The 72,089-nt window shown below is 42.7% G+C and overlaps 2 protein-coding genes across 2 annotated transcripts; one reads left to right on the plus strand and one right to left on the minus strand.

Annotated features, from left to right (window-relative positions):
• Window positions 1–305: 305 nt before the first annotated feature.
• Window positions 306–1,370, plus strand: LOC306921365 (5-hydroxytryptamine receptor 4; the record flags this gene model as incomplete). The annotated part of the gene is made up of 1 exon (XM_079498476.1): window positions 306–1,370. The coding sequence occupies one exon, from the start codon at window positions 306–308 to the stop codon at window positions 1,368–1,370; it is 1,065 nt and encodes a 354-aa protein (XP_079354602.1).
• A 16,608-nt stretch (window positions 1,371–17,978) lies between these two features.
• Window positions 17,979–35,514, minus strand: adra1d (adrenoceptor alpha 1D). The gene is made up of 2 exons (XM_079499299.1): window positions 34,081–35,514; window positions 17,979–19,004 (listed from the first exon to the last, which is right to left on the minus strand). The coding sequence occupies exons 1-2, from the start codon at window positions 35,138–35,140 to the stop codon at window positions 18,406–18,408; spliced, it is 1,659 nt and encodes a 552-aa protein (XP_079355425.1). The 5' UTR covers window positions 35,141–35,514; the 3' UTR covers window positions 17,979–18,405.
• Between the last annotated feature and the right edge of the window lie 36,575 nt (window positions 35,515–72,089).

The raw sequence follows: 72,089 nt of genomic DNA on the forward strand, positions 1-72,089 counted from the left end.
TAAGTGGAATGCCCCTTTAAGGCGATCATCTATCAATTGGGTGATGATCATCTAGCAGTTATTTAGATTTGCATGTCGAAATCAAACAAACAGTTTGTAAATGTAGGCTACTATAATCAACTATTTACAACAGGAATTTACATGGAGCCGGAATCCTGGGAGCTATTTTGTTTATCTCAGATCAGGTTGTTTTACCATAAACACTGGTAGAATTCCAGACCTACTACCGCAAGCTGCAGGCCAAGGGACTCAGTAAAACAAAGTGTCTCTGTGTGTGTTTTGACAGATTTTCCGATAAGGAGACCATGTTGGATAACAGCAGCGTGGATTGGCAGGAGCTGCATGCCAACACATCTGCCTACGGCGACCATGTTCGGCCCTGTTCCACGATGAGGAACCCCGTCTCCAGTCTGCTCCTGTACGCTCTCCTCACGTTAACCATCGTCTGCACGGTGGTGGGCAACCTCCTGGTGGTCCTGTCCGTCGCCTGCTTCAAGCAGCTGCAGTCACAGACCAACACCTTTATCCTGTCCCTGGCGGTGGCCGACTGCCTCGTCGGCCTCCTGGTGATGCCCTACAGCATGATCCGGACGGTGGAGGGCTGCTGGCTCTTCGGGGCGCTCTTCTGCCGGCTGCACTCGAGCTTGGACGTGATGCTGAGCACCGCCTCCATATTCCACCTCTGCTGCGTCGCCTTCGACCGCTACTACGCCGTCTGCAACCCGCTGGTCTACCCGTTAAAGATGTCCCCGCGCCGCGTGGCTTTCCTCATCGTGGTCTGCTGGGCCGTCCCGAGCCTGATCTCCTTCGGGCCCATAATGCTCGGCCTCCACGCCATCGGCCTCGCGCACGTCTCGTTGCCCGACGACGTGTGCGCGCTGGTGCCCAACCGCGTCTACGCCGTCATGGCCTCCCTGGTGGCGTTCTACCTGCCGATGGCCGTCATGCTGGTGGCGTACTGGAAGATCTACCGCGCGGCCAGGCGGCAGGCCATGCAGATCAGCGCCATGGAGAGCCAGATGGCTTCGTCTCGTTTCTGCGCGACCAAAGACTCCGGCAAGAAGCAGCGCAACGCCATGAGGAGGGAGGGGAAGGCGGCCAAGACCCTGGGGATCATCATGGGCGTCTTCCTTCTGTTCTGGCTCCCGTTCTTCACGGTGAACATCGTGGACCCGTTCGTGGAGCACGGCACCCCGGGCGCCGTCTGGGAGGCCATCACTTGGATAGCGTACAGCAACTCCTCTCTGAATCCCTTCATATACGGCTTCTTCAACCGGTCCTTCCGCAGGGCGTTCCTCATGATCATGGGTTGTAGGATATGCCTGCCTGGCTTCACCCCTGGGATCAATCTTTCGGAAAGAGTTCAGTGAAGCACGCAAGATCACCGGTTGGACTGTAATTTGTGAATTATGTTAGGAACGCACGCACGCACTCACAGTCACACACTATTCCAGTGGTTTTCAACCCTTTTCATGTCAAGGCCCATTATTCATTCGGCATTTGAGCCACGCCACGGACCACCATTTGATGAGCTGTAGCCTCGTAGACATAAAACTAAAGCATATTTTTGTTATCGTTGGATAGGATTCCATGCTGAGAGATAACAGGCAAACATTCATTAAAAAAGTTCTTCTACATTCTCTAATTGCGTAGACTTCTTTGTAAATTAAGTAACGCAGATGTTTAACAATATTGAACTCGTCTTGAAGGTGTAAAAGGAAACCAAATGGACCCTATAGGGTCCATTTGGTTTCATTTTACGCTCTCAAGAGTTAGTGCGGCGGTTAAGCTCATATATGGAAGGTATTGTGCATTTTATGACTAAAGCATGAAACTTTCAGAATATCATCTACACACCCCAAGGTTTGATTTCAGACGTGGAACCACTTTCTGACTGACCTCTGGTGACCTTGAGGGGTCATTGACCTCAGAATTGCATTTTTGCAAGTTTTGCTCCATTATTTTCCACTATAATAATTATTTATGTTTGTTAAATGGAAGTTTTGTTCTAATGAATGACAACTTAAACCCCAATAGTCTACAGAAATGGTGAATCATGTCAACTTTTATGATTTAATGTTATGACATTGTAATAACATTAAAAAGATCTAGGAGAGCGGTTAAGCTCATATATGGAAGGTATTGTGCATTTTACGACTAAAGCATGACACTTTCTACAGTGCTAGCAAAATAAAATAAAGATGCAGCTCTTCATACAGATACAAAAAGGACTGTATGAAGAGGTATAAGGAATTGGTGCGGAGATGGTCAAAGCCAAGAAAGCTGCACAGGAGCTTGTGGCAGCAAAGAGTAAAAAATGACAAGAACCACAGAAGATATAGTTGTCGTTATTTTAACATTATTGTATTGGTCTTAAGTTTTTTGGAAGAAAAGACTTGATTGATGAGTTTGTTTGGTTTTTATATCCAATGAATATCGTTACAGTATATTCAAAGGTGCTATAGGGCATAGCAGTGGTGGCCATTTTCTGGTTCCATCCATCCAGACTCCATTCTTTTTCTGGTTCCATCCATCCAGACCCCATTCATTTTTCACATATAGAGATTTCCAAACAATATATATATATCAATCATTCTAAGCCTATGTAATCAAGCCATCCAGGATCCTGGTAATTAATGACCATAAATTCTGTGAAAAACAAATGAAAAAACCTCAAAACAAAGGCTATTGTATATTATATAATTAAATATTTAAAAAGAAATCACAGAATCAAATGTTTTATCGTCATGATTCAGTAGGGTCCTGGATGGCTTGATTCTATAGGCTTATTCATTTTTTATATAAATATTCGTAGAAATCTCTAAGGGAAAAAACAATGGGGTCTGGAACGATGGAACCCGAAAATGGCTGCCAATGCTACTGTACGCCCTATTCATCTCATGATTTTGGTTTTGGGGGCAGTATATGGCGAGCGTTCAGGGTTCATATGTTTTGGCGGAAGTAACTGTTGGATACTCTTAAACCTCCTACCAGGTGGCAGGAGTTTAAGGAGTTGTTGGGAGATAATATGGTACCATTTCTGTCATAACACTTGCTACCAGTGACATCGATGGAGAATCCAAGCGAATATAAACTGAAGAATTTATATTTTTGGAAAGTTAGCTATTATAGAAGTCATTGTTCTCACATTAATACAAAATCAAATTAAAGCATTTAAATGTTCGAAATGAACAAACCTGCCTACCGACAATGTCACCGGTAGGCAGGTCTCTGAACTGTCCACAGCCCTACTCTGAGACACAGACTGAGTGGACAAACATTGTACCATAATGAGCACTAGTGAGTTCACTTAGAACCACAACCTCACACTCAATGGTCTTTTACCACTATCTTCATCATCTCTCTCCTCATTCCCTTCAGCCTCTACATCTTCTTTGTCTTCATCTTTGTGTATTAGACCATATATTAATCATATTGGAAAATTCTGTTTTCTGCTTCAATTAGGTTATTGCTGCTCAAGGCCGTCAGACCTTTGAGGTCAGGGGGTAGTTGGGGATTAAGGGTCTTGCTTATGTATACCTCGACACATTGCCGGGGCCTGGAATTGAACCTGGGACCTTCTGTTTCCCAGGTGGCTCATTCAGCTATAGCCATCCTTCTTGTGAATGGGTTGTAGAAGTTCCAACAGGAACTGTATTGAGAGACTAGGTAGGCATTGTACTTTCTCACAGGGTAGGAGAGTAAATCTGATAACACTCGATGCCTGCTTTTATCACAGACATGTTCATCAATGTTCCAATGCAGCCAATGCATGACATCAGAGTGTGCATCATGCCATGCTTTCAGATTCCAAGACGTCCGATCTACCTCATGAGCCACTGCTGCCCCGTCACTCCACTGTCATAAAATAGGCCGAAAGACGAATTATTATATACTTTATGCAAATTATGCAAATGAGGAACAATTTCATAATTTAGTTATGGCAAGAGATTAATTTATGTAACATAATATAGATGATGAATATAGATTACTCTAAAACAACCTTGATATGTTGACTAAAAGCAATAACACTCTATAGCTAATTCCTAATTTGTACCTATGTTTTACATAATTTATGCCAATTATGCTAATGAAGAAAGGGTGTATGACCACCATAATAACAGATGAATTTCTGGATATCACAAACATAGACTTTGACTCTTACGTCACCTTTCGAAGTTAAATGGATGCAAAATGATAGCCATTTCCAGTTAATTTGCTCATTAAGCAATTGATTTGCTCATTATGCTAATTACTCAAATTGTCCAACATATAACTTTTAGCAAACAATCATCATCTGCCAGCCTATAGATGACATTTTAATCATAAAAGTTTAAAGGAAACAACATTTCTGGGTTTAACATGGGCCCTATGGTGGTTTACAGCATGGTATGACAGCCCGAAATGTGTACAGCCTCTGACAATTTCCAGATGTAAATTCAGAAGTGTTTCCACGTCTAAAAACAAACTTCATGGTATATATAAACACTGTAGAAAGTGTCATGCTTTAGTCATAACATGCACAATACCTTCCATATATGAGCTTAACCGCTCTCCTAGATGTTTTTTAATGTTATAACAATGTCATAACATTTATATCATAAAAGTTGACATGATTCACCATTTCTGTAGACTATTGGGGTTTAAGTTGTCATTCATTAGGACAAAACTTCCATTTAACAAACATAATAAATTATTATAGTGGAAAATAATGGAGCAAAACTTGCAAAAATGCAATTCTGAGGTCAATGACTCCTCAAGGTCACCAGAGGTCAGTCAGAAAGTGGTTCCACGTCTGAAATCAAACCTTGGGGTGTGTAGATGATATTCTGAAAGTTTCATGCTTTAGTCATAAATTGCACAATTGGTTTGGTTATCCGCCGCACTAAGTTAAAGATCTCTTAAGGGTCCATTTGGTCCGTTTGTTTACCAACTATACCCATCATTTAGCTGCAGGGGGACCACCTGGAATGTACTCAACTACCACGGGTGGTCCCCGGACCACTGGTTGAAAACCACTCCTCTTTTCTGTTCTTGCTAAGTAGTTAATTAACCAAGGGTACACATTTGACCCCAAGGGCCACTTCACCCCTTTTTGATCTTATTTTAACCCATTTAGGCCTGAGGACGATTCTACAAATGCCTTCTAAATCCTGACAAACCTCATGTTTCTATATGTCAGTCGTTCTCATACATTTTCATGTCAAGGACCCCCAAGATTATATGTAATTGGCCGCCGACCCCCCATCTGAAAATTGTTGTTCCAGGGACCCCCCCAGAAGCAAAGATTTAAGTTAAAGATGACTCTGAAAGAATATTAAAAGATTTGCGCCACATTTTCACGTTTTTTCAAAAATAGCAGACCTACAAGCTCGTAGCGCGGCACTCGGTGCCGCGCTATGAGCTTGTAGGTCTGCTATTTTTCAATAGCTAAAGAATACCATAATGCTTAAAACACCAAAAGGGGTTGATGTTTAGGACACAAGAAACACTTTCCTGGTGTTTTTAACGTGTGTAATATGTGTTTCTATTATTTGAGTCATGACGCCATGTTCATGACCAAAATTTGTCATGAAAATGTGTTCTCACTTCCTTCCTGGACTGTTGTCTCAGTAAGACTTATGGCCATATGAGTGCAATTTTCAAATTGTGATAGTGTTATCTACTACAAATACTGTTAACATTGAGTGATTACAGTTTCTTCCAGCTGTGGAATAATTACCCTTTAATTTATTGAACATTGTAAATGGTGCATTTATGTATCACCTTTATCCAAGGCGCTTTACATACCTTACATACCCATTCACACACATTCACACACCGATGCCGGGGGAAACCATGCAATGTACCAACCAGCACATCGGGAAAAATTAGGGGTTCAGAGTCTTGCTCAAGGACACTTCGACTAACTCTGGGGGAGCCCACAGGGTTCGGACTGGGAGGTCACTCTACCCCTGAGCCACTGCCGCCCCTGAACATTGAACAGGCTTCATATAAACAAATGTTTTTTTGTATGTTTAAGTTGATTAAAGGTAGGGTACGTGATGTGTTTTTGGTTTAAAAGTCAAATCACTATTTTCTGATCATTGCTATAGAGAGTGTGTTCAATAACAGGGTCTGTCTCTCCAGCTCTTTGCCAATCAGAAGAAAGTTTTCTCATCTCATTTTTTTTTATAGTGTTCCAGTTCCATTTTGTCTGCTCATATCTTTGTGTCAACACTTACAATTCCACTTGTTTAATCTGTATCCTGACTGAGTTCTCTATCCTGATTTGATTGTTATACTGACCTGAAAATAAATGTGTTTAATAAAAAGCTGGAGAGACATGGAGACTCCTGTTGCTGAACAAACACTCTATATTCTATAGCAATGAGTACTATCACAATATAGAGCTTTTTAACACTTATTTTAACGGAAGAAAATCACTTACCCTACCTTTAATTGTGGAAATAGACGATTTACAAGCTCAAAATGCATTATGTTAGGAACGCACGCACACAGTCACACACTATTCCAGTGGTTTTCAACCCTTTTCATGTCAAGGCCCATTATTCATTCGGCATTTGAGCCACGCCACGGACCACCATTTGATGAGCGGTAGCCTCGTAGACATAAAACTAAAGCATATTTTTTTTATCGTTGGATAGGATTCCATGCTGAGAGATAACAGGCAAACATTCATCAAAATTACAGTTCTTCTACATTCTCTAATTGCGTAGATGTCTTTGTAAATTAAGTAACGCAGATGTTTAACAATATTGAACTCTTCTTGAAGGTGTAAAATGAAACCAAATGGACCCATTAGGGTGACTATAGGGTCCATTTGGTTTCATTTTACGCTCTCAAGAGTTAAAGATCTCTTAAGGGTCCATTTGGTCCGTTTGTTTACCAACTATACCCATCATTTAGCTGCAGGGGGACCACCTGGAATGTACTCAACTACCACGGGTGGTCCCCGGACCACTGGTTGAAAACCCCTGCTCTATTCTGTTCTTGCTAAGTAGTTAATCAACCAAGGGTACACATTTGACCCCAAGGGCCACTTCACCCCTTTTGCAACCAGATCTTATTTTAACCCATTTAGGCCTGAGGACGATTCTACAAATGCCTCCTAAATCCTGACAGTTTTCTGAACAAACCTCATGTTTCTGTGTCAGTCGTTCTCATACATTTGCATGTCAAGGACCCCCAAGATTATATGTGATTGGCCGCCGACCCCCATCTGAAAATTGTTGTTCCAGGGACCTCCCCAGAAGCAAAGATTTGAGTTAAAAATGTTTGCTCTGAAAGAATATTCAAAGATTTGCACTACATTTTCACGATTTAAAAAAAATAGCAGACCTACAAGCTCATAGCGCGGCACTCGGTGGTGCGCTATGAGCTTGTAGATCTGCTATTTTTCAATAGCTAAAGAATAACATAATGCTTAAAACAACAAAAGGGGTTCCCGCCCAAAATGGGTTGATGTTTATAGGACACAAGAAACACTTTCCTGGTGTTTTTAACGTGTGTAATATGTGTTTCTATTATTTGAGTCATGACGACATGTTCATGACCAAAATTTGTCATGAAAATGTGTTCTCACTTCCTTCCTGGACTGTTGTCTCAGTAAGACTTATGGCCATATGAGTGCAATTTTCAAATTGTGATAGTGTTATCTACTACAAATACTGTTAACATTGAGTGATTACAGTTTCTTCCAGCTGTGAAATTACCCTTTAATTTATTGAACATTGTAAATGGTGCATTTATGTAGCGCCTTTATCCAAGGCGCTTTACATACCTTACATCCACACACATTCACACACCTTTACATAGATTGTGCATTATACATGCACCAATTCACACACATTCACACACCGATGCCGGGGGAAACCATGCAAGGCACCAACCTGCACATTGGGAGCAATTAGGGGTTCAGAGTCTTGCTCAAGGACACTTCGACACTAACTCTGTGGGAGCCCACAGGGTTCGAACTGGGAACCTTGCGGTTTCCATCCGGTCACTCTACCCCTGCCTGAGCCACTGCCGCCCCTGAACATTGAACAAATTGCATTCTTTGGGGCTTTTAGGCTTCATAAACAAATGTTTTTCTGTATGTTTAAGTTGATTAAAGGTAGTGTACGTGATATGTTTTTGGTTTAAAAGTCAAATCACTGTTTTCTGATCATTGCTATAGAGTGTTTGTTCAATAACAGGGGTCTGTCTCTCCAGCTCTTTGCAAATCAGAAGAAAGTTGCCATTTCTCATCTCATTTTTTTGTATAGTGTTCCAGTTCCATTTTGTCTGCTCATATATTTGTGTCAACTCAACACTTACAATTCCACTTGTTTAATCTGTATCCTGACTGAGTTCTCTATCCTGATTTGATTGTTATACTGACCTGAAAATAAATGTGTTTAATAAAAAGCTGGAGAGACATGGAGACTCCTGTTGCTGAACAAACACTCTAGATTCTATAGCAATGAGTACTATCACAATATAGAGCTTTTTAACACTTATTGTAACGGAAGAAAATCACTTACCCTACCTTTAATTATTGTGGAAATAGACGATTTACAAGCTCAAAATGCATTGCATCGCGACACATTTGAACATGTAGATGTGCTATTTCCACAATCTTTGAACAAGTTTGAAAAGATACAGTATGGACATTTTTAACAAGGAAAATAACTATATCATCTCAAATGATTGCGATTAGGCGATCGTGTAATAATTGTGACAGACCTACAGTCTGAAATAAAAACCCACAACATCAGCAATACTATCCCATGCATTGTGTGTTATTGTATATCCACTACTGATGCTACAGTTCAGAATATAAACTATGGTTAACATTTTTTGGCAATAGTGCTATTTTCACTACATTTACATTGTGGTGTCTATAGTTGTGGCGATATCTTGATTAATGTGCCTGCCTAATTCAATAAACAAAGAGAAATACATTGGGCCGCGGTACAGGCACGTTCGAGTCCCGATCCCACAAACCTTGCTGTTTGTCAAGCTACTGTATCAAGAAATATCTTTAAAAAAAGACAAATCAATTGAATTATGTGTTTTTAAGTGTATACATAATATATAATATAATTATACCCACAGAACTATTGATGATTTAGTTTTTTGCTTGGAGGCTGCATGGTATTCCATCCTCTGTAGACTTTATTGCAGGCATTCTGGACTTATCTGTACACTAAATCCCTTGGCACTCTCATCTCGGCTCACAGTATATCCTATCACTGCTATGCCGATGACACACAACTGTTTCTATCGCTCTGCCACCCAGGTGGAAGAGCGCATCACTGCATGCCTGGCTGACATCTCACAGTGGATGTCTTCCAACCACCTCAAGCTGAACCCAGACAAGACTGAGCTTCTGTTCTTTCCAGCTAAGTCCTGCCCTATGCGGGAGCTGACTATCTCCGTAGACAACGCCCTGGTAACGTCTGTCCCGACAGCCAGGAACCTTGGTGTTGTCCTGGACAGTCAGCTCTCATTCAAATCACAGCTGTCACTCGATCCTGTAGGTTTACACTCTATAACATACGACGAATTAGACCGTTCCTCACCCAGGAGTCAGCAGCTCCTAATCCAGACAACAGTCTTGTCAAAACTTGACTATTGTAACTCCCTCCTTACTGGCCTACCGGCATGTGCACTTAAGCCCCTCCAACTGATCCAAAATGCCGCAGCTCGCTTGGTCTTCAACCAGCCAAAATTCTCACACGTCTCGTCTCCCCCCTTCTCCGCTCCCTCCATTGGATCCCGGTCGCTTGAAAATATGACAATGGGTGATTACAATTAATGGCAATTATATTGATTACAATATGGGTGAATATCTCCGAAATGTACTGTAGTGAACGGGACATTCTTTGTTTTGTTTTGTGTAGCTGAATATGGTCATTCATTTTCTGTTGACAAGGTTTGCTCATTCTCTTTATTCAGACCGCAGCCATCTTGCCAGCAAGGTGATACCTAGGTGACACTTCCCATAGACAGCCCATTCATCCAAACAGAAAAGTCCTCTCTAATTATATTAAACAACATCAAAATCACCAACTTTGCAGCTGTAGGGAAAGCTTGAATTATCCTCTTTCAATCTGTGTTTGTTTCATAAAAATCCACCATAGACATTTTATGAGCTACTTCCTGTCAAGAAATTCCTTGCAGATGATTTTTTTCTAAGTGCTGGAGTTTGGAAGCGCTGGTTGACTATCACTCAACAGCCCATGCTGTTTTGAACCTGTTTTGAATGTGCTATAATGCAGGAGGCAGCAGGAGGTTGCTTTACTGATAACGAGCGCTTATACGAGTATACTTAGAAAATAATCATCTGCAAGGAATTTCTTGACAGGAAGTAGCTCATAAAATGTCTACGGTGGATTTTTATTAAACAAAAACTTTACAGATTGAAAGAGGATAATTCAAGCTTTCCCTACAGCTGCAATGTTGGTGATTCTGACAGTGTTTAATATAATTAGAGAGGACTTTTCTGTTTGGATTCTCTATGGGAACCTTGCTGGCAAGATGGCTGCGGTCTGAATATGGAGAATAGGGGCAGCTGTGGGGAAAAAGCATGTTAGCATTAGTTCCAGGAAGTGAGGTACCAGGAACATCTATAAAAGTACAGGAAGTGAGGCGCGCCAGGGGTTCCATTAGGTATCAGAAAGAGTGTTTGGTGGTGGTTTGTCAAAGAGACTCTTTTAAGGCCAATACTAAACCAGAATAAGAACTTGATAAGCCACATGTAGTGTGCGGGGCTGGAAAACTTTGAGATCTGAAGAAGAAAAGTTTGCTCAAGGAACATTTCGTTCAGCTCTGAAATCATTCTGAGCTTTTGGACAAAGAACATTTCGTTTAGCTCTGAATCAGTTCAAAGCTTTTGGACAAAGGGGAACCTGCTGTGGCCTCCTGACTTGAAGGTTGGGTAAGGAATATATTTTTTTCCCCTTCTTGAGCAATGATTTGCCTTTTTATTTGATGATGTATTACTTGACCTGACCATTCACCATTCTGACCCCTCCGCGAACGGCTCAGAAGCCGTTAAGTATTTTTAATGTTTGTTAGACCGTTTTGGGGGTTCGTTGGGTTCGTTGGGTTCGTTGTCTCCTATAGCTCTTATATGCTTCTTTTGGAATATGTCAGCGTCATACCCACAGCGCAGAGACCCGTCGGAGAGGGGTAAGTCAGATTGCGTATTGAAATGAGCACGTCGCTTGAAGTCGATGAGACCGGACCCCGGGGGGTCCGGAGACGGGCTACCCATGTCCCCACCCATCACAACAGTGGTCCCCAGGTTGATTCTAAGTGGTGGTCCCTCGTTCACAATCAGTTGAAAACCTGTGATTTAAGATATAAAAAAGTGTGTTTGATTACTTTTGTTTTGGGATTACTTTTTTGATACTTATTGACTCATTGGAGACATTGAAAGGAACTTTACGCTGTGGGACTTTGCGGGAGATTGAACATTTTCATTTGAACTTTGAAAACTTGATTGTTCAATTGAATTAGTACTTTTGGTTGATCGAGTTTAAGTCAGATAATAATATTGCAATTTAACTTCAAAAACAAGTTTTGTGTATTCTGTTTGACCTTCAATACAGTATGGTTCTGATTGTTATAAGTTTGAGAACATGTCAAAATAAACTTACAAACACGGTGGTGATTGAGGACCATATTTGTTTCTCAATAGGGGCCATACAGAAACGTTTGGGGGAGTGCTGGAAGCAATATCTTTTAAAAGGGGGCGTTTCTTTGTACGCTATGAATGGGGGTTTGTACAGGTTGTCTGGTAAAGCAGGGATACAGGGTCCTCTTGATAACCTTTTACCATGATAACATGTCCGGGGCTTCCTGCTACGACCAAAGTCTGGTCAGTGTTTTCTGTTAGGAGAAGGGGAGAGATGGTCAGAATCGCGGATTCTAAGATTGCTTCCTGAACCTTAAATCCAAAGGACAGGCTCTTGTAGGGAAGGTTCTTGAAAAGGGCTTACTTGCCAAAGCTAGCCGGAGGTTGTGAAGATGAGTCCTATACCAAACGTACTGCAATGAAGAACTTCAGTACGATCATGGTCAGTGTCATGGTCAGTGCAATGTCAGTATCATGTCAGAAAGGGGGTACAGTAAGTAAGGGGTATTGGATAGGCACTGGCCCCTATCCAAGTGTTTCTTAAAACATATTTTAAGAAACACTGGTCTAAAGGATCGTACTGGAGAGTTCTAAAAAGCACATAAACCACAGGCGTGGTTACATGGTACACGATAGGCCCCGGATGGGGCAAATATTTAGTTTAGTCCCCAGCCCCCCTCCCCGGACACACTTGGGAAAAACTTAAAGGTATATTCAGTGATTTCACTTAATTCAAATATCACTTCTTTTTTTGTTTTGTTGTGATAATCCTCCCTACTAGTATATAGTGTGCTGACCATATAAGGAGTTCCTCCCTGTCCCCAGATAACCCCTGGATTCAAAACACCGTAGGTTTCGTTTTTGGCTAGGTGGCCCAGCCTTCATCCAATCAGGATAGAGAGGGGCCTTCTGCCAATCACGATCGAGCTGGGGCGGGCCTTGGTGTCGGTGCTGTTGGCCTGTCACGTGTCCACCCACTGTAGAGCGTGCATGTGCACATCTTCTTACCGGGGCGGACAGGGGGACTTTCCAAATCAACCAAATCACTGAATGCTCCTTTAAGTTAAACTTGCAGAGTGAGGATTACTTTTCCTAGGTTATCTTCTGGACTGGACTTCCGGATGTCAGTCGGTGACATCAATGACGAATCCTTGGTGTTTCTCTTTATGCGACCGAGTCAACTTTTCACTAACCTCGGTACCCGCAGGTTTCTTTTCACCATCTCCTCTCCTCATTTTTTTTTCTTTTTTCCCCCTTCATGGCCCCCCACAGCGTCTGGGCCTCGGTGCATTGCAGCGTTTATTTTTTGCACCATTGATAATTTACGCCTGTGCCATAAACCTGCATGTAAACCTATTGCATATAAAATACATGGAAGAAAAGTATGGCACATTCTTGGACTGTGAAGCCACAAATGACACTATACAAACAACCGTGATATCTTGGTAGCTTGCGGTATACAGTGCCAACATGCGGAAACACTAATATTGTTGCAGCCACACCGTATGCAAGTGAACGCAATCATGGCTTTATCAGTGTGAAGAATTACGCTGTTTATAGAAGCAACATAAATCAAAATCAGTCATCCAGATCTGAAGATAATTTGGTTCAACAGTATTCTGAATGTGTAATTTGCATTTGCATGTTGATATATCTTATTTTATTTTTCATGTTATTGGCAGTGTGACATTGCAAACGTGTTTGAAATCATGATGAACCCAGTTCGATGGACTTTTAGTCAGCCTGGTTATTGTAGATTGCTTCGATTGAACATGGTCAGTGGTGGAAAACATTCTCCATTTCTTTTATATTTACTTAAGTAAAAGTAGCAATGCCACAATGTAGAAATATCATGTAGGCCTATTAAAACTATCCTTGATCAAAAGTACAAAAGTATTGGAATCAAAATATTTTGGAGTACAAAAGTAAAGGCACACAACTTTTTGTTACTAATAGAAAAGGAAGGGTTTTGGATAAGGTTTCCATGCACACGACAGCAACGATATGTTTGGTTTGATTTGATTAAATGATGTTTACGAAATGATTACTGTCTGTACGACGTGGCATACGGGCAGGACCGGCTGAGTTCAACACTGGCACCGCAGCCAGCTAACAATAATAAAGGCCAGAATGGACCTCAGGATATTGTGATTGGGAAGGCGTATATGACAGATTGACAGAATGCGTGCGTGCGTGTGTGCGTGCGTGCGTGCGTGTGTGCGAGATTCCACATGGCCGTGTTTGTCTTAATATGGTAACATTTTAGAATACAGCCCAGAGCCCAGCTACAATACTATATATACTTCAATCTGACTTTCTTTCTGTCTGTCTGTCTGTCTGTCTGTCTGTCTGTCTGTCTGTCTGTTCTAGGGGCGATTCACAGTTCACTTGCATACCTCAGGTTGAATTAATTAGCATGGAAAAGTAAGCACACAGACAGACTATTATTTCAATATTTGGATTAATTCATGTGCAATATGTTATTATGTTTTACTTATTGAACAATCCGCGGGTGAATCTGCAAGAGAGAAGAGTTACGTACACGCTAACACGCAATAACCGGCAGGTGTTCCTGGTACAGGCCAGCGTGGTCAATAACATTTAATTCCTCCTTCTACTAAAGCAATCTTGAAATCTGATCTGAGCACTTTCCTCAATTGATAGCACAGTCAACCTTTGGCTTAGACTGGCTCATCAGTAAATGCATGAATGCGGGGGACAGTAGCTGAGTGGGTGGATGGTACTTACTAGGGAGGCCTTCTGGGAAACGAGAGAGGTCACCGGTTCGACCCTTGGCTCAGTATGTGTCAAAGTGTCTCTGAGCAATACAATTAAATGCTAAATGTTTCTTTGCTGGCTTAACAGCGGATAAGTGGATGGTCACTTACGTGGTGGAAACCTCCATGTATTTCGCCAATGGGCTCTGACCTTTTTACCTAGAAATGTCAATGGCGAGATTGCAGGGAGCAAAAGAGGAAAATGACAACATAATGGTCCAGCATTGTAAACTGAAGGGTACGATTTGGTTTGGACAGGTATGCTTTTCGTGACATCGTTGGTCCTGGGAGGGAGGGATGGGTTTGTTTGTATGTATACTGTTTGTGACATAATGCCAGACTGCATCATTGTAAAAAATGATAGTTTAGAACTAAATGGACCCTTATGGGTCTGTAACTCTGAGAGTGTACAAATGGAACCAAATGGACCCTCACGGGTCCATTTGGTTCCATTTGTACACTCTCAGAGTTAAAATTAACATTGATTTTACAATAATACATTGGGGTCCCAGAGATAGAAACGCTGTTAAAATGGCCGTCCGTAGACTAATGCATGTCAAACTGGGGGTCCTTGACATGAAAAAGTTGGGGAACCACTGTAGTACAGTACAGGATGTCCAAATGTATCATCCATCTCTTCTACTTCTTCTTTCAAAATGTTATTATATTATTACTGTACAATACCCATTTGTTTATTGGGTTTGTTAGAGAGCCGTGTTAAAAAAAAGAAAAACCTCTTACCAAACCCAGCTTATTGTGAGCCAGCAGGCAAGTTAAAACAATAAAATAAAATGAAAACGCAACATGGTGTGGCTTATTTGGGGAGTTGCGTATAAATCGAAGGAATCCAAGGAAAATCATTTTGACTGTTCAAGAGCAAAACGTGAATCTGCCTGTTATAGCGCCACCATGAAGCCAATTAAAAATAATGTCGGGTGGCATTTCTTCTTTGACGGGCCACTCATTGGAAGGATCTGACCCTTCCTCACCCAGGAGTCAGCCCAGCTCCTTATCCAGTCATATCAAAACCTGACTACTGTATTACTGGCCTCCCCGGCTTGTGAACTTAAGCCCCTCCAAATGATCCAGAATGCCGCAGCACGTTTGGTCTTCAACCAGCCCGTTTTTCACGTGGCTCTCCCATTTGTGGCTCAAGAGGTAGAGCAGGTCGTCCAATGATCCAATGGGTCGGCGGTTCGAATCCCGGCTCCTCCTGTCTACATGTCGAAGTGTCCTTGGGCAAGACACTGAGCCCCAAATTGCTCCCGATGTGCTGGTTGGTACCTTGCATGGCTTCCGCTGCAATCGGTGTGTGAATGGGTGAATGTAATGCACAATCTATGTAAAGCGCCTTGGATAAAGGCGCTATATAAATGCACCATTTACCATTTACCCTTCTCCACTCCCTCAACTGGCTCCCAGTACAAAGCAGTGATCACACAGGGAAGCTGTCTGTCAGAACCCTTCCCGCCACACGTCCCGGACTCTAAGCTTCTGGCTCCCAAAGAAAAACTGTGGACACAAACTGTCTTTTGTGTCCTTTTAGCATGCCAGTACATGATGTACTCTTCAAAATGTCACTACCTAGTGGCATCTCTCTTCCTCTTTGCATTTACGTTTTTTTATAGTCTCACTATTTATTAGCCCCTTTCAGAACCCTGAATGTGGGTATCCTGGATACCGACATCCAAAATACAAAAAAGGTATTCAGGGTTCCACAAGGGGCTAATTTATTTATGACTATGAGCTCTAAGCAGATGTCCCGAGGACAAAAACTAAAATGGATCTCTCGTGAGGATTCACAGTAATCCTTCAAATCCCATCCAATATGCATCCTTATGGTTGCCCAGAATTAATTAGGCAAAATCAACAGTGACATCTGCTGGGTATAGTGGGTAGTCTAATTGAATGACATTCAATGTAACATGGTTTAGTCATAATTTCCACTTTGCTCATCTTAGTTACTACATGGACACTGATCAGTAGCAGGCATGTCACAATAGGTTCAGTGGCCTTGGGGTTAGTGTCCGCCCTGAGACTGGGAGGTCGGGGTTCGATCCCCAGTCGAGTCATACCAAAGACCCTGGGGAAAATGGGACCCGGTGCCTCCTTGCTTGGCACTCGGCATCAAGGGTTGGATTTGGGATAAGTCCCTGTCCAGGGGGTGTAATTGTGTATCAAGCTGCCTCACGCTACAGAAACAGGAGATAGGCTCCTGCCCTATGGGCCTCATGGCTACAGAAACAGGAGATAGGCTCCTGGCCTCATGGCTACAGAAACAGGAGATAGGCTCCTGCCCTATGGGCCTCATGGCTACAGAAACAGGAGATAGGCTCCTGGCCTCATGGCTACAGAAACAGGAGATAGGCTCCTGCCCTATGGGTCTCATGGCTACAGAAACAGGAGATAGGCTCCTGCCCTATGGGCCTCATGGCTACAGAAACAGGAGATAGGCTCCTGCCCCTATGGGCCTCATGGCTACAGAAACAGGAGATAGACTCCTGCCCCTATGGGCCTCATGGCTACAGAAACAGGAGATAGGCTCCTGCCCCTATGGGCCTCATGGCTACAGAAACAGGAGATAGGCAAGGCTTACTACTTACTGGGCCTTGAAAAGTTGACTATTATGACTAACAAACAAAAAAATAGCCTAGATTTGGGCTTTTTGCTTTTTTATTTTGCTTTACCTTGCTGACATTAACGGACATCATCACAGCAGCAAATTACTGTACAAACGAAGCATGTTCTTTTAGCATGTGTAATCATTTACAGTAGCAATGTACATTTCAGAGAATTAAGCCTGTGTCCGACTCCTTTCCTTGCTTTTAGTCCCATTAACAGCTGACCTTACCTTTCGTTTATTCTTACTTCATATAATGGATGGTTATACTGCAGTAAATCTTACATAAATCATTGTGCTGGCCCATTACTCTACAACGTCTTGTCAAAACACAAGTAACAAATGGTATACACAAATGAATGAATGAATTACTGTAAGTTTCTACGGACAATAATATCCTGCACTTACTTGTACCACAGTACGAGCCACTTTAATCTCCGTTTACTAAAAACAATTATTCTTAATGTGTTAACGTTAAAACAGTTTTCATTTAAATCAAACTGAATAGAAAATAAAGCATTTTTCATTCATTATCGATGATCAAAAATGCAGCTGTTGCTGGTTATTTAGCTGACAAATGGACACAGCACTTAATAGGCCACAGTGACATCATAAACAATCACTACACCTGTTTATGTTAATCATTCCCACAGGTGTGTGTGTGTACTTTACAGCTATACCCCAGCAGCTAAGAGCTGAGGGTGGTCCAATACCAATTCCTTATAAAAACACAACCCAAGATTTGCCTTCAGTTTCACATAAAAAAAACAAGTTCCCATCCAAAATGAACCTCCTCAGAGTTTGATCAATGTCGTTTCCAGTCCCTTTCAGGGTCTTTCAGAAATCTTCTGTCGATAAATGCACCAAGTCTCTGTGTGTGTGTACATACGTCCGTTCGTCTGTAATCCACGTAACTCGAGAACCGTTCGCCCCACCGACTTCAAATTCGACACACGCATTCCACACCCCCACGGGGAGTGCAGTGCCCGGTGTCGAGTCGGTCAGACCCACAGTTGTCCAGAACCGACACAAAAGGCCTCTTTTTAGCCCGGGCTCTGGACAGGGCCCCTGCCCAGTGTCCATATATGGAGCTGGCCTGTTCTGACATCATTCTGACGTCTGCATATAGACTCCATATTTGGGCATGCCTGACAAAGAACTCCACATATGGGCATACAAGGGACACAGACATAATATCTGGCTGGGGCATGCATTTCCAACTTGCATTGTTCCAAGTATGCCAGTGCCCAACGGGCACCGCTCTATAGTGTGGTGTCAAATGATGCCTTGCCTTTGCCTTCATTAAAGTCCCATCATGGCCCATTCATTGTCCCATGACCAAAATCAAAATGTCACTCGTATTCTCTGGGAGAACACACAATCTAAATGTCAGTCTCTTTCAGATTGTAAATCTCCGTCAGGTCGTAGATCTGATAACCGCTCTGCTCGGCGCAGTCGTTGTAAATCCCCATGGAAACCGTGTCGATCTCCGGCCGGCCGAGCGCGGCCTGCTGTGACGACATGCTGTTGGTGTTCTTCCCCGTCCCCCCGCCTCCCTTGATCTTATTGGACAGGTTGTTCATCTTCTCCTTGAGCTGGACGGAGCTCGTTCGCAGCGGACGGAACAGGCTCCATCCCTTGCAGCTCCTCATCCCACGCGAGCGGCCCCGCCGCCTGTACAGGCAGCACGAGTTCCCGCAGGGTTCATTTTGCAAGGCGAAGCTGGGGCAGTAGTCTCCCCGGCGGCCGTCCCCTCCCCTCGACATGCCCTTGACGGCGGTGCGCCACCTCTGGTCGTAGAACCGGCGCAGGACCCGCCGCCGCTGGTGGCACTGGCACCGGAGGATGCGCGTGAACGCGCGCTGGAACTCCTTGCTGGAGCAGGGGTAGATCATGGGGTTGATGCAGCTGTTGAAGTAGCCCAGCCAGAAGATCACCTTGAACACGCTCTCGGACGGCTTCAGCGCCGGGAAGAAGGAACCTGTGGAAGGACGTGGAACAATCCGTTAGAGATATGGTTTAATGTGATTGACATTTTATAATAATAAAAGTTTAATCCATGAACATTAACCCATTTTGACCTGAGATCGGATTCTAAAAATGTCTTCTACATCCTGACAGTTTTCTGAAAAAGCTATGTTTCTATGTCAGTCGTTCTTCGAATTTTCAAAAATAGCAGACCTACAAGCTCGTGAGTGGCGCGCTATGAGCTTGTAGATCTGCTATTTTTCAATAGCTAAAGCATAACATAATGCTAACACCAAAAGGGGTTCCCGCCCAAAATGGGTTAATGTGATTTGACATTTTATAATAAAAGTTTAATCCATGAACATTAAATGCACTGCGACCCTCTGCACTGTTAGTAGTTTCACTCTCACTCCTACGCCACATTTCCTGGCTCGCCCGCCCAGGCTTTTGCAGAGCTGACCAATGATCGGACTTTCTTAGTCTAGTCACGTGGTCTAGTAACGAGATTTTCCATGATTGGCTGCCCTCTAAGCCAATGGGAGACTAATCCCCACAGCCAATGGGACACTAAGCCCGCTCCGACTACAGAAAGCCCCACTAAGGTACAATATGCGAGAGAATGGAATGCAAGCTGATATATAATGACTTGGGTCATTTCTTGTATTTTTGAGTGGTGTAAACCACTCCTACAACTGGCTTTGTTAGTCTGTCTGTCTGTCTGTGCTCAAAAAATGAGCATGGTTGCTACGGTCACCCAGTTCAACCGGGTGTGATTTCATTACGTCCGACATTACGTCAGACCACAGCTGATCAGTCTATATAAGACCTTACACCACTCAGTTCACACGGGTGTGATTTTTTCCCTTTGAAAACAAAACGCCTGTGGTTTCCGACGCTGTCAATATACAATAAACAGCACAAAATGCTTTCAACTTGACTACTGTAAAGAAGGAAAACAATATGCACATCCCAGTTTCTGAATACGGTGCTGGACCCAAAAAGTGACTAAATAAATGAAGAAAAAAGTGGAATGTCCGCACGCGATATAATTCTGCTCCCCGTCCTTTCTATTTCAACCTAAATACAACGTTTCGCCCCTCCGGGCTTTCTCAAGTTCAACTTGACTACTGTAACATAAGAATAACATGTTGACTTAACCTATTTTGAGCGGGAACCCCTTTTGGTGTTAGCATTATGTTATGCTTTAGCTATTGAAAAATAGCAGATCTACAAGCTCATAGCGCGCCACCGAGTGGCGCGCTACGAGCTTGTAGGTCTGCTATTTTTGAAAAATCGAAGAACCACTGACATAGAAACATAGCTTTTTCAGAAAACTGTCAGGATGTAGAAGACATTTTTAGAATCTGATCTCAGGTCAAAATGGGTTAATATGACTTCTATGTACTCACTACAAAATAAAGCAGGCTCTGCACTCTGTTTGAGTGCAATGCCAAACCTCTGACATCAAATAATAACCTCAGAGACTGGGCTCATATTTTCCCAGTCGCAAGAGAGTCCTACTCTGATTTTTGCTTTGAGATAATGAAAAAGAATAACAATTCTGGACTGTTGAGGTGCTGATACAACAATTCAACAGATCTACTCACTTGCCATACGATGACGATACGATTTTATTCAGTTTGAATCTGTTTATTCACAAAAACCTCAGGTTATGTTTAAAACCAGACAGTGCTGTCTTGTTCTTATTATTAATAGAAATGAATATGCCAAGATACAAAACAGAAAGACTCAACAGTAACATTTTCGTTACATGCAATTTGGACACTTGTAATATTCCTATGAAAAGTTTTAACACTTTTATTTTGAGAAATTGTCACCGGCCACGTACTCCATACTAATTAATTATTCTTTATCTTGTAATTGCAACATATGACGTAACTGTCCGGCAAAAACCATCGTATCTCCAATTCTCCATTATATAAACTTTTGTGTCATGTCGAGAGCTTACACTGTAGATCTGCTATTTGGGCGATTTTATTTTTTACATTTTGTGAAAGAAAATGTGAAAGTGGTTAGGTGTGTCTGTGGGATGTATGAAAAAAATCACACCCGTGTGAACTGAGTGGTGTAAGGTCTTATATAGCCTGATCAGCTGTGGTCTGACATAATGTCACTAACCATAGCAACCATGCTCACCCGTACAGGCACAAACACACACGGGTACTAACAAAGCCAGTTGTTGGAGTGATTTGCACCACTCAAAAAATACCAATGAAAAGTGGAACATAGGTTATTGTTTTCTGAAAAGAAACCGTTTTGGACATGCTAAAACTCTCCACCCAACATATATCACTAATACACTAGGCACTAGGAAATAGCCAATAATGCACTTTTGCACAAAATAACACCTGGACCTCTTTGATGGGGACGTAACAACTACAAATAAAGGTAAGAAAGCCTTCTAGTATGTAATTCTCCTTTAACGATGCTCGATTATTATTTTTGATATTTGATATTCATTGTATCAGACATGCCGCCCCTGTCCTTAAACCTTTTCAGCTGAGTGCAGTCTGGAATCACCAAAAGCAGAACGTTGGGCTTTTATGCTCCTTCATTTTAACCATGTTAGACTTATTTCATTTATTTCCTTTTCAAAAACTAACAAAAAAGAAAAACAATGATTTCTACCAGAGAAACAAGAAACGTGAGTGATGAAGATTTATTTCGCTGTTTTGGGAACATTTCTGGACATCTTTTGAAAAAAATACTGAAATACTTTTTGTAGGAAAGGTGCACTCAGTCACCACCTGTAAAACATGTGTCTGTGACCCCAGAATTCTATGTTTGGGAACAGGGACGTGCAGAGAATGTTAGAGAGGCAGTGGCTGAAATTCCCTAAAAGGGCACTTTAGAACAAAAACATCAAACAGCGGATCTACAAGCACCCAACGCATCGCAGCGCGAGAGCTTGTAGATAAGCTATTTTCGGGCGTGACCTAGGGCATTCACTTCTAGTCATTTATACTAGTTGACTAGTTGCCTAGTTTACTAACAACTAGTTAGACAACTAGTCGACTAGTTGTTTAACTACCTATTATGTAAAAAATTTAATAAATTTAAAAAAAAATAACTTATTTTTTATTTTTATTTTTTAATATTTGTACATTGAAAAACTGTGTACATGGTGAGTGACTATAACTATAATCTACCTGATCTTGAGGCCTACAAAATCGGGGGGAAAAAAATAAACATTTTTTTTCTTTTTTTCTTATCAACTAGTACCAACAAGGTGGACTAGTGGATTTACTAGTCGACTAGTAAACTAGTCGACTAGTTGCTTAATGCCCTAGCGTGACCCCACACTCTTTAGCTACTAAAGATGCGGTGTACGACATGGATTTCTGAGCATATGACAAATTCTTTCAGCGCAAAATGTCGCGTTGAAGTTCAGGAGAGTTTGAAAAGAGGCAATTCTCTCCTGCTGCTGGCGGCATGGAAAAGGGGGCATTTGCATTATTGTCACCATGCTGCATTTGTGGTCTGGAGTGGTTTTGCAGTGGTTTTCAACCCTTTTCATATCAAGGCCCACTATTTTATTTGGTATTCGAGCCACGGACCACCATTTTGACATTTAGCCTCTCGGACCCAAAACTAAAGAATATTTTGTTGTCGTTTTTGTTTTTTTGTCGATTTTGTCATGCTGAATTGATGTTGGTACCATTAGGAGAGATAACAGGCAAATGATCAAAATAACAATTCTTCTACATTCTCTAATTGTGTAGACTTCTTGTAAATTAAGTAATGCAGATGTTTAACAATAATGTAACTCTTGAGAGTGTAAAATGAGACCAAATGGACCCGTAAGGGTACATTTGGTTTCATGTTACGCTCTCAGGAGTTAAAGATCTATAGCCTAAGGGTCCATTTGTTTACGTACTCTTTGTCATTTAGCTGCTGGGGACCACCTGGAACCTCCTCAAGGACTACTGGTTGAAAACCACTGATTTAATGCAGAGATCAAGTGATTCCTCACTGTCTGTGATGTAGTTACAGTACCACAATACCATGACAGGTCAACAAACACTGCCTTTCATTTCTGTACTCTTCCATGTTTTAGTTGTTGTTTCTGCATCACAGTCACTATCATGTCTTTTGTTTTACCTGGAATTAAACTGTGAAATACAAGGAGAAATACACTATAGCATTTTCTCTCTCTCACCAAATCTCTCTCTCCAAAAATAGCCGGTCTACAAGATCACGACGCGTCGCAGCGCAACCCATTGTGAGAGTCCCCCCTCCTGTGTGCGTGCGCGTGCCTGTGTGTGTGTGCGTGCGTGCGTGCGTGCGTGCATGCGTGCGCGCGTGCTGTTTTGTTTCCATTTCATGTTTACCTAGAGAGAGAGAGGGAGGGCGGGAGAGAGAGCGGGCCTGTCAATCACCTGCCACAGAGCTATGGGAATCATCTTTGACAGTCCAAGTGAAGGTCATGAATCTATTGCTTTGATATTCAAACCCCAATGCAAGTATGCACAATAGTTATTTAAAGTATACAGCCATTCCCACTACATTTGTTGTGAGCCAAATAAATACCAAGTCACTCACTCATTGACTTTAAAGGCCATGCCTGAGGGGTATACGACCATTTCCGACCATTTCCCCGGCCCGGAACTCCAGGGACCCGCCCCGGCCTTATCCAGCTGTCAGTTGATCACAGTCTTCACAGACCTTTATACTTGGCCACACTTTGGTACACTTCAAGTTCTGGCACTCTTGGTATGAGCAGCAGGCAGCGGGGCCCGTTCAAAGCATTATCTCAGGCTGCTACAAAATGTCTATCTCTACATCCTTCGTTCCCAAACGTTTTCATGTCAAGGACCCCCACATTGACACTACAGTAGCCCGATTTCTAGCAGTGATTCTCGACCTGTTTAATTTCAAGGACCCCCAGTTTGACATGCATTAGTCTACGGACCCCCCATGTAATGGCATTTCTATCTCTGAGACCCTAATTTATATTGTAAAATCAATGTTAATATAACTCTGAGAGTGTACAAATTTGTTACAGACCCATTAAGGGTCCATTTGGTTCCAAACTAACATATAGCTGGCGACCCCCTGGAACTCCCTCAAGGACCCCTGGGGGTCCCCGGACCCCACTCTGAGAACCACTGCTGTAAGTACACTTAGAACTGGTGTTGACTAATCATTACAAGTGACTCTTATTTTGAAGAGGTCTTTTTTGGTTGTAGCCAAGCTGCCATGACAAGTTGTTATGAGTGTTGCAGTTTGGAAGTGCTCGTTAGATATCACTCAACCACCTGTTTTGAATTTGCACATAATGCAGGAGGCAGCAGGACATTGCTTTACTGAAAACGAGTGCTTCCAAACTCTGATGGCAAGATGGCCGCGGTCTGCAATAGTAAACAAGGACCCATGACATGTGGATTAAACACAAGTTTTTAGGCCAAAGTGAATATATTTACGATACGAAAACCATGCATCTGTGACTTAAACAATGTACACACTTTGGAAGTGCGTTTCCACAGCATTAGGTGAGTAGTTAATTGTATCAAGTCTCATATGCTGGCTCAGGCTGGTAATGTCACTAATACATTTATAAAAACATGAACAGGTAGGCAGGCTACAGCAGAGTAGTTGTTACCGTCACTGCCTGCAAAGAACGTGATGTTATTAAATTGAAGTTCACTCGGCCTGCTTATATCATGCCCTTAAATAGTGCTTGTACTTGGAAGTTGGAACTCTCTGGCCGCCGTGCCACTGCCAATTCTTATAAACATTTTAGTTGAAGTGGGTCCGCCGTGCACTAGTGCTGCCAAACTGTTAAAAGGTCCACTTCACCACTGTTCAACCTATCTTCATATAATTAGTCCACTCCTCACTAATGTTCATGATAAAATGCCCAAAATAACATTGTCTCATAAGAGGGCTGTGGGCAGTTTAGAAACCCGTCTGATGGGGAATCCAAGCTAATAGAAACTGCTGACTTTCTATTCCTGAAAAGTAATAATGGAAGCCATCATTCTCACGATGATAGAAATCTCTCTCTCTCTCTCTCTCTCTCTGAGAAAATGGTGGTATTTTATCACGAACATTAGTGAGGACCAATTTTATGAAGTTAGGTTGGTGAAGTGGTCCTTTAACTCTCAAATGGTTTGATTTTGTGTGAGAGAACTGCAGTAGCCGAGGCGTACGTTTTGGGGCGAGGTCGCGCGTCATTGTGATGTCAGAACATCATTGTGATGTCAGAACAGGCCAGCTGCATATATTTTGGAGATCTAGGGGTGATCAGGTGTCGGTGTGATCAATAATTGGCTAATTTGGGCCCTGACCAGAGCCTGGGCAGAGGCTTTTGTGCTGGTTCTGGACAACCGGCTATCCGACGGACTCGACACCGGGCAACGCACTCTCTGTGGTGGTGTGGAACGCGTGTGGGGTTGGGGCGAACGGTTCTCGAGTGGATTACAGACGTACATACACACGGGTACAGAGACTTCACATACAGTGCATTCATAGATAGATGACCTCATTGGTGTCCACTGCAAGGAAGGCAAACCAATCCAGTAATGGCTGTGTACTGTAGAATAATTCCCTGAAATAATATTCCCATGATCCCAGAGTGCCTTTTATATTTACCGGTAGTTATTTATCCATCCATGCTGGTTCCGATTGGTGGTGGTTAGGCTGTGTCAGTGTAGCCTACCACTTAGGCTTTAACCCAATTTGACCTGGGAACGATTCTACAAATGTCTTCTAAATCCCTATCTTTCTATGTCGGTGGTGCTCAAACTATTTCATGTCAAGGACCCCAGAATTATATGTAATTGGCCGCCGACCCCCATCTGAAAACATGTTGTTCCAGGGACTCCCCCAGAAAAGCAAATATTTGAGTTAAAAACATTCGCTCTGACAGAATATATATTCAAAGATTTGCATTACACTTTCACAATTTTTCAAAAATAGCAGACCTACAAGCTCGTAGCGCGCCACTCGGTGCCGCGCTATGAGCTTGTAGATCTGCTATTTTTTAAATGGCTAAAGTATAACATAATGCTTAAAACACCAAAAGGGGCTCCCGCCCAAAATGGGTTCAAGGACAACTTTGTTTTTTTTTCAACCAAGGTTCATGTTTTATTTAGATTGTTATTAGAGAAAGTAGAAGATGAGTGTTCATTTTATTTTCATTTGCTGCTTTCTTTTGTTTTAGTGGGGGCGGGGTCATTCGAACATGGGGCTAAATACATCTTTTAAAATAAATATGACAATTCCTTTATTATTATTTACTATAGTCCTACTAGACCCCAGGAAATTACATCTGGCCACAAAAGATCACTGGAGCTACTGAATGAAGAGGGGGACGCCATACTGTGTCGTAGGCTCAGAATGTCAGTTTGTCACCTCCCCCTTCACATTCAATAGATCCCGTGATCTTTTGTGGCCATGTGTAATTTTATGGGGTATAAAATGGTAAATGGTGCATTTATATAGCGCCTTTATCCAAGGCGCTTTACATAGATTGTGCATTACATTAACCCATTCATACACCGATGACAGCGGAAACCATGCAAGGCACCAACTAGCACATCGGGAGCAATTAGGGGTTCAGTGTCTTGCTCAAGGACACTTCGACAGTAACTCTGGGGGAGCCCGGGTTTGAACTGGCAACCTTGCGGTTCCCATCCAGGCACTCTACCCCTGAGCCACCGCCGGTATAGTAGGACTACTGCAGTACTAGACCCCATAACCCCCATAGACCCCCGTACTAGAGTAAATAATAAAACGGAAATCGCTGTAACATTTTGTTTAAAAAAAATACATATTTAGCCCCATGTTTGAATGCCCCCGCCCCCCTGTCAAAAAATTCTAAAATCGCTAAAACGAAAGAAAGCCGCAAATTAAAAAGAATGAACACACTTTTTTTTTAACTTTCTCTAATTATTCTCTAATAATAAAAAACTAAAGTTTTCCTTTTAATGCCTGACAGCGAGTCCCCGGTTTAATTCCCGGGCAGGGAAAAATAACTTACAAAATGATGTTATATTCTTATCGTTTCATACATACTGTACCATGCACACAATCCTCAGGATTAATCTAGCTCTTGAGAGCGTCTGCAAACCCTTATACGGGTCCACTTGGTTACACAATTACCACTTGGTTGTACAATTAGATCGGTGGTTTTCGGTTGAAAGTGGTCCTTGAAGGGATTCCAGGTCATCCCCAGCTAAATGATGGAGAGTTGGTAACCAAATGGACCCCTCATACTGTAGATCTTTAACTCTTGAGAGTGTAAAATTAAACCAAATGGCCCCATTGATTTTACGCTCCAAGAGTTAATTCATTGTAAAGCATCTGCATTACTTAATGTACAAGAAGTCTATGCAATTAGAGAATAATTGTTCTTTTGATCAATGTGTGTTTGCCTGTTATCTCTCCTAATGGTACCAACATCAGTACAGCATGGAATTGTGGACAACATGTTCTAACACCCTTTGGGCAGTATTATGCGTGTCTTAAGTACCAGGTCTTATTACTTAACTTAAGACCTGGAGGCGTGGTCAATGCTGTTTGGCCACTCAGAATAGCCAAATGGCATTGATCACGCCTCCAGGTCTTAAGTTAAGTAATAAGACCTGGTACTTAAGACACGCATAATACTGCCCTTTGGGTCTGAGAGGATAATTCTCATCAAATGATGGTCCGTGGGGCTCAAATGATGATGATAAATAAAATAATGGACCTTGGTATGAATACAAAATGTTTTGAAAACCACTGAATTAGATCGCCATTCAAGGGTTTTAATTAGCATTTAGTCAGCCAGCTGTGTTCTCTTGTTGATTGCCATCTGGACAGCTCAGTAATGACAACGGTCTGCCTACAGGCATGGTCTTCTCAAAGCCCCCAGAGAGAGGTCACGACCTCTAGCCTATAATTAAACCGTATATATATACAGTAGGACTACATCCAGTACAGCAAATGAGACATTCTGTCACCAGTGGTTGAGTACAATTGTGAAGTATTTGTACTTTTACTGGAGTGCCCACAGAGTATAATTTGTCAAGTCTCCTTGCTGTCTCATTCTGAAGGGGTCAAAGAAAAGCTATTTTATTTCATTTTCTTTTTTACCTTGCACGTCTGGTTATATTTGGTAATGTAGTTAACTGGCCCTTGGGTGTATTAATATTTTATAATACCGCCGACCTTTGAAAAAAGTTTGGACAGCCCTGCTATAGACACTCATGGTAGAAGTTGCTCTGTCAACATTTGTATGTATAATTGAGTTAAACTAGTGGAGTGCTTGCTTTTAAACTTGCCTAACTATTCCAAGGTACATGCTTCAAAAACACAAAAACACAAATGTTTCTGTATCAGTGGTGCTCAATATTTCATGTCAAGGACCCCAAAAACTATATGTAATTGGCCACTGACCCCCATCTGAAAATATGTTGTTCCAGGGACCCCCCCCAGAAGCAAAGATTTGAGTTAAAAACGTTCGCTCTGAAAGAATATATATACAAAGATTTGAGGCACATTTTCACGATTTTTCAAAAATAGCAGACCTACAAGTTGCCGCGCTATGAGCTTGTAGATCTGCTATTTTTCAATAGCTAAAGTATAGCATAATGCTTTAAAACACCAAAAGGGGTTCCCGCCCAGAATGGGTTAAACATGAAGCATTGCAAAGTACATTGTCTTTTAATAATCAATGCACTGCTGAACAATTCAAAGACTTTAGATCTGTACGACATCACAACACGTCAGGATGTGAGGCGTCGTGAGCTTGTAGATCTGTGCTATTTCCACTGTATATTTGACGGGGCTCAAAGTGGTATTGTTCCTAATGTACTACGTTTTCCCCTCACTCTTAAAGGAGAATTCCATGCTAGAAGGCTTTTTTACCTTTCTTACCTTTCTTTGTAGTCGTTACGTCCCCACCAAAGAGGTCCAGGTGTTTTTTTGTGCAAAAATTCCGTATTGGCTATTTCCCCTACCATAAGCCCTCAATGAATTGCATTTAATTGAATGGGGCTATGGGGTGTTGTGCTAATTCGCTTATTTCCATCCACAAAAAAAAGGGTATTTTGAGCGATGGAAATAAGCGCATTAGCACAACACCCCATAGCCCCATTCAATTCCCATTCAATGCAATTAATTGAGGGCTTATGGTAGGGGAAATAGCCAATAAGGAGCTTTTGCACAAAATAACACCTGGACCTCTTTGGTGGGGACGTAACAACTACAAAGAAAGGTAAGAAAGCCTTTTAGTATGGAATTCTCCTTTAAATGCAGTGTCAAAAGTACAATATTCGTATTTGGAAATGTATTCGTGGATTGAAAGACCAAAGTATCTACAAATACAAATACTCATTGGTAGGAACGCCTACATGTGAATCCCTTGACTCCTTCAAAACCGCTCTCAAAGGGCACCTACGGAGGACGGCTGCAATTTGAAACTGGCCCCCGTGAAATCTGAATCCCCCACCCACCCCTTTTCCCCCTCACTGTATATGTTTTTCCCCCCTTTTTACCTCCTTTATGATGATTTCCTGTTTTTGGCTATATAGAAGTGTATATTTTTTGTATTGAGTTGTGCTTGAAATGTACTGTATTTCTGAAAACTGTTGATAAATACTTCAATCAATCAATCAAGTATGGATACTCAAAAGATGTACTTAAGTACAGTAGTGCTGTCCACCAGTGCTAGCAAGCAGGCATGCAGCACTGTCTGTGTGCTTCCCTTCTCTTGTACTGATAAATCCCGTCAGTCTGTTTCAGAGCAACGACAAAATCCCAGGGTTTTCAAACGGTACGTTAAAAAACCCTGCTGCTGCTTGAGCTATTCTTCTAAACTGTATCGGTTAAGATTTCTCTAGGGGGTTTTCCTAAAGCACTATACAACGGAAACTATCTGTAAACCTGTATTAATAAACAAAAAGCTTAAAAAATAAAAATAAAAGGCTTTTCATTCTGATCAAACTCTGATTTGTACGCTTTCGTAGGTTTAATTTACACTCGTGATTTTATACTCGTTTACACTGCGTGACAAAAACTAAATCCTCAAGATAACAATCGGACCTATTTTCCCTGGTGTAATTGTTTCCTTTGGCTGGGTATTTCCCCCTTCTCTTTCACCACTGGGATTTAGAATAGCCCGGACGGAGAAAAGCCCAGAAAACAAAATGTGTGATGCAGAATGTGAGTTGAAACGCTGAATAAAGTTCCTTTAAGTCAAGAAGGGTTACAAATTCTGACAATGTTTCCATTTCCACCCTGGCCCCGAAACCAATCGAGCCCCTTTCGACCTTACAGAGGGAGAATCTGAGTTAGTCTCCGGCTTCAATGTTGAATATGCTGGTGGCCCTTAATTTCGCTCTATTTTTCCTTGCCAAATACGCCAGTATCCTCCTCATGAGCACCCTCTCTACAATCCTTTTTCCTTGGCGCCCACCACATATACCTACCGTTCCAGAACTCACGGCAGCCAACCTAATAACAAAAGCCACCTTGTTATCAATTGTATATTTCTATGGGTCCGGGCATCCTACCCTCGCTTTCGTTACTCATACACCTTGTCCGAAAAAAAACGTCCTTCCCTTCACCCTGGCCTTAGTGATCTGACACCTTGCCCTCCCTATTGCCCTTGCAAGCATCCCACCCCAACTTTAGAGGATTTGTGCCTGAACATTAAAATCCCCCCCAAAAAAACCCATTAAGACAGGGAAAGCATCTGTGTCACTTTAGATGTTTAACTAAGAAGCATTATCTTATACTTTGGCTATAAAACATAGCAGATATACAAGCTCATAGGCTTGTCAATCAACTGTGACAGAGCTAGGCATGCATGTTTAAGGTCATAGGGTGTTAATGCAATATTATGATTCATTATATGCCAGTAGGCCTAGATCAGAAACCTTTGCAGAGGATCTGGTGTCTGAATACTGTCTCCAACCCTGGAACAACCAGACTATGACCTTAAACATGCATGCCTAGCTCTGTGACAGTTGATTGACAAGCTGTCTGCACTCTCTCTCTCTCACACAAATGCATGCTTGCATGCGCACACACGCATGCACACACACGCATGCACACACACAGTGAGAGAGAATCTGGTTTAAAGTGGCCGCAACAACAATAAACAAATCCAAAAGTATCCACATGCTTGCTTAATGTAAATCGCTCTGGATTAAGAGCGTCTGCTAAATGCCTAAATTGTAATTGTATGCTCTGACGGATTCTGCTCAAATTACCCAAATGTTGTTCCTTGTGCGCCACAAATTATGTCAAAGAGGATCGAGGTATTCAAATCACTGCATTGACGCTTGTTATGTAAATGGAGAGGAAAAAGACGATAATGAGACTCGGAGGGAGACAGAGGGAGAGGGCGTGTGCCTGCGTGTGCGTGCACACGTACTGTACATGTCAATGAAAATATGGAATCACCCACTCTTTGATATACTGTATTGTTGTCAGAAAGGCAATAGATTAGCACAGTCAGTGGCAAGGAACCTCTGTTGGGGCTGCCAGACAGCTGCCTAACAATGCGCTCTCTCTCTCTCTCTCTCTCTCTCTCTCTCTGTCTCTCTCTCTCTCTCTCCCCTCTCTCTCTCTCTCTCTCTCCCCTCTCTCTCTATCTCTCTCCCTCTCCCTCTCTCTCTCTCTCTCTCTCTCCCTCCCCTCTCCTCTCTCTCTCTCTCTCTCCCTCTCTCTCTTCTCTCTCTCTGTGTTAAAGTTCTGCCAAGAGATGTTATCACTCCCGACCGTGCATGATTCCACAACAACAATTCTTGACACTCACTGCAGTTCAATTCAAGTCCCGTTGAGGGGATTTGTAACTGAACCATGATTGTCTCGTGTTATGGATAGTAGAGCATTATGACTACAAGAAAGGAAGTGATCTCTGTATTATATACCCCTGCACTGAATGCATATTTTTTAATCGCACCCGTGTGAAGTGAGGGGCGCTCTTATCATCATACATCATCATGACATAAAATAGACACTACGCCTATTTGCTCTGCAGACACTATGATGTAAAATTCTCCATTCATTGCCAATGAAGGAAGTGCTGGCCCAGTATACATTAGGCATTGACCCAATATATACAAATAATAACTAATGATTCATATTTGGTTTATTCATTGCCAAACCACTTTCTATACAAAATACGGCTCGGGTACACATTTCTCTGTCTTGTGTGGATGCCTGTTTACAAGTGTGTACAACATACAGCCTGAGTGGCAATGGACTCTGGAAGTAAAGTTTAAAAATGGATTGGATTCAGACTCCTGCAGGTTTTGCTATGAGTCCATTATTCTGTCTTAAAACCATAATGATATCATGTCAATCCCATCAATCCCACTTTGTGGTTCAGTTTGCTTTGTCTTAGCTCAATCATAATTATATGTGTTTTGTTCAGTCAATCCATATATTGTTCGGCTGACATGTTCAAGACTATTTAGGCATTAGTGTTTGGAGACCACGATGTACTGCTTTGTTTTGTGGCACCTCTGTGGCTAAGCTACTAAGACATATCTACATAAAACATATCTGGATCATCACGGGGCGAGTGTGGCTCAAGAGGTAGAGCAGGTCGTCCAATGATCCATGGGTCGGCGGTTCGAATCCCGGCTCCTCCTGTCTACATGTCGAAGTGTCCTTGGGCAAGACACTGAACCCCAAATTGCTCCCGATGTGCTGGTTGGTGCCTTGCATGGCTTCCGCCGCAATCGGTGTATGAATGTGTGTGAATGGGTGAATGTAATGCACAATCTATGTAAAGCTATATAAATGCACCATTTACCATTTACCATTTACAAGCTCAACCAAAGCAAGTACAGGATCCATGTCAGAACCGGTTTCACATCCCCACTGATAGGCCTACACGATGATGAGCATTCTACTATTCGTACGTCTCTAAATGTTTTGATGAATTGAAAAGGGTGGGCCCTATTGTAAACAAGTGTAATGCTTTATGGTGTCGTCCACTCACTGTTAACGGTTTTTGTATTGAGTTGTACTTGAAATGTACTGTAATTCTGCAAACTGTCAATAAATCAATCAATCAATCAAACCATTGAATTACCATGATGCATTGTAGTGTGTTTTAGTGGTCTGGCAGTGTAGGGTATAGTGCCTTTCATGTTGTTGTTATTGGTTGGCTCTCCATGGCTGCATAAAGTCATTTCTATTCAAAGCATTTCTGATTGGTCTATTAGGGATATCGGGCCTAAGCTGGAATGTGAGGGCAAGTAAGGGAGGTATACACATTCCAATTGCATGTTGCATTGATTCATGAGAAAAGCGTACTCTGACTCATTCCACATGAAATTGCAGAAAATACTTAATTCAGATAACGAATATTAAAGGTTGAAATGAAATCTACAGCGAGGAGGGCGGGTTATTAGACTAATAATAGCCTACATTAGTCTGACGCTGATGTGAATAACGACTGAATTTGACACTGATGATGGGTAATATACGATATAGCTGTGTAGCTTAAGGCCCTTAAGCTACACAGCTATATAGTATATTACCCATCATCATCATCATCGTATACCCCTTAAGTTAAGGGGCATATTGTCTGCGCGTAATAGGCTACTTGTATTATCAATTATAGCCTAGGCCAGACCAGGGGGTTTCAACCCTTTTCATATCAAGGACCATTATTTATTCTGCATTTGAGCCACGGAACCACCATTTGATGACATTTAGCCTCTCAGACCCAAAACTGAAGAATATTTGTCGTTGGATAAGATTGTGAATTCTTCTACATTCTGTAATTGTGTAGACTTCTTAGATGTTTAACAAATGCGTAAAAGCGTAAAATGAAATGAGCGTAATGAGCGTAAAATGAAACCGAAATGCATGGACCCGTACTCTGAAGAGTTAAATATCTATAAAGGGTCCATTTGGTTACCAACACTCCATCTTTTAGCTGCTGTGGGACGGTGGAACCCCCTCACCTCAAAGGACCACTGGTGGTCCCCGTACCACTGGTGGTCCCCGTACCACTGGTTGGAAAACCACATGCCAGGGACCACATTATGCTATAAGTTCCATAATAATGATTATAAAACAATGCTAATATATATTAATATGACATATACACATACCCAGCGGGAGAATGAAGAAAAACGGCAGCCAGCAAATGATGAACACCCCGACGACAATCGCCAGGGTCTTCGCAGCCTTCTTCTCGCGGGAGAACTTCATCAGGCGCACGGACAGCGAGCCCCTGAACGGGTGCAACTTGCTGCTGCCCTTGGAGCCTCCTCCTCCTCCTCCGGCGACGTCGCGCCGCCGCTGCGCCGCCGCCTCCTGCTCCGCCGCGCCGCCGCTCGCCATGCTCCGGCAGTGGATGCGCAGCACCACCTCCATGGACTTGCTCCTCTCCCGCTTGACGCCCGCCATCAGGCTCCGGGTGGTGCGACGCGCCACCACGTACACCCTGAAGTACATGACCAGCACCACGGTGAGCGGCAGGTAGAAGGAGCACAGCGACGAGAAGAGCGCGTAGCCCGGCTCCTCCGTGATGCGGCAGATGCTCTCGTCGACCGGCGGCGGCTCCTTCCAGCCCAGTAAGGGTCCCACGGAGATGACGGCGCTCGACACCCACACCAGCACCAGCACGACGCCGGCGCGCCGCTCCGTCATGATGGCCGGGTACTTGAGGCAGTGGCGCACGCCGACGTAGCGGTCCACGGAGATCACGCAGAGGCTGAGGATGGACGCCGTGCAGCAGAGCACGTCCACGGCCGCCCAGACGTCGCAGAAGACGCGGCCGAAGACCCAGCAGCCGAGCACCTCCAGCGAGGCGCTGAAGGGCAGCACCACGATGCTCAGCAGCAGGTCGGCGATGGCGAGGTTGACGATGAAGAAGTTGGTGACCGTCTGGAGGTGCTTGTTGCACAGCACCGACAGGATCACCAATATGTTCCCCACGATGGCCACCAGGATGAAGGCCCCGAGGAAGACCCCCACACCCAGGACCTGGGGGTCCAGCGCGATGTTCGTGCAGCTCGCCGTGGCGTTACTGTCATTGTTGTTACTGTTATTGTTGTTGGAGAATATGGTGTCAAAAAGCGACACGTTGTCGCCGAGAGCTTCGTCGTAGTAGATCCCATCGTTGCTGCTGCTGCTGCTTGTGTTCATCAAGTTAAAATATTTTGTCATTTTGAAACTCCATGCAGAAAATGTTAAAGTTGGTTTCCAGTCGAGATAAACAACGTTTTGTGCGCCATGATTCCCGTCTCACTCACTGCAAAGACTGCTTCTCCACTCATGAGGGAAATCGCATGCGTTCCGTGCGCTATAGTGCACACTCCAAACTTCATCCAGGTTCACTGATGGGCGAGAGTATAGGCTATTTAAATTAAACCAATTGATAAAATATGAACAAAATGACGAAAATGAAGGATGTTCGGTTTTTTTCCTTCTTCTTTTAAAGAGTAAGAGTTTGTTTTCGTTCCACCAAACAAAAATAACAGCACTTTCTTCTCGGGGTAGTGAAAATTATAGTCTACATTGCTCCATTTTACGCAGTTAATTTAAATATCGCCAATGTGAACCTACTGCAGGAGCCTCACGCCGATTCTATTCCCATGCACGGTGGCATTCCTCGCAGCAACTAAAGTCCCGACGTGCACGTACTGAGAGCCCCTCGATCATGTCTAAACACAGCTCCTCCCCGGCGAGGGGCTTCTGTGACGCGCGCCGGACAATTAAAGTGTTGTGATCATAACGCGCCACAAGAGGGCATCATCCCTGCTTCTGACGGTGAGATGTTTGATTGATTGATTGATTGAAGTATTTATTAACAGTTTGCAGAATTGCTTTACATTTCAAGCACAACTCAATACAAAAAAAAACTCAACTGTGAGTGGACGACCAATAAAGCACTACACTTGTTTACAAGAGGGTCCACCTTGTTCAATTCATCATAACATTTAGAGACATACAAATATACACTTCTATATAGCCAAAAAACAGGAAATCATCATCATAAAGGAGGTAAAATGGGAAAAGAAAACATGCAGTGGGGGGGTAGGGGGGGGATTCAGATTTTACAGGGGCCAGTTTCGAATTGCAGCCGTCCGTATAGTTGCGCTTTGAGAGCGGTTTTGAAGGAGTCAAGGGATTTGCATGTCTTAATGACTGTTGGTAGGGCGTTCCACATTTTGGTGGCATAGGAGCAAAATGAATGTAGTCCCTTGTTTGTGCCAAATCCGGGTTGCACATGGTTTGTTGAGCTCCCTCTGGTGTTGTGGGTGTGGACTTTGTTGACATTAAGGAAGTATTTAGACAGGTACTGTACATGTAAGACTGGTACATGTAAGACCAGTTGCTGTATGATAGATTATTTATTTATTCATGCCCCAGAGAGGTGCCCCACATGGACTTATACACACACACCATACAAATCATTGCTTCAATATTGCATAAGTGTACAATAAAATGAAAACAGTTTTTTCGAACTCCCTTTCACACAAACAAAACATTCTGCCTTTTCCCCCAAGCTTTACATAAGAAATCTGCTAAAACAAAAATACCTTTCCTAAAACAAAATTCAAGTTTTTCATAATCATCTAACCAGAAAAAGTTAACACAGATGGTTTTCATTTTTACAAAATAATAAGTGTCTTAATTCATCATATAATGGGCAGTAAAACAAAAAATGAATTTCATTTTCAATTTCTTCCAAATCACACACTAAGCACATTCTGTCCTCCTCAGGAGTACCAATGAATGAATGAGCTTTCATCATACTGTACTCCTGAAAAGATACTGTATAATGTAAGGAGAAAGCCTGCTACTTTTGAAAAGGTTCTTTGAGGTTCTACCTTCAATATCAACTCTGGGTTGATTTTGTTTTATTTTTATTGTTTTTATTTATTTATCCGAGTTGATGTTGTCAAGTGGTGTTATGGACAATGCAGAGTAATGAGAGCTGTGTAGTTTACCTTTCTGGGGGTGGGGTGGGGTGGGGTGGGGGGGGGGGGGGGGGGGTTGTTTTTAGCTGTTTTTTAGAATCTCCATGGTTGCAGGCATCATGTTTTCTGAGAGATTATAGTGATTCCCTTCATGGCCCGTCTGGCATCAACCCCCTGATTTTAAAAGGGGAATGAGACGCCTGCAGATGAAACCAGCCTGCAACAAACCTCTGTGTCATGCTAGATAAACCTTGTTCAGCAGCATGAAACTGACCAACAAAACCAGCAATCTGACACAAAGCCAGGCTTGGCCATTTATTTGAGTGAAGATGGAGTGCTCGCAGCAAGCCAGCAACTAAGGTGTTCTGCCAGGTGGTCATCATATGTTCAGAGGCTCAGAGCCTCTGCCTGATGGCTTCAAAATCCACCCATCCATCCATCCTCAACCGCTTATCCGTAGTCGGGTCGCGGGGGCAACGGCTCCACCAGAGTGTGGTGTAATATCTCCCCTGGTCCATAGGGATATACCTTTTGGTCTAGTGGTTTGGTTAAGATATTGGACTTTCACGAGGGAGACCAGAGTTCGAATCCCAGGGGTTACATTGGTTGCCGTGACCCGGATCAGGTTTCCCCGTGGGTGGGAAGAGGTCAAAAGAGGGGAGAGTGTAGCGGAGTGGCTCAGAGCCTCAGCCTGATGGCCTCAGAAGTCTAATATCCTCCCGTGGTCCATGGGGATATCCCCTTGGTCTAGTGGTTAAGACTTTCACACGAGAGACCCGAGGTCGAATCCCGGGCGTTAACATAACAATTGACGCCAAAACAATTGGACATTTTTAATTCTGTGTATTTTTATATTGTGACGACGTGTCGAGTCCTGCATGACTACAAAATGAAGGTTGCTTCATTTGATTCCCATTGCAAACATGCTTTTGGTGGCTGTCTGTCTGTGCACAGACTCCACTGCACATAAATGTAGCGTTAGACACTAACGTCCCATACACAGAGGCTTCCGTTTCAGACAGAAACTTGTTGTTAACCAGGCTAATTGCACCCATATCTTTAAAGGAGAGGCTTACCCCCCTGCAGGGCAGCTAGGGTGGCCTGGGGCCATCCTCAACGCATAAACGCACCGGCCCACTGTACTGTTGTTGTTAGTAGGACTAGAACACACAAGTTTGATGATGAAAACAGTAAAACACACCAACAGCTGCCCAAAAAAAACATTAACAGGTAGAGGCTACAGACAGTACAGTACTGTACTGTCACTTCACTGCCTGCAAGAAGGAATGTCATTAAATTGAAGTTCACTTAAGCCTGCCCTTAAATAGTGCTTGTACTTGGAACTCTCTTTGGCCGCTGTGCCAATCCTTATAAACATTTTAGTTCATTAGTTGAAGTGGGTCCGCCGTGCACTGTGCATGGTGCCGAACTCTTAACTCTTCAAACGGTTTGAATCTGTGTGAGAGAAAACTGCAGTATAGCCCAGGCTTGTAGAAAGTGGTGTGTTTTCAGTACGGGAACTGCTTTTGGTGTTTTATACTTTAGATATTGAAAAATAGCAGATCTACAAGCTCATAGCGCGGCACCAAGGTGCCGCGCTATGAGCTTGTCGATCTGCTATTTAGTTTTTCTAGCCGGCCCGGTATTGATTTGTTCCGCCAGTGTACGGAACAATTTATTCCGTACAAAATGTCAAGCCAATTTGATATGTAGTGTACGGGTGCCACAGTACAGTGAGTATACATGATTGATTGATTGAAGTATTTATTAACAGTTTGCAAATTACACTTGTTTACAATTATGTCCTACCATTTTCAATTCATCAGAAAACACTGTGACGTAGTGTGCCAAAAGTTGATGACACTTGATGACTTCGTCATCATACATGTTCATCGTGACAAAAAAGCACCGCTCACTTCACACAAGTGTGATTCTTTTTAGAGAATGGATCCCCAGATTGCTATTAGCCTCCTATCATTGAATCAAGAGTGGTATTTAACAATTATAGTCCTGTGTGGCCTGCATTCCAGCTGTGTGTGTGTGTGTGTGTGTGTGTGTGTGTGTGTGTGTGTGTGTGTGTGTGTGTGTGTGTGTGTGTGTGTGTGTGTGTGTGTGTGTGTGTGTGTGTGTGTGTGTGTGTGTGTGTGTGTGTGTGTGTGTGTGTGTGTGTGTGTGTGTGTGTGTGTGTGTGTGTGTGTGTGTGTGTGTGTGTGTGTGTGTGTGTGTGTGTGTGTGTGTGTGTACGCACGCGTAAATTACAAATATGTCCTACCATTTTCAATTAATCAGAAAACACTGACATAAAGTGTGCCAATAGTTGATGACACTTGATGACTTCGTCATCATACATCATGACAAAAAAGCACCGCTCACTTCACACAAGTGTGATTATTTTGTGAATGGATCCCCAGATTGCTAGTAGCCTCCTATCATTGAATCAAGAGTGGTATTTAACAATTATAGTCCTGTGTGGCCTGCATTCCAGCTAAGTGTGTGTGTGTGTGTGTGTGTGTGTGTGTGTGTGTGTGTGTGTGTGTGTGTGTGTGTGTGTGTGTGTGTGTGTGTGTGTGTGTGTGTGTGTGTGTGTGTGTGTGTGTGTGTGTGTGTGTGTGTGTGTGTGTGTGTGTGTGTGTGTGTGTGTGTGTGTGTGTGTGTGTGTGTGTGTGTGTGTGTGTGTGTGTGTGTGTGTGTGTGTGTGTGTGTGTGTGTGTGTGTGCGCGCGTGCCGTCAGTGTGTACACAATGGCAATAAAGGAGCAGCGGTTGTCCAGACAGGGACATGAGCCTGCTGTTCCCTTGCCTAAATTAATTCACCCATTGGACCCGAGGCCCATTCTACGAATGTTTTCTGAAAAATCACACCTGTGTGACTGTGAAGTGAGCGGCGCTCTTGATATCGTACATCATCATACTGTACATCATCTCATTCTGGCCAATCACAATTCGCGTCCTCACTTTTCCGTCTTCACTTCTCTGCCCTCACTTTTATCGTCAATATGTAGCCTACTTTGCTCAGCCAATCACAAGCCGATGTTTGTGCTCACACAAACCCGGAAAGCTGGACCACTTGGCCAACAGGCGCTACACGCCTAGCCTACTATATCTTGACCTAAGTTTTCTGGAAACCGTCAAATATTTATTCAAATGTCACTCCTGTGTGAAGTGAGGGGCGCGAATATATGAAAGTCTTAACTCATGTTGATTAGGTGATGTAATGGTGATGTAAAACAAACGGTGCCAACACAAACATTAAACGCCATTAACAATAGAGACAATATGACGTAAATGACCCATTATGACGTACATTTTCCCTTCATTGTCAATGCGTTTACTAAACAAACTTTGAACTAAAGACAAACATTAAAGATGGAGTGCCACGATTCTTTTCCACCCTAAAACATGATCATCAGGTATTATTACTTGCGCAAGCAGAGCATGCAAGTAATGTTATCAGTCAGGTGCTACGATGCGTATGTCCCTTAGCAGCATATGATATGACGTCATATGCTGGCACGGTACATACGGAAGCAGACCGTGCAGGTATGTTTTCCGTCATGCTACGAAGCGTATGTCCCATGACGTGATGAAGATACGTACCAATGTCCCTTAACAGCATATGATACGACGTCATATGCTGGCACGGGACATACGGAAGCAGACCGTGCAGGTATGTTTTCCGTCATGCTACGAAGCGTATGTCCCATGACGATAGATATGTACCAATGCCAGGGTATAATTGGTTTACGATGGTGACGTAATGATATGTTTCAGTGTTGGGTGGATTAAAGGGACATCAAACCACCCGAGTAACCACATTATACCACTAACCAACTCAAATGTCATGTATACATACATATATATAGACATGTACATATAGACATATGAGCATATGACGTGATGAATATATGTACCAATGCCAGGGTATAATTGGTTATCGATGGTGACGTAACGATGACATGTTTCAGTGTCAGGTGGACTAAAGGTAATGCCCCTATGTATACATGTATGTAATCTGACACCACTGCCATAACAGGCATAAGTAATCATTACCATACTCCAAAATACTACTTATTTTCCTCCAAAAGCAAGGTACGTAGCAAATAGCTAAACTTAATAATTCAATATTGCAAACGTTCTTTCACAGAGAGGCTGAGATTTGAAAGTTTGTAGCGGTCTACAGTACTTGCACGCTCTGCTTGCGCACTAGTAGGCCATTTATGTGCAACAAGCAAGTAGGCACTCGACAGAGTGCAGTTCTAGTTATATATATATATAAGGGGGAAGAACTTTCCAAAAAGTGTACATTATTTGTTAAAATCATGCTTTTATGTGGACACGCCCACCAGTTCATTAAGTATGCCTGGTTTGCCTGGTGGGTGGGGATGCGTATATCTTTTCTACGTCCAAGCATATACATGGTAACGCCCCACCTGCCTCTGATTGGCCTACCGACACTGCCGGCCTTACCAGAGTTTCCTCCGAGGTGGAAGATGCATGCTGGATAGTCTGCCGCGAGGTTACTCTGTGGTGGGAAATAAATAAATAATACATGTATGATAGGCCTATAATACAAGAGAATGACAGCTTGGCACGCGCGGCGGTAACTTTTATTTTTGTAGAAGAGGCAAACAAATATTGTTTATGCCGTTGGCCTGTTTATTTGTATACATGTGTAAACTTGAAACATTATTGTACTGTAAAAGGGTCTCTTTTCCCCGGATCTTTATCATTTTTGAGTGGTGTAAACCACTCCTACGACTGGCTTTGTTAGTCTGTCTGTCTGTGCTCAAAAAATGAGCATGGTTGCTACGGTCACCCAGTTCACCCGGGTGTGATTTCATTACGTCAGACATTACGTCAGACCACAGCTGATCAGTCTATATAAGACCTTACACCACTCAGTTCACACGGGTGTGATTTTTTAGTATAACAGTATTAGTTTACTATAATTAGATTAATACCTTGATCTTTATCTTTTTTAGTATAATAGTATTCAATTGATACACGATAATCAACACTTAACACTTTAATTTAGAACACAGCCAAATCAAATCATAGTACATACGTGTTCAATCAATTATATTATTTCCCACCACGGAGTACCCTTGCATCTCGGAGGACAGACAAGACGGGCAGTGTCGGTAGGCCAATCAGAGGCAGCATGTCTATGCTCGGACGTAGAAAAGATATACGCGGTGGTGATGGGTGTTGATCCACCTGAACTGAATCGCACCCACAGCTGTAGTTGTATGATAAAGGGGGAGGGGTTAGGGGAGTGTGATGCCACTGTTGTTTATTTAATTGGCCCGTTTGACTGTCAAGTGTTCAGCCTCCAGGAAGAAACCCTAAATACAAAGTTAATACACCATTGCACATAAAAACGACTCCAGGGTGTCTAATGAAGTACTGGCACCTCATAGACACATGAAAAACTGGAAAAATACAAAAACTGTGGCACTCCATCTTTAAACCTGTGTATAGGAGGGGCAACAATTATACAGTTATGTTGCTATATACTGGTTGTTATATATATACTGTACATGAGGGGTTCCCGTTTTGAAGGATAACCCCCCCCCCCCCCCCCAAAGGGCTTCCCGTCCTCTATACTGTAAATGGGTTAATCCAGATACAAAATGGCATCATCTTTGTTCCACTGTCTGCTGAATAATATGTGAAGGAAATGATTAAACGAGATCAGATAACAATAACAAACGAGATCAGATAACAATTAGATAACAATTAGAAGAGATCAGAATAGGCTTGGAACGGTATCCTATAATACAGTATACAGCCAAATCTGAGGCTTAGCTCCTTAAAGCCTCACACTGCCCCGGGGAAGAACTGTGAAGTTTCTCATCGATGCTGCACTCTGCAGCTGCCCGCCGCTACAGGCTTAGCATACATACATATCTTCAGCCGAGGGCTACGGCGGGCCTTTACAAGCCATCGGGGAGCCTGCAGCAGTGGAAAGGTTAAACCATTTAGACCGGAGTTGGATTCTAAAAAGGAAAACAAAAAGGCTTCTAAATCCCAACGGTTTTCTGAAAAACCTATGTTTTCTATATGTCTGTGGTGCTCAACCCTTTTCCACGTCAAGGAGGGCCAGAATTATCTGTATTTGGCTGTGGCGGACCCCCATCTGAAAATATGTTGTTCCAGGGACCCCCCCCCACCCAGAAGCAAAGAATTTAGTTAAAAACGTTCATTCTGAAAGAATATATATATTCAAAAGATTTGTGCCACATTTTCACGATTTTTCAAAAAATAGCAGATCTACAAGCTCATAGCGCGGCACTCTGTGCCACACTATGAGCTTGTAGATCTGCTATTTTTCAACAGCTAAAGTATAACATATTAGTGCTTAGAACACCAAAAGGGTGTTACCGTCCTGAACGCGTTAAGGGGGAGAATTAGACACACAATCTGTGGGAAAAACGATCATCGTCGCCAGGATGTAGAGTCGTAATAAATAGTTACACAAATGTGGTCCCTGCAATATCAAGGTCGAGGTCAATTGTGTTATGTAACAGTAGAAAGTCTTCCACAGGGTTGCTAGACATTTACAATGCGTAGGCCTACAGCATATGCCAATAATAAGTAGGTCAATACATTTGTCAGTTGACTGTTTTATTTGCCCCTGCCTTTGATTAGAGTTGTTTTCTCTTTTCTTTTCTCCTTTGCACTCAGAGAGTGTACACTCTCAGAGTTAAATTAACATTGATTTTACAATATAAATGGGGTCCCAGAGGTAGAAATGCCATTACATGGGGGTCCGTAGATTATGCATGCATGCATTATGCATGTCGAACTGGGAGTCCTTGAAATCATAATGGTTGAGAATCAACTGGCATATCTTTTCAAATGGGGGTCCGCAGTCTAATTAGTGTCAATTTGGGGGTCATTGACGTGAAAAAGTTTGGGAACCACTGGTGTAAAGTACATTGAATTGCCTTGTTGAATTGTGCTTGCCTTGCCTATGTGCACTAGTAACTACAACTAGCAAATTCCTCCACTTGTGATGTAATTACTGTCCAGTTTGAAGAGATCCATCCCGCTACCCACACTTTCAGAACTCTCATTTTAAGTCAGATAATTATTTTTGAGGGGCTCTATAGCCCCTCCCAGAGCCTTATATATAGTTACACAAACTGCGTTCACTTCATGGGGCCAGTCCAATGGCGGCTCTCCTACATAGACTTCTATTGAGAATGGGGAGAACCAACTGGGGCAAGTCCTGGACCGGAAGTAGGCAGAAATGCATTGGACTCAGGCAACAGCCCAGCTTTAATGATCTTAAAATCCCTTTATTTTAGATTGTTTTATAGTAATTGTACAACATAAACATTACAGAGACTTTAGTTGTTACTGTACAATACTTTAAAACAGTTGGCATGTTGCACACATGCCTAAAATAGCTCTTATTTGCGCCGCCCTCGTTGAAAACAATGTATTTCAAACTCCGGCTTGTCCCAGTTCAGGCTGCATGAACAGTGCTGGATCGCTCGGTTTCCGCCCCCTCAATATCGTAACTCTTCCATTAGATGGCTCTGGCCCATCCTAAGTTCAGCTTTGAGTGTTTGTGTAAACACCAACCTTGCGTAAACACCAACATTGAAGACAAAAGTGAGGACGCAAATTGTGATTAGCCTCGGTCCCAGCCTTACTCATCTGTGAAGAGAAAAGGTGTGATTTTAATGTGTGATGAAAATATCTGAAATTGTCATTGATCTGGATTCTGCTGAGTAGGCAACCATTTGCCTCGGTCTATCAGAGATTGTCTAGCAGCCGCGGTGACCTTAAAATACCGAGGCCTAATGGAGTACGTTTCTGCTGATTGAGACTTTCAGATCATTTGACTTTCATTGTTCGTCCACTGACGAAAACTAAATGGAAACTAAATAAAAACTAAACTATGATGACTAAAACTAAGACTAAATATACTGACAATTTCGTCAACAAATAAAAAATAGACTAAAATGTTAGGAAGGAACTAGTGGACAAGAGATCCAGTATAAGTCATTTTACAAATCGCATGCTGAAAATAGCCGATCTACAAGCTCACAACGCGTCGCGGCGCGTTGTGAGCTTGTAGATCATCTATTTTCAGCAAGTGAAAAAAACAGTCCTTACGATGGCATCAAGGCCCGCCATTTTAGTCGACTAAATCAACTGTAGATTTAGTTGACTAAAATCTTATGATATTTAGTCGACTAAAACTAGACTAACACTAAAACATTCCAGGTGACTAAATGTGACAAACTATGACTAAAATCAAAATATGCTGCCAAGAACAACACTGCTTCATCATAACCATGTTGTATTATTTGTATTGCTTCTTGCAAATGGATTAGCAACAGTGTGTAAATACTTCCTCTCGTCTAGCAGCCATTATTATTGTTAAGCATCATACAGTAGGACATTAACCAGTACACCAAAGTGAAAAGTCTTGGATTATAGGTCGCTCTTTTGTCAAAACAAAGTAATAAAGAACAGATCACCGATTGATCCCTAATACAAGTAAGACGCGTAAACGTGGGAAGCGAACGAAGCTGTTGTGGCAGTCTGACACACACACACACACACACACACACACACACACACACACACACACACACACACACACACACACACAGACACAGACACAGAGACCTAAGCCCTCTGGTGGCGGGCGGGTGGTGTTACAGCGTGACACACACACACACACAGACAGACAGACAGACAGACAGACAAGCTAGGCCGGCTTCTATAGTAATTGCTCACTTCGTTCGCAATCACTTCGTTCGCAATAATGCAGCCCTCAGTGCTTACTGTAGTCAGTCTAGACGAGCATTGCATAAACATTTTCTATACTAAGTTGTCCAGAATGTAATCTTTGCATGGTGTAATCTCATGCTTTCTGTAGCCTATAGCCGTTGCTAACAGCCACTTTACGGAGCTATATAACCTTCAGAAGGCATTGACTTCCAGTAATGGCTTGCATATTACATAAATAAAGGTTGCACTTTTTTCTTTTTTTTTGAAGATATTTTTTTGCGGCTTACGCCTTTTATTGGTCTTTGAAGGGACAGACAGTAGGCTGACAGGAAACGGGAGAGAGATGGGGGAAGACATGCAGCAAAGGCCGTGTCGGGCTCGGGAGTCGAACCCGCGGCACACTGCGACTGGACTACCAGTCGGGTGCCCAGACGGTTACGCCACCGCCTGGGCCAAGGTTGCACTTTTTGACCATTTTGAACACAAACAACTGATTGATTGAATACTTTAGCATTACCTTGTGCTAAAACATGGTCGCAATTGCAAGCATGGCCTTGTTGCACTGGCCTTGTTGCACTCTATAGAAAGGTCTATAGAACCGGAGTTGGTATCTGTCAGCATACTGTCTGTACTGTATGTCATCATAACATCAGAGTCTATTAACGGCAGCCAGAAGTGTTTGTGTTTATATATCTGGGACCATGACCCCCCCCCCCCCCCCCCCCCCCCCCCCCTCCGTAACATCCATGCTAATCCACTCCATCTGCACCCAGTAACCCCAGCCCCAGCCTAACCCCCCCTCCCAACCCCCCCATCCTTTCCCTTGTGGCCTCGTATACCACTAGGGAAGGATGTTTTGGTGACAGATGCTGTCGTTTTTTCCCCCCCTGATCGACATGAACAAAGTTTTCCCCGAAACGTCGTCGTTTTCGGTGGGAATAATCGTAATGCATAAATTGTGGGCGTGAGTGAGCTTGTCTGGATGTGTGCCCCCTTTTCAATTTTAAAATACCTTTTTCTTTAATGTCCAGCACCGGCATGCATGGCTTCTCTGTGAACCATTATACTAGAACAGGGATGTAATCAATGGGCAACTTTGATGATAGAAATGAAGGGCCACTGTTTGTCCACGCTCACTCCAGAGAGCCGCATTGCTACAGTTGGACAAAGAGACAGAACCTTACCATGGAAAAAGTTCCGTTTTAGTAGGAGCTTTGTCCCCTCAGCCATCGCCAACAAACTGCCCTGCACTGTTTATTTCGTCTAAAACTAAGACGAAAAGTGTTCGTCGACTACCGTTTTTCACTGACAAACTAAATAAACTAAATGAAAACTAAGCCATGATGACTAAAACTAAGAATAAATATACTGACAATTTCGTCAACAAATAAAAACTAGACTAAAATGTTAGGAAGGGACTAGTGGACAAGAGATCCAGTAGGCCTATAAGTCATTTTATAGTTGCATGCTGAAAATAGCAGATCTACAAGCTCACAACGTGTCACGCTGCGACGCGTTGAGACTAAACCTATAACACTGAAACATTCCAGGTGACTAAAATGTAACTGAAACTAAATGAAAACTAGGGGGGCGCGATTTATTTTTAATTGGAATCCTGAAAAGTACAATTTATATTCAATTTCAAATAAGTTATACTTATGTTAACTTTATGAACTTAAATACAAATACATTGGACATAAAAAAGACAGTAACATTTGAATACTAGTCATTGAGCTACTAATATAGACTAATTAATGCGGGTCATGTTTGCATGTTTGGAATTGTAACAGCTGAAATGAATAATACATCAGTATTCTAATATTAACCTGCGGGCCGCATAAAAGTGAAGGTGGGGCCCCCGGGCAGCCAGATGCCCATGCATGTATTGGAGGAAGGACGGAGGGAAGCTATAGGTAAAAATAATGTTTTTGTTACCAAAAAAAGTGCATTCGTGTGAATTAAACTACAATAGAGCGTCGCAGTCCCGCCCCCTTTCATGACGACGCCAGGCCCAGGAAATGAATCCTAATGCATTTTTCCCATAGACATTTCAAAAAGTATTTATTTAAAGACCTTTTAAGCGTTGTACGAAGCCAACTCGAGTCGTGACAAAACATGACAACAAACACAATATTTTGGACCAAACAAATAATTACAAAGAAGAAAAACAACAAAAAGTGTTTTTTCTACTTTGTTTGGCCCAAAACATTGTGTTTATTGTCATGATTTGTCACGACAAGAGTTGGCTTTGTCCGCTGGCGTAAATAAATACTTAAATAAATACTTTCTGAAAAGTCTATGAGGAAAATGAACGGGGATTTATTTTCCGGGTCTCTCGAGGGGGCGGGATTGCGACGCTCTATACAAATACCCAGACCATTTATGACTCTGACTGTCTGCCGTTATGTTAACATGATTTTCTGGTGTGTTGCCAAATGTCAGTTTCCTTTCTAACCTTCACCATGTCACGCCAAACCCCGTCCTCAGTGCAATGGCCTGTGACTTCTGTTAGAAATCCCTGGTATTTCCTTTGACAATCAGAACATGGCAACCATCCAGAGGAAACGAAGATTTGGATTTTACATAACGTTGTATGCTCGAGCATTTCTGAGCGCTTTATTCAATTATAGTGTTGAATGCGCTGTAATTAGTCAAATAAATCACCTGGACCTGCTTGAAAACCCAAAGTCGTTTTTGCCTAAATGCACATTCTTGCTGCATGAGTCATCTTGTCACTTTTTGAATAATCCATCACCAAAAAAGAAGTTCATTAACCTAATCTTTGCCTTAACCTCAAGGTTAATTTCACAGGAGACTTTTTTATTTTTTTACTTCAAATAGATTTATTGTCTCCACCAGGCCGAAGGCTTGGGGAGAGAGTATGTTTTGCGTGTGTGTCCGCCACATTCCCACTAGGCCGAGGAAGAAAAGCCACATGCCACATTTTCAACTCAGCCTCATGGTGGCGCTATAACTGGCCGAAAATAGTTTTTACCTCTAACTGCACGGATCTGTGTATAACTTTCTATGCCAACTCCCTAGAGGCCAAGGAAAAACCTTTGCCTGGAATTTTTCACAACTGCTCTTTATAGTGCCACCAGGAGGCAGAGATATGTAAAACACATTTTCTAATATTACTCCTTCAGATTTTATCCAAATTTCACGCAAATCGGTACACATGCTCTTCATAGTCATGTGATCAAGACAGGTTTTTTGATTTCTCATAATCCACCCTCATTGGCTACGATTGGCTAGCCCGCTTTGTACCCGTTTTGTACAAATCGCCACAACTACTCAACGTAGCGTCCGATTGTGGTGAAACTGCATGCATATTCCCACTAGGCTTTGGAAGAAATGCCACTTGACAGTTTTCAAATCAGCCTGATGGTGGCGCTACAACAGGCCAAGCCGTGTCACACACACACGTTTATATTGCTCCTAAACATTTTGCTAAACATCACACACACACTCCTATCCTCCTGGTGGAGACATGTGCCCAGAAGGGCACTTTTTCTAGTTTCAATTTATTTTGTGATAGTCGATTTATGCTGATACACTTTGACAGATTTGTGTTCTTTCTCCTTGTACTGCTGCAACCCGGTCACCAGATTAAAAACATGGGCTTTGCGCCGTGTTTCTGCAAGCTACGGACATGTTGTCACAGTTTCTGAACCAAAAGTCTCATACGCTATATTCGTTGCTGTCGGGAGGAAACCTCATAACTCCATTTTTGAGGTTGTAGATTTTTTGGCATAAATCAGTGCTATTGAACACCCTTTACGTCTGTGTGTTGTTTCGAAAATATTGAACCAATGGAAAGTAGTAAAAAGTGCTTTGGACAAAACCTCTTAACTCCATTGGACCCTCAAAATGTCTGCTAAAGCAACTATCTCCACCACCTCTCCCCCTCTCATGGAAGTAATTGACAATATATAAAGTTACAACACCAACTTTGATGAGGCTGTATTGCTTTGTTTTAAAAATATAAGGTTTTCTTAATTTCCTGAAAAGGTTATATTTTTAATTTCCTGAAAAATGAACATTCAGCAGAGATATATTGTCAAATAGTAAGTGCAATTCTGAATCTAAAATATCTGAATGCAACTTGTGGTACACCTGGCATGATTTCAATGGCAACATTTGTATTGAGTTCACTCCGTAGTTCTGCAACATAACTTCTAGAAGCCAATGACTGCTCGGCCACCCGTTCCGGACGCGACCCCGTCTTCTGCCCAGGGATGGGAGGGGCTGGAAGGAGCTCCGCGGCTTGTGATTGGTTGAGACGGGCCGTCAGTCAGTGGGGTAGGGAGCGCTCCGCTGTGTTCATTGTAGGGGGGGGGGGCAACATTTGACACGGCAACGCACTCGGTGGTCTCGTGGTTCGGTTGAGACAGCGCCCCTCCTAGCATAAATCTAGTTTGCGTCCCGGACGCACTATAGGGAAGAACACAAGGTTAACCATTTCATGTACACAACCTTACAAGAGTGGCCATAGGGTGTGGAGCAAAGTACGGTTCACTGCTGTGTACGTTGTGAGAGGAAAACTCTACACCAGGGGCCTGCAAAGGCAGAAAGAGTTGAGCTTCTCTTCTTCCCAGCTAAGTCCTGCCCGATGCGGGAGCTAACTATTTCCGTAGACAACGCCCTGGTAACGTCTGTCCCAACAGCCAGGAACCTTGGTGTTGTCCTGGACAGTCAGCTCTCGTTCAAAACTCACATCACAGCTGTCACTCGATCCTGTAGGTTCACACTCTATAACATACGACGAATTAGACCGTTCCTCACCCAGGAATCATCCCAGCTCCTAATCCAGACAACAGTCCTGTCAAAACTTGACTATTGTAACTCTCTCCTTACTGGCCTACCGGCATGTGCACTGAAGCCTCTCCAACTGATCCAAAATGCCGCAGCTCGCTTGGTCTTCAACCAGCCAAAATTCTCACATGTCTCCCCCCTGCTCCGCTCCCTGCACTGGCTCCCGGTCGCTGCCCGCACAGAATACAAAACTCTGATGTTGGCATTTAAAGCAACCAAAGGTATGGCTCCCCCATATCTTGCCAGCATGATTGAACCCTACAAACCCTCCCGCGCACTCAGATCAGCCAACGCAGGGAAGCTGGAAGTACCCTCACTAAAAACGCCGGGACAACGCTCCACACGTCCCAAACTCTTCTCCCTTCTGGCCCCAAAACTGTGGAATGCACTTCCCGTTGCAATCAGAACTGCAGCATCACTCCCGATCTTCCGCCGTAGTCTGAAAACCCACCTTTTCAGACTCCATCATGGCCCATAGCACTTACCCTACCCCCCTTAGACAGCACTTCTTAGACTTATATAGCATTTGAAACAGACTTATAGCATGTCATGTAGACAGCACAATAAGTGCATTGTATGTAGTCATAGCACTTCATAGTATATATGTACAGCATAGTATAGCATATATGTATAGTTTATATGTATAGTGTCATTATATAGATATGTTCTAGTTATAGTTTATATGTATAGTGTCATTATATAGATATGTTCTAGTCACGTTCTTAGCTTACGCATGTTTCGCGATAAATGCATTTTACATATGTGATGTATTCCCATGCTTTTTGTTCTTGCTTAATGTAAGTCGCTCTGGATTAAGAGCGTCTGCTAAATGCCTAAATTGTAAATTGTAAATTGTAAATTGATGACCCGGAACTACCTAGTCCTCAATCGGCCAAAACTCTATTGTTATACTGCTACTGAATTAGTTACATTTTCGCTAGAAACAAACTGTATCATGAGTGACTGACGGTCGCAAACGATACAGAGACACCTCCCTGACAATGACACAGAGACAGCTTGTTTATTTTTGGACCACAATGCTTATATGAAACGATTTTAAGATGACCCCCATGTTATTCTCCATAGAGAAATTACTTCCGTGAACCAGGCAGAACCAGGGGATGAGCGAGTGACGTCAGGACTTCGGCGCTCTATTGTTCTTGGCCCTTATTTAAGCATGCACCTTAGAGACAAATTAGCTGATAAATGTTATACCCTAGATGGCATTACCTTGGCCTCCAGGGCCACTGTAAAGAACCTTATATGTCCTTTCTATCCCACATCAAACAAATCTCGAAGACTGCTTTTTTCCCCACCTGCGTTATATAGCAAAAGTTAGGCACATCTCAAAATGACACGTGTTCAGGCATTCGTTACAGGCTGGACTACTGTACTCGTTATTAACCCATTTTGGGCGGGAACCTCTTTTGGTGTTAGCATTATGTTATGCTTTAGCTATTGAAAAATAGCAGATCTACAAGCTCATAGCGCGGCACCGAGTGCCGCGCTACGAGCTTGTAGGTCTGCTATTTTTGAAAAAACGTGAAAATGTGGCGCAAACCTTTGAATATTCTTTCAGCGCAAACGTTTTTAACTCAAATCTTTGCTTCTGGGGGGGGTCCCTGGAACAACATATTTTCAGATGGGGGTCGGCGACCAAATACATATCATTTTTGGGGTCCTTGACATGAAATATTGAGCACCACTGATATAGAAACATGAGGTAAGACATTTCTTTTCGACGTCAGGTCAAAATGGGTTAAGATGCCCAAGTAAGTCTCTAAACGGCCTACAGCTAGAGTCCAGCATGCTGCTGCCTGTGCGTGTATACTGACAGGAACCAGAAGAAGAGATCATATCATATCACTCCTTCACACTGGCGCCTCTCTGGCTCCCCGTGTTCAATGGAGAATGGAGTTTAAGATTCTCCTCCTCACCTACAAAGCTGTCAATGGTCATAAGCACCACACTGTGACCTCCCATTTTGACCTGAGATCAGATTCTAAAAATGTCTTCTACATCCTGACAGTTTTCTGAAAGAGCTATGTTTCTATGTCAGTCGTTCTTTGATTTTTCAAAAATAGCAGACCAGCTTGTAGATCTGCTATTTTTCAATAGCTAAAGCATATCATAATGCTAACACCAAAAGGGGTTCCCGCCCAAAATGGGTTAAACAAACCCGCCAGAACACCAGTGCGTTTACATTATATACAAAAAAATGCTTGATGTTCCAGAAATATAACGGGATTAATGATAATGGATTTTATTTATATATATAGCACCTTTCAAAACCAGTTTCCAAAGTGCTGCACAGACCAAGGTAAAAAAAATAAAAACAAAACGACAGATAAGAACAAAATAAATAAATATAATTTAAGAATAGATAATGGTTAAAAACAACACTCTGTGTAAATGGTAGGTTTTTAAACGGATGGTGCTAAAGGAAGACGCATATAGCATTTAAGTCACCTCAGTTGTTGTGGAACCTTCTCCAAGAAGGTTTCGGTCTGTGAAGCAGTGTGTTTAAGACTGTGAAGCAGTATGTTTAAGACTAGATTAAAAACGTTCTTTACAACAAAGCCTAGCTAGATTGCTTTTTTTACTAGGCTACTCATGCAGTCACCTCTACAAAGTTATAAGGGTAAGAACTGAGTAAAAGTCAAAAGAGGGAGGGGACCACTCCCTATTTATTTTAACCCATTCTGGACAGGAACCTCTTTTGGTGTTTTAACTAAGCATTATGTTATACATTAGCTATTGAAAAATAGCATATCTACAAGCTCATAGCGCGCCACCGAGTGGTGCGCTACGAGCTTGCAGGTCTGTTATTTTTGAAAAATCGTAAAAATGCGGCACAAATCTTTGAATATATATTCTTTCAGAGCGAACGTTTTTTTTATTTTGACGTCGGGCCTAAATTTAAACCAAATATCCTCTCTCTCACACACACTTGCACACACAATGTTGGCTGCAAGGGTTGCCAAGGTTTGCCTATACCCCAGCTGTTTCACATGAAACTGTTTCATATCAAGGACCCCCAAGGGAATGAATGGGAGTGAATGAGAGTGAATGGGAGTGAATGGGAGTGAATAGGAATGAATGGGAGTGAATGGGAATGAATGGGAGTGAATGGGACTGAATCGGAGTGAATGGGAGATACTGTTACTATGGGACTGATACTATGGGAGTGAATGGAGAGTACTGTTACTATGGGACTGAATGGGAGTGAATGGGAGTGAATTGGAGGTACTGTTACTATGGGAGTGAATGGGAGTGAACTGGACTGAATGTGTGTGAATGGGAGTGAATGGGACTGAATCGGAGTGAATGGGAGGTACTGTTACTATGGGACTGATACTATGGGAGTGAATGGGAGTGAATGGAGAGTACTGTTACTATGGGACTGAATGGGAGTGAATTGGAGGTACTGTTACTATGGGAGTGAATGGGAGTGAACTGGACTGAATGTGTGTGAATGGGAGTGAATGGGAGTGAATGGGAGGTACTGTTACTATGGGACTGTCACTCCCATTCATCCCATTCACTCCCATTCAGATTGAAAGGGAGTGAATGGGAGTGAATGGGACTGAATAGGAGTGAATGGGACTGAATAGGAGTGTATGGGAGTGAATGGCAGTGAGTGGGAGCTTATGGGAGGTACTGTTACTATGGGACTGTCACTCCAATTCATCCCATTCACTCCCATTCAGTCCCATAGTATCAGTCACATAGTAACAGTACCTCCCATTCATCCCATTCACTCCCATTCACTCCCATAGTATCAGTCCCATAGTAACAGTACCTCCCATTCACTCCCGTTCACTCCCGTTCACTCCCATTCAGTCCCATTCACTCCCATTCACTCCCATTAAATCCCATTCACTCCCATTCACTCCCATATTATCAGTCCCATAGTAACAGTACCTCCCATTCATCCCATTCACTCCCAGTTCACTCCCATAGTATCAGTCCCATAGTAACAGTACCTCCCATTCACTCCCGTTCAGTCCCATTCACTCCCATTCACTCCCATTCAGTCCCATTAAATCCCATTCACTCCCATTCACTCCCATAGTAACAGTACCTCCCATTCACTCCCATTCACTCCCGTTCACTCCCATTCACTCCCATTCACTCCCATAGTAACAGTACCTCCCATTCACTCCCATTCAGTCCCATTAAATCCCATTCACTCCCATTCACTCCCATAGTAACAGTACCTCCCATTCACTCCCATTCACTCCCATTCACTAGTATCAGTCCCATAGTAACAGTACCTCCCATTCACTCCCATAGTAACTACCTCCCATTCAGTCCCATTCACTCCCATTCACTCCAATTAAGTCCCATTCCCTCCCATTCAGTCCCATTCACTCCCATAGTATCACTCCCATAGTAACAGTACATCTCATTCAGTCCCATTCAGTCCCATTCACTCCCATTCAGTCACATTCACTCCCATTCACTCCCCTTCAGTATCAAATGTCTTTGTGCTCTGATATTATTTTAAACACTCTGTGGCTGACCCTAAACCATGTCTATTAAAAATAATTGGAATAAAACCATTTTGCCTAAGTCACTTACTGCAGAAGTAATTTGGCCTAAATAAGGTTTATAATTGCCTAAGTTAAAATGGCATGTTCAGATATTGGCCTAAGTCATTTTATCCTTACATGTTACATGATTGACATACACCTTTATTTGTATGTCAATAGTCATATTTTTTCATATTTCTTGGAATTGAAATAATTAAGAAATATAATATATTCTACATTTGGCACAGTTTTTTGTGTTTCCTGAAAACCTTGAAAAAATTACTTGGGCAATTAGTTTAATAAGGTGGCGATATACAATCAGGGGCTCCACTCAGAAATATATCAGAGTTTGGCAAACATTTCTAACCTACTTTGCGGTAGTATTTTCTGCATAGTCATTGGCTGCATAGTCTCCTCGTCTCCTCGTCTCCCTCAGTGACATGTAATAAATGAAATGACTCACTTGAAGATTCCAACATGCACCGGCTTTCCATCAAAAGACAAAGTAATAAAAACAAGCACATCAAGTCACATTGTGTCATAATAATAATAACTAGGAACACTAGGTCACACTAGCAATTAATATTGTATAATGGTATGTCAGATTGGATATGTCAGGCTCAGGCAAGTTAAAAGTTGCAATGCCATAATATAATATATGTCAAATGTTATTTTTTTTTATCACGCACGCACGCACGCACGCACGCACGCACACGCACAGTGACAGCCACACAAAGTTGGTAAAAACATGGTGGACACTTTATTTTATTTATTTTCAGCACTATACGTTCTACTGTACATAAAAGTACATACATACATTTTAGTCTAGTTTTTATTTGTTGACGAAATTGTCAATATATTTAGTCTTAGTTTTAGTCACTATAGCTTAGTTTTCATTTAGTTTCCATTTAGTTTTCGTCAGTGAAAGAAGGTAGTCGACGAACATTTTTCGTAGTTATTTGCGTTATTCATAGTCTGGATTTTCGGTGGTGAGGTGACCACTGAACTACAACATGACACCACGAGCCGCGGTGAAGAGCAAACCACCGCCACCGCCCCAGCCCTTCTCTCTGTTTTTACTCACCACCGCTCAACGTTATTTCAGCTCCGGTGGTCAGCTCACCACCGGAGCGGTGGTCACCCCACCACCGAAAATCCAGACTATATGAATGAGCCTTTAGTTTTAGTCGACGAAATCAACACTGCTACACACAACCGGATAAATGACACTGTTTATTGCAATTGCGGTGACGAAGTTACCGACTAGAGTCCCAAATCCATCAAGTTATCTTAATTGTCGAGGCCAACGTTGTTTTATCAGGTCGTTAAGACGGCTGGCCCAAGAAAGCAGCCAGTGTTGTTTTTGGCAGCAAGTTTTAGTCATTTAGTGAATCTATGCTTTTCTCATTATTTTATAGTGCACTTTTTGACGTTCAATTTAACGTTGTCCTCCTACCTTTTCATTTGACCACCAAGGGCACACTTTGTTATGATGAATTGGGATGTCAGGACTTGGGCGAACGCACGCACGCACGCACGCACGCACGCACGCACGCACGCATGCCACAATGACTCCAAGGCATAGTGATTGCCTGCCCCAGACTATACTAGACATCTTATCAGTCCCAAACGGTATGCAATCCAGATTGCCTGGAATCACATGGCGCTGCAATCACTACAAGGGCTGTACAGATGTCCAACTGTCTCTCTTCAGGGTCAGACGGTCAGAACTTTCTCATATCAATTCCTGGCCCGCTGCAGATCTGCTGGCCACGGAGTCAACTATCCACATCATACTTTACTGTGTGTGTGTGTGTGTGTGTGTGTGTGTGTGTGTGTGTGTGTGTGTGTGTGTGTGTGCGTGTGTGCGTGTGTGCGTGTGTGCGTGCGTGCGTGCGTGCGTGCGTGCGTGTGCGCGAGAAACTGTTTAACCCATTTAGACCCGAGGCCGATCTACAAAATTACAGTTTTCTGAATATGTTTCTATGTCAGTGGTTCTCAAATGATTTCATGTCAAGGACCCCAGAAATTATATGAAATTGGCCACAGACCCCCCCCCCTCCCCCATCTGAAAATGTGTTGTTCCAAGGACCCCCCCAGAAGCAAGGATTTGAGCAAAAAATTATATATATTCAAAGAATTGCACCACATTTTCACGATTTTTCAAAAATAGCAGATCTACAAGCTCGTAGCGCTCGGTGCCGCACTATGAGCTTGTAGATCTGCTATTTTTCAACAGCTAAAGTATAACAGCTAAAGTATAGCACCAACAGGGGTTCCTGTCCTAAAGTTTAAACTATTTAAGGACCACTTCACCACTTCTCCTCACTAATAATCATGATAAAATGGCGCAATCTTTTTCTACTCAGTCTGTGTCTCATAGGAAGGCTGTGGGCAGTTCACAAACACGTCCACCAGTGACATCATCGATGGGGAATCCAAGCTAATAGAAACTGCCGGCTTTCTAGTCCTGAAAAGCTGCAATGTGAAAAAGGAAGCCATCGTTCTCGCGATAATTCAAATCTAAACATTATTGTAAAAAAAATAGTGTTTAAAAAAAATCTGCCTAACGATGATGTCACTGGTGGACGGGTTTCTGAACTGACCACAGCCCTTCTATGAGACACAGTAGAAAAAAATGCTACGTTTTTAAACGTAGCTATAGGCTATCGGTATACCTGGTGCTATCTACGCTTATGTTCGTAGACAACCGTATACTCCTATATATGAAAACAGCGACCGTCAATTTACCTTTTAGCATTGCTCCGGTTAGTATGGAGAGCCTCTGTCCCCACCAGCTATGGGATTTTTAAATCCAGCTCCATTGAGCCTCCATTATAACAGGATTTTCAAAGTGCTGTATATCTCAAAAGGTTCGAGCGCTGTCCATGGTGAGCCGTCGCGCATCCCGACGATCGTAAATGATTTGTGAGTTTGTATCGCATCGCTGAGCACATGTAACTGGTTGTAATGATAATAGCTAAGGGGTCTGAGCTAATGCGACTGATCATAACAAAAGCCCCCACCTGAAATGAAATGAAAGAGGAGCGTAGAGTGGACGGGTGGCATTCCTTAGGTGTGCTTATGCTGCCACCTAGCGGCAGCGATGAAGTTAATGCAAATCTATTTTTGGCGACTGCGTGTCATCACACAACATTTTGCAATATTTGACATAATTTTGAAGGCAATAGAGCACCGAAGTCTGACGTCAATATCGGTAGAGGGCGCAAATCCACAGGTTCATGTAGCCTACTTTTTTATTTGCATTGTAATCCCCATAGGGGGATTTTAGATCGCCTGTGTTTGAAAAATAAACATGTCACCCCGGCCGTTTCACTCATATGGATATGAAGAATCAACTAACTGAGGCTATTGTTACTGCTATTGAATTAGTTAACATTTTCGCTAGAAACAGACTGTATCATATATGAGTGACTGACTGTCTCAAACGATACAGAGACGCCTCCCCGACAATAACGCCGAGACAGCTTGTTTAATTTCGGACCACAATGCTTATATGAAACGTCGCTACGTAGCCACGTAGCGACGTCGCTACGTGGCGGCCATCTTACTTCGTGGCAGCATAACATTGTGTCTATGGGGCATGTACTTTTTAAATAACCATACTCAATTTTCAACCGATTTTGGTTTGTTATAAACGTCAGAGACGTCCGCATAATTATATGCTTTTATATGACGTTCATATTAGCAGATAAGCATCCTGAATCATAGCCACGTTGCTATAACGTTTGTAATAAACCAACCTGTTTGTAAATCCGTCAAGATTTGAGCGAGTTATGAGTTATGACGAGTTATTTAGTTTGAGCTGCCATAGAACATATACAGTACTGTACTGTAGCCCCGAGGCAAGACGGCCGCCGGGTGAACTCCGTCAGAGACTCTGCCTTGAGCCATCTAGCCTTTATATATGTCTATGCCTTGTGGACACATAAGGCCTTCACAGAGCGCTTTACAGGTTACACGTTACAGGCTCAGCCGCCGGGTGAACCCCGTCAGACTCCGGCTTGAGCCATCTAGCCTTTATATATGTCTATGCCTTGTGGACACATAAGGCCTTCACAGAGCGTGTTACAGGTTACACGTTACAGGCTCGGCTGCTGCGGTCCTCACTTCAGATCCATGATTTCATCCTGCTTCTTCGTCTTTAAATTCTCAACACTCCTTCCCCTGCTTTATTAATAAGAGATGACTCTGTCTCCAGGCGGACCAGAGTGGAAAGAAAAGAGCGTTATCAACCCTATGGTGCATAACAATATTAATAATCACCACCTTGAGCTTTTGACAGCGCCCTGTTCTAAAGAATTTCCTAGATGGCAAGATATTGCTATAGTATATTTACATTAGCAACGTTGGGAATAAATTAGATTCAACATCTGGTTTAGTTTGGAGTATGAGATTACAATTGCTTCAGTTGTATTATGAACTACACTAATATTGATATACAGTAGTGGGCAAATTAGTTAATCAATAACTTCAGGATGAATTCATTCAAGCTTGATAGCTTGATATATTTGTGGGCTTTTGCCAGCAGCTAGCAGGTCTGGGGAAAAAAAGCATTTGGGTTGTGATGACAGCTGGGGAATGCAAATCGTATTGTGAGCCGTTTGGTTGGATTGGCATGTTTCTGAGGTTGTTCTATTTTGTCCAAGAGCCTGAGAAGCAGTGGCGTTTCCAGGAATTACATTTTGGGCAGGCAAAATGTGTTAATTGTCGTCGTCCCCGCGCACAATGGGTAGCACTAAAGGTTTTCAAAGAGATATACCTGCCAGACAGTAGGATACAAAGGCTGAAAAGGCATGCATTTGCATTCGAATGGGTGATTGAGGGTCGCGCTCTATACGCGCAACAGGCCAAGCCGCTGTCCACTAATAGTTCTCAGGTCTTGTTTTTGTCCTCAGTGTATGGATTTTGGCCAGGCAGAAATGGATTTGGACAGGCCTGTCCTCACCTTATTGTAGATACGCCTCTGCTGAGAAGCCCTTCATGACGCAGGGCCTGAGATATATATACCAGGGCAATCACACAGGGGAGAATTTTAGGGTTGGCACATGTGAGGGGATTAGCAATGAGAGACACTTTTCCTTACCCATTTAGACCTGAGGACGATTCTACAAATGTCAATGTCAAGGACCCCCAAATATATATGTATTTGGCCGCCGACCCCCCCATCTGAAAATATGTGGTTCCAGGGACCTTTCAGAAGATTTGAGTTAAAAATGTTCACTGTGAACGAATATATTCAAGGATTTGCGCCCACATTTTCACGATTTTTCAAAAATAGCAGATCTACAAGCTCATGAGCTTGTAGATCTGCTATTTTTCAATAGCTAAAGTATAACAGAATGCTTAAAACACCAAAAGGGGTTCCCGCCCAGAATGGGTTAACTGGAAGGTAGAATCACAGGATGGAGCAGGTGGTGATATACAGAGAAGGAACTGAAGGAGAACTTTTAGGGGTTTTTTTCAACCAAGGTTCATGTTTTAGGTTGGTTATAGAGCACCGAAGTCCTGACGTCACTCGCTCATCCCCTGGTTCACAGAAGTAATTTCTCTATGGAGAATAACATGGGCTCATCTTAAAATCGTCTCATATAAGCATTGTGGGTCAAAAATAAACAAAGTGTCTCTGCGTTATTATCAGGGAGGTGTCTCTGTGTCGTTTACGACTATCAGTCACTCATATTTGATACCGTCTGTTTCTAGCGAAAATGTAACTAATTCATATCCATATGAGTGAAGCGGCCGGGATGACATTATTTTTCAAACACAGTTCTTACTGTATAGCCTATGAGGCGATCTAAAATCCCCCTATGGGATTACAATGCACATACAAAGTACATGAACCTGTGGACTTGGCGCCCTCTACCGATATTGACGTCAGACTTCGGTGCTCTATATTAGAGAAAGTAAAATATGAGGTTTTTTTTTTACAGGGGGGCGGGGGCATTCGAACAAGTGACTAAATATGTATTTTGTTTTTCTTTTTAGGGTGATTTCTTTATTTACTATAGTTCTACTAGACCCCAGGAAATTACACCTGGCCACAGTAGTTTTTTTCTGTGTCTGAACGAACACCTGGAACTTTGTCACCACCTCCTTCACATTCAATAGACCCCACAATCTATTGTGGCCATAAATAAATCGGCATAAAATGTTGTAAAAAAAAAAACATTTAGCTACTTGTTCGAATGCCCCCAAAAATAGCAAAAACCGTAAGAAAGCAGCAAGTGAAAAAAGATTTACACTCACCTTTTACTTTCACTAAAACATGACTCTTGTTTGATAAAAAACAAGGACAATTCTACAAATTCCATCTAAACCAGCATTTCTCAAACATTTTCATGCCAAGGAACTCCACATTGATATGTACTAGACCTGTACGTGCCCGTCGCAGTCGGCCACCGGCCTACTTGGGAACGATGCAACTAGGGAACCTAATGATACGTTGTCATAGCACCCGTTTTAACTGTCCCACATGGAGATCTGTGTATGTGCCTGTGTGTGAAGACTGCAAACTGAAAAGTCTACTTGGCAATCAATTCGGCCCACTGGCAGAGCCTGATTGGTTGAGCCTCAATTGGCTGAGGCAGAGGCTGGAAATTGCACAGGTGAAAGGAGTTGGCCTCATTAGGCCCATAAGCAGAGCCTGGCCCAGGTGAAAGGAGTTGGCCTAGCTCATTAGGCCCACTGGCAGAGCCTGACCAGAGCCTTTTGTGGTGGTTCTGGAGAACCGTGGCTCCGACCGACTCGATACTTGGCAGGCTGGCACTGCACTCCCTGTGGGGGTGTGGAACGCGTGTGTCGAATGTGAAGTCGGTGGGTCAAACGGTTAGTTTTGATCGAAAATCGGATCGCAGCCGCATCAGCTGGCCATCAGCGCCGTCACTCGACATCGTCAACCAAAATCGCCCTATGATAAATAGTTTCTTTACAGAAACGACAGGTTTTTAGAAACATCATCATCCGACATATTTTGCCATGTTTGTTTACATGGTAGTAGCGCTCGTTGACTGTTTGTTTGGTTAGCAACCGGGTTAGCCACATTGACAATGACGCCATCTGCTGTGCTACTATTTTGATTGGTTGGTGTGTGAACCAATGACCGAAGACTGCCGCTTTGGCAACGCCCATCCCAGAAACGGCTGCCGTGGGAAGGGCTTTAAGTCTGAATAATGAAGTGAAACTAAACGAAAAGTGTCAGAAAAATTCTGCAAAAAATGTGCCAGGGACCCCCAGAAGAGAAGATTTGTGTTAAAGATTCAATATTTTTTAATATCCAACGCTAAACTCTAAAATGACACTTTTCATGGGAAAAATGGGAATCGTGTGAGAATCGTGATCTCAATTCGCGTGGAGGAGGAAAATCGAGATTCACATTTGAGCAAGAATCGTGCTGACACTAACGTGTGCATGTGTAACTCCACAAGTCTCCAACAGACATGCATTATAGATGTGTAATATTGCCACACGGAAAGCAAACATTGCAACACTCGAGTCGGGATATTGCCTCCCAAATCACGTTATGCTGCAGTTTCTCATTCTCTTCTACAGTCACAAAAACAAATAGCTATATCCTCCACTCAGTAACTCAAGGAAAGACGCAATTCCAACCTTTGCTTAGAAAAAGGGATATTTTAGAATTGTTCTACAGCTTGCAGAATGTACACACTTTAATGTACTTTTTCCTCTTTATTACTGTTTTTGTATTCATTACTGGTCAATATTAATAACACAATCTGCAGAGCATATACAGTATAGCCATTGGAGTGACGCATAAACCTTGAATCTTGCATCTTAGGAAAAAAATCTCCAATTAAAGTGATTATTTACAACCAGAGAGAAACATATACATGGACGGAAAGTGTATGTTTCAGACAGTAGTTCATTAAATCTGTCTGCGTGCTATCCCAGCAGGGGAGTTTTAATAATATATTGCAGGAAAGAGAGTACAGCAGCCAGTTTAAAAATAAGGGAGAAACGTCAGTGTTTGGCAGATATATAGATCCTAAAAACCAAATATAGTGTAGTATTTAGTCTAGAATCCAGATAGCAAAATTTATTTACCATAAGTGGGTGGCTGAGATACTTGAAACAACTATACTGAATAATCCCAGCCGTACCATTTGTCAGGCCTCCTCGGTCCTCCTCCTCCTCAGCTGCAACAACTAAACATTAATTTGTTCAAAGATTGTTGGACAGCCACTTCAGAGGCTCTATACCTGTACATCCACGTATGATGAACAGCATCCTAAGGTTAGCAAGGAATATCACTTCTAATACTAGGCTAGCCACGTTTTGTATGGAGAGTATAGGTTGCTGCCTTCGGGAAGGAGATATGGTGTTCCAGCATACAAAAAGGTCAGACTGAAGAGGTCTTTTGTCCATCAGTCGACTCTGAGGCTTAATCAGGATTTTGGCCTAGACTGAGCTGTGGACATTGCTCTTTGCCCTTATGTTTCTATGTATGGGATTGTATTTTATTTTCTGTTTTGTGTTATGTCAAATGTGTGTGTGTTGCATATAAATTTAAAGATATTTGTTGTGGCTTTCGCCTTTTATTTTTATTTATTTTTTTGTAGAGGGATAGAATCACAGTAGGCTGACAGGAAATGGGGAGAAGGATGGGGGGTGGGGGGTGTGACATGCCGTCGGGATCGGGAGTCGAACCCGCGGCACACTGCCAGACTGGACTACCAGCCAAGGTGCCTGGACCGCTGATCGAGCCACGGCCCAGGCCGTTGGATAAAATTTAGGCCGTCGGGTCGCAAGACACATTTCAGTGCAAACTGACAATAAAGTACTATATCATATCATTTCATCTCTCTTCTTGCTGGCCATCCCATCAGGCCATGCACAGTGTTGTGTTGCTGTCGTCGTCCCGCTGGCCTGCATGGGGAATGCAGGCGCTTCAACTCAGAAACTTGGTGGCACTCGTGAATGTCTGCTTAAGAGGAGCTGGAGTTGGTCACAAATTATGTTGCTTTCGGCTGCTCTCTGCTTTCAAAAGGCATTTGACTTTTCTCCCCCCGCCCCCCCCCCCCCCCCCCCCCCCCCCCCCCTGCCCAAAAGAAAGATACAATTCATTATTATATTAATATTATTACAATTACAATTCATATTACATTCATATTATTACAATTCATATTATATTCATAAGAGAGCTATAGTCGTCAATGTTGTTGCTTTCGGCTGCTCTTTTCATACAATTCATATGAATCCAGAATGGTCAAAAAAATTATGTATTATTTATTTATTTTCCTAACCCATTTTCTATGACTGCGATGGAAAATGCATGAGGTGAAGATATGAAGGAGAGACAACCATAAGAGAATCCAACTGGTCGCCTATACTGTAGGCCTACTGTACATTAGTCCAGTGGTTCCCAAAGTGGGGTCCGGGGACCCCCAGGGGGTCCTTGAGGGAGTTCCAGGGGGTCCCCAGCTAAATTATAGTTTGGAACCAAATGGACCCTTATGGGTCTGTAACTCAGAGTGTAGAAATAACCCTAACGGGTCCATTTGGTTCAATTTGTACACTCTCAGAGTTAAATTAACATTGATTTTACAATATAAATTGGAGTCTCAGAGATAGAAATGCCATTAAATGGGGGTCTGTAGACTAATATGCATGTCAAACTGGGGGTTCTTGAAATTAAACGGGTTGAGAATCACTGGTAGAGCCGTAAACACCTTCTCTCATGGGGGGTCCCTGGCATATCTCTTCAAATGGGGTTCCGCGGGATAATTAGTGTCAATTTGGAGGTCCTTGACATGAAAATGTTTGGGAGCCACTGCATTAGTCTAGCGACTCTAGCATAATCCTTCAAAGTTTTAGTTCGATAAATATGACTTTTCAAGCTAAGTAGCTATACCCCACCACCCACAAAAAAGCTTTTGAAACATGTTTTGACTCAGTTATTGACGAATGGACTAACTTCAAGTGCAAGCTTTCAGCATAATGTCAGTGTGTAATGTATGGATGGACTGTCACCATACAGTATGTACTTTTTTTTTGCAAATGTGTGCTACACACACGCACACACACAATGTTGACAGCCACACAAAGTTGGTAAAACATGGTGGACACTTTATTTTATTTTATTTATTTTCAGCACTATACCGGTATGTTCTACTGTACATAAAGGCCTACACAGTCACACAACCGGATAAATATAAACACTGTTTATTGCAATTGCGGTGACAAAGTTACGGACTAGAGTGGCAAATCTGCTCTGCTACTCTGCTAGAGTGTAAGTGTGATGATGTATTTATTTGGGAGACCTTCCAGTGAACACAAATAGCTTGGAGATAGATAGGGCTGCTTGGACTGCAGTCCCTCTGGCCAGCGATCACAGAGAGAGAGGAACAGAGGAGACAGTCTAAGCAGAATGCTGCATATAATACAGCACACATATTTATAACAGCCTCAAGTAAGTCTTGCTGCAAGTATGGGTTCAACAAGTACAACAATTATGCCGCGCTTGCCCGAAAGTAATCGTCTAAAAGTTTGATTCATGTTCTGCTGTGGAGTGTTGATTTTGGTCTCTTATTGTTGTGTTTTGTTTAGTTTTTCCTTGACCTGCTTCCACCCACCCACTCAACTCTCCATTTCATTTTTGTTTTAAATATCAATTAGAACTGCAGCTTGAAGGACATTTCTGTGCCAATGAGTTAATGTCATTTTCTCCAAGGCTAATGCAGTGTGGCAAAGTATGTGTATTTCATCTTAGGCTGGGTGGTTTGTTCATAATACTGTGCCTCGGGGTATTTTTTCTGGTTCAGGGTCACTTCGACACAATTCCATTGGAGGGTTAGAACAACACTGCGTTTGGCAGAGTTTTAAAAAGTGATTGGCATGACCTAGGGGAGCATGAGAAAATAAATAATTGCCATCCACATAATTGTATTTTCTGTAAGGAAGATAAGCGGAGAGGAGGAGACGGGGAATGATGCCTCATTCAGGCAGACAGTATGACTTCCAACTCAACAAAAATGTGTGTAAATTAAACATACACAAACAAACAATGAATAAAGTAGCAACATTTTTACATGTCATTTAAATGGGCCCTATGCAACTTTCTTTATTGAATGCAATTTTATTTTGTTCAATCTGTATGGTAGAGTATGTTGATGCAAGATACCGTGGATGTATACAAAATGGACTTGAGAGTACCGCATAGCGCCACCAGGTGGCCGACTTATGTAAAACTTTTCTTTTGAGTGGTGCAACCACTCCCTTACGGAGCTATGTGTGTGGGTAGGTAGGTCAAGACGGCTCTGTTTGATTTTTCATATATTCCATCCTGATTGGCTAAGATTGACAAAGTTTGCAGGAGTGACCCGTTTTGAACAAAGGGGCGCAAATCGTGAACGCAGTGTCCAACTGCGGTGAAACTTTTAACGCACGTTCGCACTATGTTGAAGAACAATGCCACCCTTTTTACACACCTTATCATAGTGCATGGACCAGGAGGCCGATTTTTGAAAAACACATTTGTTGATATTACCGATGCCGATTTTGTCCAAACATCACGCTAATCGGTACACAGAGATAATGATCTTGATCTTTTGATCAAGATCTATCCGATTGATCATATTCCATCAACATTGCTGGCCCACAATAACCTAGCTGATATGGTGAAGACCTGTGTTCCCTTGGTTTTATGTGTACCCATGTGTCTTTACTGTATTGTATGTGATTTATGTTGTCTGCCTGTTTTGCTGTATTTTTTGCTGTTTTGCTGTACAACAAATCACCCCTCGGGGACAAACTAATAAATGAACCTGAACCTGAACCCAGGAGCACTTTCTCTAGACATGCCTACACAAACACATTGTAACTGCAAACTCCATTTTAACGAATGATTCATCGAAAACACCCGTCCTTGGTCCTAGTGGTGACTCATACTGCCCTCCGTGAGGGGGCTGTCTTTTTTCAATTACTTTTATTTTTTTTACGTCCCCTTCCTATACAAAGCCATTGCAACTTCAAACTCCATTTTAACCATGACAGATTGATCGGAAACACCCATCTTTGCATAGACATAGAAAGGTAGACGCCTCCTTCGGCTCTGGTGTGTCTGTATCTCAAGGGAGCTATAGGGCAAGCTTCTGTGATGCATTCATTGCACTTCGGAAGCCCGCCAAGCTCCCGTGTGCGCCACCAAAGACAACGCTCGGTACAGGACAATAAGATGCAATGTAAATGTTTGTTCTCTCATGCCAATAAAGCCCCATTGAATTGATTAATCCCAGAAAAGAGACACTGTGAATGGCCAGTATAGTCACGTGAGTGGCAGCATGCCAAGGAAGTGAAGTGGTCACGTGACTGGGCTACGCCATGACACTTTCATGGACACTTTCATGGGAGCCAAACTCACACCGGAAGTGCAATGGATACATGGCAGTGAATGGAGCCGGCTGGAACAGCTCATAACAAACATTATTTATGAACAATTGAGACCTGTGTCATATAATCGGTTCAGGAATATAAAATAAGACATATCACAGGTTGTTTTCTAATCACTTACTTGTCGATGTGCACAGAGTGCACAGTATATAGTTTTATCTGAGGATCTAAACAGCAATAGGTATCGTTTCTGGCTCCGAAGTATCGTGAGATTTGGCTGTCAGACAGGAAACGGTGGGAAGTATCGTGATACTTGGTACGTTCAGAAAGGTACTTTGTGCTCTTTAGATACCATACCTCTATAAAAAACAGTGTACACATCGAAAAGCAACACAGCAGACAATAATGTGTTACATGTCTTCTGTTATTTTCCAGAAGTGATTACTTTACAAAAGGTCTCAGTCATTCATAAATAATGTTTGTTCATGAGCTGGTCACTGAGCTCTCATTGACTCCAGTGCATTCTGCCAAACTTCCGGGTAGTTTGGCTCCCATGAAAGTGTCCATGAAAGTGTCATGGCGCAGCCCAGTCACGTGACCTCTTCTCAGAGCTTCCTTGCTTCCCGTGCGATACAGGTCGCTCCAATGAACTGCAGCGGCCAATGAGGTCGCTCCAATGAACTGCAGCAACTGCAGCGGCCAATGATTCATCTAGGTTACGTCCTTGGCTCTGGTGACTCACACTGCCGTCTGCGAGGGGCCGTGCTTTCTTCAATTGTGACTCTTTGATACAGAGACGACAGCAAAACTAAGGGGAGGAGAAAAACCTTTTTTTTCTCTCAAAATGAATAGCACAGGCAGACTCTTTACATCATCATGTCTGAAATAAATGTCAGAGCTGAAATTTAAATATGAAGTAAATGCTTAAATGTAGCTAAGTGTAATGTTAAGAGTCCACGGAAGTGAACCGTTCAAGCCTGTTTTCTCAACTCTGCAAGACATTACTCTATAAGCCATATCTCCAAAACTGGTGGATCTGAACAACCAATATGTCAATTTGAAGCTATGATTCCCTGCTTTCATAGGCCTATGACATGAAAAGACGGAAATTAAAAAACAAATGCAATGACTTGGCCTCAGTCAGAAAGGTTTTTTTTGCTAAATGGAAAAAAAGAAAAAACTAGAAAAAGTGCCCTTCTGGGCACAGGTCTCCACCAGGAGGATAGGACTGTGTGAGATGTTTGGCAAAATGTTTAGGAGTAATATAAATAAGTAATATGTTTGCCTTTGATGGCAATTGGATGATTTGAGGCATTTTGTTCCAAAAATGTGTTTTGCAAAAATCAACCTGTTGGTGGCGCTATAACAGGCCAATGTGAAAAGGGTGGGATATATTCCTCAGCCTAGTAAGAAAATGTGTGAAAGATTTGACGTAAATTGCATGCTGCCTTCATGATTTGAGGCTTTTGTTCAAAACGGGGCAATCTTGCAAACTGTGAAAGCCAATTATAGCCAATTAGGATGGAATATGAAATATCGGACAGATCCGACTTGAGCACATGACCATAGAGATACTGTGTAACGATTTTTGAGATTTTTGGACAGAATCTGGAGGAGTAATATCCAAAAATGTGTTTTACAAAATTCGGCCTCCTGGTGGCGCTATAAAAGGCAGATGTGGAAAATGCAGGTCAAAGGTTTGTCCTTGGCCTCTAGGGAGTGTGCATGCAACGTTTCACGCAGATCGGTGCAGTTTTAGGTAAACAATGTGAAAAGCTGCCTCATGGTGGCGCTATAACAGGCCGTTCTGGGAAATGCGGGGCAGAGGTTCATCGTTGGCATCCAGGGAGTGTGTGTGCAAAGTTTGGCATCGACCGGGTTAACGGTGCCGGAGATTAGCTGGTAACGGACGGACGGAAGGACACACGGACGGACACACACACACACACACACACGGACGGAGTGCAAAACATACTCTCTCCCCATGCCTTCGGCCTGGTGGAGACAAAGAGAAGATTCAATGGACTTCGAGGCTCATACCTTGTGCTTGCAAACATGTGTGCAAATCTGGATAATACCATTTATTAGACATCTTGTCCCTTGAAGGTTTAGTTGTTTTTGACAAATAAACCATTTGTACTGTACTGCAGTCAAGATCATTCTAGTTGCAGATTTCACTAATTATTGCAATAATAGTTATATTTGGTGCTGATAATAATAGTAGTAGTAGTAGTAATAATACATTTATTTTATAAGGCACTTTTCAGGGCACTCGAGGTCGCCGTACAACAGATTAAACAGTCAATACAGAGCACAGTTAAAAGAGAGCAAAAACTAAAGTAGGCCTACAGCTTGCATAGCTTTCCATGTTTCTTATATCAGGGGGCAGGGAGTTCCAGAGGAGGCAGACCTAAGAGGCTGTGTGGGAATGTTGACGTGGACAAGGTCAGACAGGTATGGGGGGGGGGGTGATGTTATGGATAGCCTTGAATGTGTGGAGGGAGGATCTTGTAGTCGATACGGTGTTTGATGGGAAGCCAGTGGAGTTGGTGTAAAACAGGGGTGATGTGACTGATGACAGCTGGGGTTCTGGTGATGATGCGGGCAGCAGCGTTCTGGAACCAGTTGAAGTTTGTGGGGGAGACCAAAAAGGAGGGAATTACTATAATCCAAGCGGGAGGCGACGAGAGAGTGAACCAGGATAGCGGCACTGTGGGGAGTGGTGAGTGAGGGGCGGAGGCGGTTGATATTTCTGAGGTGGAAGTATAGACGCCTTATCAGACGACGTCACACTGATAAGAAACAGCATGCGCGCGCATAAAGGCAGCAGAAGAACACCACCTCTCATAAGATGCAATGGAAAAGTTCTAACTGCACTCACGTGTAAAAATGCCCCATCAAACTTTCAGATGCTGTTTTTCTCCCAGTGTGGAGGAAGAATGATTAGGATTTGTATTGTGATCTCTCACCCTTGAAATATATAATCCTTGGTTTCTGTTGTGTTTGAATAATAATAGCAATTAAAAACAGTTGTCCTCAAAACCACACCTCCAGTCGCTGTCATAAGAACGGGAGGTGCGCTCATGATCACGGCAGCAGAGCCTATTTGTGCACGGCTGCACGCGCACCTGCAGCCCATCAAGTATAATTTATGCTTCGTCCCGCGATGGTGTCGCGCACGCAGACCTCTACGCTCACAACAGTCGCATTTGCGATGCGATGTGAGCTTGTATATCAGCTGTTCTCTGTGCGCAACACTGTTGGGCTTTGAAGTATAAATGTATCCTAGGGTGCATCTCACTAGCCAACTCACAAGAGGAGGTTGAATGGACTGAAACCAGCGCTCCCCAAAACAACAGGTTTGCAGATCTGTTGGGAATTGATTACATGAAACAGTCACCCGTGCGCCCAGTCCCAATGTTTGTAAACAAATAATTGGTCTATATAGGCGGACCGGATGGTGTTGTTGACATGGGTATGGAAAGATATGGGTGCTGTCGAGGACGACACCCAGGGCCCTATTAAGCAAGTGGAATCTAATTACATATAATTTTACAGTTTTTAAGACGTGGGGGCGGGTGCAATGTCATATTACAATTATGGGCCAGGTAAGAAGCGCTTTCGACACCCCGTGGTGTGAGCAAAACGGCCTTGAATTAGTCATGGGAGTGTTTAAGGGAGTTTTGAGGCTTACCCAATGAACATGTCCGTACTATTCTCTTTACGACACCAGCTGATGATGCGCCCTTTTCGGCAAGTGGTATTACATTTCTGCAGACTGGCACCGTCCATAGACATGACATGACTTTGTCACATTTGGGTTAATTATTCATATTGCACTGCATGCTGTCACCTTTATGCCTCCAAAGAACAGATCCACAAGCTGTCACAGCCATGATGTGCATAGCTTGTAGGCCTATGTCTCTATTTTGTTAAGTAACTTGCAGTTTTCATTGGAAAGTCATTACAGCGGCGCAGCCATATGCTAAGGGAGGGAGATATACGCACATCGTCACTTAATTTGTTTCTGTTCTAAGCATGAAAAACAGCTGTAAAAATCTTTATTCTAGTTCATTTGATTCATAAATGAATAACTAAGACTTTGAAATGGCACCTACCTATACCTTTCAGATCGGAATGGAACTGCGAGTAGATACGCAGCATTGGCTGGCAAATTGGCAATCCATGCGTAATGTTCCCAGAATCGTCTAACCCCCGAACATACAAGTTCGTTTGATATTGTTTAATTCGATAAAAATAGAACCATGTACCATACAGCGAATGAAAGCAAGATTCCTAAGGAATATGGGGATTTTTACATTTTAAAAAACGGTTGAGAAATGAGAGAACCATGAGTGTTTATAATATCAAATATTATAAGAATAATATGAAAGACAAACGGGCTGTGAAGAGCTCAGCTCACCATCCCGACAAGGAGGAAATATAGCCTATAGTGCATGCACGTATATGCACTGACTGTTGCACACACGCTCTTTATTTGTTTCTATTGAAAAACACCAGTAAAATAACGTTTATTTTATTTTATTTCATTCGAGTCACGACGAAGGAATGAGTTGAAATGCCATACGTGCGCCATGCGTATTGCTGCGGCCCCAATGTTATGGTCTTCGCTCGTAGCATATTATTGAAGAAGAATTGAGTCGGGTGTGATACAGCGTATGAAAGCAAACCTCCCAATGAGTATGGAGATGTTTTAATT

Source organism: Electrona antarctica (genome assembly GCF_951216825.1).
Source record: "Electrona antarctica genome assembly, chromosome: 4".
Lineage (NCBI taxonomy): Eukaryota > Metazoa > Chordata > Actinopteri > Myctophiformes > Myctophidae > Electrona > Electrona antarctica.

Excerpts from the sequence above, each read along its gene's own strand:
- adra1d (XM_079499299.1), bottom strand. The coding sequence starts at position 35,140 with ATGACAAAATATTTTAACTTGATGAACACAAGCAGCAGCAGCAGCAAC. Across the intron at positions 19,005-34,080 it reads TTTCTTCATTCTCCCGCTGG|GTTCCTTCTTCCCGGCGCTG; the intron begins GTATGTGTATAT and ends GTCCTTCCACAG.